Here is a 64,472-nt window from a genome sequence, read left to right on the forward strand (position 1 = left end):
TTCTGTAATCTGTTGTGGAATACATTTAAAAAGTAACCCTCCCAACCCTGTTTATTATGCATGACTGAAGACTCACCAATTTCTATGGTGGGAGATGAGACCAATAAAGTATTTTAGCATTTGCATAATTGAGAGAGAGCAGGAGAGAGAAATACGGATTCAGTGGGTGGATATTGCGGATTCCAGATACTTGTTTTGTCTTGTTCGTGGAATTCAATTCCTGTCTCATTGTGGGGCCATCGGGTGCCTATCCATTCAGAACCGTTATGTTAACAACACCAACCAAAACATAGTACCACCCAATTCAAAAGTTTAATCATGCACTACACTTTCTTGTTACATCAAATATATTAAATATAGTTTGTGTCCAAATCTTTGATTATATTAGTATTATATTAGCTTATATTAGTACAACTGTATATTTCTAGTAAACATCCAAACATATTAAGTACTCTTAACAATTATTATGTCGTATTTTTACGTATATCATGCTTTACTTTTGAACATTTTTAGCTTTTTTAAAATGGACCATCAACCCTTTGAGTGGCGCTGCAGCTCGTGAATCATCGGCCGGAAATGACGCAATTATAATACTTTCGAAAACACAGGCGGGAGCCTAGTGCAACTAAACGAAGGTGAATAATGCACTCGAGCCTTTTAAGAAAGTACAATTTACATGCAATTTGAAATGCAATTATATTAGGATTAATCTTTATGTTTAGCGGCACCTGACACATATTTACAAGCAAATACGTCAAGATCAACTGCTCAATCTGATGTCATGTTTTAGAATACATGCATTTTTCTCTTGTAATGCACGTATGAAATGAATGCCTATAATTGGACCATCGTCCTGGTAGCCATATGTAACGCTTTCACAATGTGGTTACGTTATTTGCTGTACTTACCGTCATTTTAGTAACCTCCTTCACTTTTAATCTGTTATCTGTAATAGAATGTAATCTGCATGTGCATCTGAGCGACTTGAACATGCCGACGAATCAGGAACGGTTGGGTCGGAAGCGCCCGGTACCGTCATGCCCGAACCCTCTATTTCTGCAGTGGTTAACGGAGTTACGGGACCACGCTAAGGAGAAGGGCTTGAAAACACAGTACGTGTATCAAAAGGTAAGCGAATATATTGGGTTTAATTTAGAACGTTTGTTTTAATTGAATGGAAACGAGTCCAACGAGAAAAATACATGGTTAAACCCATTTTACTGGACAGCTGCATGTGTCTTATTCATTTAATAGGCAATAAACTCTTTGAAGAAATACCCTCTCCCGCTGAAAAACGGAAAAGAGGCGAAAATCCTGCAGAATTTTGGAGACGGGATTTGCAAAATTTTGGACGAGAGGCTTCAGAAGCATTACCTTGAAAACGGTAAGGCATATCAGTTGTATTGCAAAGATTTGAGGAGAGACACACTCCTACTCTCTCTTAAAAAAATATTTTATCTATTTGATCAAAAATAATATTTGGACACTCTTAAAAATAAATTAGTATCACTACATTGAACATCAAAAACGAACCATATAACAAAAATAATTTTCTTAAGTTTTAATTGATAGAATGTTAGAAGAATAGTTCACCAGGTTTGGTTCAAGACTGAGCACTTGTAATAAAATGAATGGTAGAAATTGGAACACCCAATATAGCAGATGTAGAAAAGGAAGTCCTGCCGCCTTACAGATTAAAAACTCAATCACCTTTTGGGTACAGACATAAACTTGTGATAGCGTTATTTACTCGCCGTCGTGTCAAAAATATGCAAATTATTGCTGTCAGTTAATTAAAAAAATTGTCTTGATTAATCGCATAATTTTTCCTAGTTAATTGCGATTAATCACAGATTTTGAACGTGCTTAAATTTGACTAAACAGTTGAAGTCAGAAGTTTACATACACTTGGTTGAAGTCTTTAAAACAAATTTTTTAACCAATCCACAGCTTCTTTGTGCATGACATGAATAATTTTTCAATAATTGTTTTCATACAGATTGTTTCACTTTTCATTTATTAGATCACAATTCCATTGGGTCAGAAGTTTGCATACACCAAGTAAACTGTTCCAAAAAATTATGTCAAGCCTTTAGGCAATTAGCTTCTGATAGGCTAATTGGAGTCAATTGGAGGTGTATCAGTGGATGTATTTTAAGGCCTACCTTAACTCGGTGCCTTTTGCTTGACATCATGGGAAAGTCTGGTTCATGTTTGGGAGCATTTCTAAATGCCTGAAGAAATCTGTACAAACAATAGTATGTAAGTATTAACACCATGCCATCATACCACTCATGAAGGAGACACCTTCTGTCTTCTTGAGATGAACGTAGTTCATAAGGTAGACAATTATCAATATCCACAGTAAAATCCTATATTGATGTAACCTGAAAGGCTGCTCAGCACGTAAGAAGCCACTGCTCCAATACCTCCATAAAAAAAGCCAGAATACAGTTTGCAAGTACACATGGGGACAAAGATCTTACTTTCTGGAGAAATGTCCCCTGGTCTGATGAAACAAAAATTTAACTGTTTGGCCATAAAGGACATCATTATGTTTGGAGGAAAAAGGATGATACTTGCAAACCGAAGAACACCACCACAACCGTGAAACATGGGGGTTGCAGCATCATGTTGTGGGGTTGCTTTGCTGCAGGAGGGACTGGTGCACTTCACAATGTAGATTGCATCATGAGGAAAGTATATTATGTGAATATATTGAAACAACTCGAGACATCAGCCAGGAGTTAAAGCTTGTTCGCAAATGTGTCTTCCAAATGGACAATGACCCCAAGCATACCTCCAATGTTGCAGCAAAATGGCTTATGTGCTACACAGTCAAGGTATTGGAGTGAAAATTTGTGGGGAGAACTGAAAAAGCATGTGCGAGCAAGGAGGCCTACAAACCTGACTCAGTTACACTAGTTGTGTCTGGAGGAATGGGCCAAATACGATTAAATGTCAGGAATTGTGAATTTTGTTTTTATATATATATATATATATATATATATATTTGGCTAAGGTGTATGTAAAATTCTGACTTCAACTGTAGATACTTATTCTCCTGTCAAAATGCATTTAGTTCCTTCTTCGAAAAGAAAATATATAAAAATATATATTTTTTACATTTTCCAAACAAAGTATTTCACAGTAAAATCATAGAAATGCATGAATATAGCACCAGTTCAAGTAAATGTGGCAGGGTGGAGGGCGGGGTCGGGTCGTGATCCTATGCGCCCGGTCCCGTATTAGGCTAATTATGCCTCCCTGAGGTTTAAAGGCCAACTGCGGAGGGCCGTGCGAGAGAGAGAGATCGTTAGCGGACATGTCCGTCATGTGTGTGTTTATGTCTTCTTTTAAGTTTATCATTAAAACTATTATTTATATTGAAAAGCCGGTTCTCGCCTCCTCCTTTCCATTGAATACATTACAGTAACATTAAACATTTCACAAAGTCTTAGTGAGAGGTTGACTAAATGAAAGAATTCAGGAAGAAGGAAGCGCAACACAACGCCAGGAATACGCTGATGCTTCACTCTAGCGAGTCTGTAAATGCAGCTTTTCACTGGTCACATCTGCGTTTGTTTTGTACAAAGAAATACAGTTAAGAGGTCCTTTCACCATTACTTGATCATTGACATGGAATCACTGTTGTGTGTGTTTGTGGTGTGATCCCAGACATATCGCAAATGTTCCGCCCTATTCCAACCAGTGTTTAGAATTCACACGGAGCGAGAATTGGTGAAACATTTCAAATTTAATCGCATACGTTAAATACGCATCTATTTGACAGCTCTAATAGAAACACATTTTGGGGCCACTGTATGTTTCCAGTCTTTATTCTTCTTTTTTTATTCATGCAGGTTCTGATGTTCCAATCCACTTGGGTACATCTTGCCAAAGGACCAACATGTCTTCCTCCAAAAGTATGGAAGAACCTCACAAAGAACCTTCGGGAAATGGTGGTAAACATATGGTTGGTTGAGGATGAATTGTTGAGTTGTTACACTCACTTGTTCAGGTTCATCTTAGAAAAAGAGTGATCTTAGCTCTGTGTTTCATTGCAGAAACAAACACAAAAAGATGTAAGAAAGGAAAAAGGAAATAAGAAAAAGAGAGAATATGTGCCCCAGAAAAGGTCTGGAGGTTATGCCATACTGGTAACATTGTATAGATATGCACAGGTAAAACAAGCACATTTTTTTTGCACTCTAATGGTCTTTTCACCATTATCATTACACCAAAATGTGAGCTTATGTTTTGTCCTGTGTTCTGCAGATGCCTGGTAGTAAAGGCTTCATGTTTAGGAATGAACTACAGACTGAGGCACAACCCATGTGTGACAAGTCCTTCACAGTGGTAAGGCCACTAATACATTTTCCAAAACAGCCTATAGCCTGACCACTTCTTAGACTCTTTTTATGCCTTTTGCCCTATACATAGCCTGATCTTGGAAGCAAGTACACCGCCTGGTCCTCGATGAGCACACTTATTCAGAAAGACCTTCTGGTGAAGACTCACAGTCCTGCCAGGTGAGAGGTCGCATAAACTGACCAAAGTATGAGTGGAGTGGACCAATAGTGATTTTCACTCCCTGCTCCAAGCATTCAGAAATCACTCCACTCTTGAGTTTCACAAATACCATTCTAAATTGACCCTTCACTAGGATAACCCCCCTTGGTTACCGTTGCTTGCGTTGACAAGCTTTGCAGAACTTCTTATAGGAATGAAGTTTGAATGAAGGAGATTGCAGTGAATGGTGCCATTTTTGGCAAAATATTCTCATAAACGAAATTGATAATCCTATGTGGGCTGGAATGAAGACATTTTAAAGCCTATCAATCTGGTGTTTTTGCAAAAGAATTCGTTAAATTACACAGTCATTTGATTGAAAACTTTGGAGACTGAATTAGAATGGAGGCAAACATTACTTGAAAAGCGGAATGCGTAATTTGGTGATTACGCACCTGATATCATTAGTTTAATTGAACAGATTTGCTTATAACATCTCATAACACACTCACTATGATGCTGTAAACTCTTAATTTTCTATTTACTAAGTGGTGGCGTAGTGGCTAAAGCACAGGGCTGTTAATCAGACGGTTGTTGGTTCGAACCCCACGGCCACCACCATTGTGCCCTTGAGCAAGGCACTTAACTCCAGGTTGCTCCGGGGGGATTGTCCCTGTAATAAGTGCACTGTAAGTCGCTTTGGATAAAAGCGTCTGCCAAATGCATAAATGTAAATGTAAGTTATAAGATTTAATTTACCTTGGAGCAAATGTCGATGTCCTTGCTGATGGAATACATTTTTATTTAGGAATGAGTGCTGACACGGTTTAATCCATTGCATGCTCTGCTCAAGATTTATTTAAAGATTTGAAAAAAGGAGAGGAAAAAAACACAGTGTATCCTCTCTATGTACCTTGTGTCACTATTACATGTATTGCACTATGGGCTGTAAACACCGCGAGAGCTGTCACATTCAAAACAACTGCTGCATACTCCAGGCAAAATGACAACTCCATACTGCTCCCATATTGTGGACCTGACCTGCAATCCCAGTCCTAAATCCAGGCTTCATATAAGAAACATTCTAAACTCATTGACAGCTCTAATATGTGACTTTCAGTTGAAATTAACCACTGCATGATTTTTAATTGTATATTAAACAGCCAATACTGTAATTTGAAAATGTTCCTGCTTTACATGGAGTCTTATTTCTCTTTTGTGGTTCTTGTCATTTCTCTTTCCCTGTATGATTTTAGGTATGCATTGACTGAACAGGGTCAGGCTTTAGCCGAGAAGCTGGATTCAGAAGAGAGAGGGGATGATCAAAAACATGCAGAAGAGAAGAGTGAAGAGGAAAGCTCCGGGCATGGACCAAGGGTTGTGGACCTGACTTTGGAAGAGGATGAGGAAGGAGAGAAAGAGATTTGGTGGGTAACAAAGTGTTCTATTTTATACTTGGAGAGAGCTGTCCGTTAGCTTTCCCATTGATCTCAACCTGGGTAGCTCAGCAAGTAAAGACGCTGACTACCACCCCTGGAGTCACAAGTTCGAATCCAGGTTGTGTTGAGTGATTCCAGTCAGGCTTCCTAAGCAAACAATTGGCCCGATTGCTAGGGTGGGTAGAGTCACGTTGGGTTAACCTCCTCGTGGTCACTATAATGTGGTTCTCGCTCTCGGTGGTGCACGTGGTGAGTTGTGCATGGATACCGTGGAGAATAGCATGAGCCTCCACATGCGCTACGTCTCTGCAGTACCGCGCTCAACAAGCCACATGATAAAATGTGCGTATTGACTGTCTCATATGCGGAAGCAACTGAGAATCCTCCTCAATCACGATGACTTTGTGCGCATTGGGAATTGAGAATTCCAAATTGAGGAGAAAAAAAAAACAAAAAACTGTCACTTCAGCCTAAAGTAAATAATAATTGTATATTAAAACTCCTTGCAACTGACAGGGAAAAACATTCCTATTTAACGTTAAAAAAAAATCGGTCACTGGTGAAACATCTGCTACATGATTATATTTTATATGTTGCTTGCAAAAATGTATTAAGTCATAATGCATGGCTACTTTTAATTGCTGTCAATAGTGAAACTTGCCTTTATTAATCTTCTAGCAGGGCCTATTTACTAAAGCTAACCAGCCAAACCATAAACCCTGGTCGATACAAGCGGGCTTAGCAATGTGGTTATGTGGTCAAAAACATAGGCACAAACATAACCGTTAGCTATAGCATTTAGTGTGAACATATATGCTTAAATTCCAATTTTACCAATATTTAAGATTGATTTGTCTGGAAATCAATGCAGATTACAATATTGGTTACCTGCGTTTTAAAATCGAGCAGTCAGAATGGTTTTAATTGTAGTGAAGTGGTGTTGGTTTTAGCATATTAACAATATAAACATTCCTTCTCTCATAGCTCAAGCAAATCTTCAGAAAGCATTTCCACGGCTCTCAATGTGAACCAGGCCAAGAATCTTGACCCTGTGTCAGATGCTACAGGAAAATCCCAGGCTTTAGAGACTGGGAAAACAGCAATGGGTTGCCATCTTCTTCCTGGCTCTTATGACATTGTGTTATGCGTTGATATCATCGAGACAACCGGGTGAGAGGAAAATAAATTTTATATATATATATATATATATATATTAGTACAATTTACATATATTACTTAACATAATAAGTATAACATAACTTGATCTCTAATATTGTTTTACAGAACAGCTAATAGATGTGCATATATTCTGAAATTGACAGGGGAAGTAGTGGTTGCAAACAAGAATTGGTCAAGGAACTTCAAAGGAATGGTGTGACTTTTGACATCAGGAAACTGAATGTAGGGGACTTCCTTTGGGTGGCACGTGAGAAAGTGGCACCTGTGCCAGGTAAAACACACACTGAACCTTCATTTGTCATTTGTGTATTTTGCTTTAAGGACGCAGGACTATCACCAGCAGATGTCAGTGTTGCTCTTCTCAGAAAACTGTACATTTCAATTTATATTTCCAATTTGCATGTACAGTATTGCAGGTAAGTGTAGCATTTGTGTCATGTTTATCATAGTACATTTGAGCCACTTTGCTTTTTCACTGCAGAGCCAACGTGCTCCACACCTGCTGTATTTCCTACAGATGCTGTTTAATAAATCAAGTGGTATGCGACTAATTGACTTCAGGCTGACAGTGTAGACTACAGTAGTTATTGTCAAATTCTGTGCAACCCCTACTATGTTCAATGATAATAACATGTCATTTTAATACTTAAAGTGCCTAAAACCTATATATGCACATTCCCAATTGTCATGGAAAATCTGGAAATATAAGAGAATTTAAAAACATTAGGATATGGAAATGAGTTAAATTCTAACAAGTAATTGAAATTTGAATATAAATATAATTTAACACCATTTAAAAAAATTAAGTTAGGCTCAGCCTTAAAATATTTTGGAGATCATGGAAATTCATTGATCAAATGCGTGGGAACCCTGTATATGTAAGAACACAATTTTGTCCTCTTTCAGGACAGTTGCGTCCTCCGGTAGGAAAAGAGCTAGTGCTTGATTACATCATTGAGAGAAAAAGGATGGATGACCTGTGTGGAAGCATCATAGATGGACGCTTCAGGGAGCAGAAGGTTTGAACCATTTCAACATATGTATAACTTGTGTAAAATATGCATATGTAATTTATGTATAAAATGTAAATGTGACCGTTAAAGGGATAGTTCACCCAAAAATGAAAATGCTCTCATCGTTTGCTCACCCTCATGCTATACAGATGTGTATGACTTTATTTCTTCAGCAGAACACAAACAAAGATTTTTAGAAGAACATTTCACTGTATGTCTATACAATGAAAGTTATAGGTAGCCAGACCTTTGAAGCTCCACAAAGCATATAAAGGCACTATAAAAGTATTGATTCCAGTGGTTAAATCCATATCTTCAGAAGCGGTGTGATCACTTTGGGTGAGAAACAGATCAATATTTATATCCTTTTTGCTATAAATCTCCACTTACACTATCAGAATGAAAAGAAAGTGAAAGAGATTTATAGAAAAAAGGATTTTTCTATAAAAAAAAGGTGTTTCTCACCCACACTTGTCATATCACTTCTGAAGATATGGATTTAACTACTTGTCATTTGGATTACTTTTATGCTGCCTTTTTATGTGCTTTTTGGACCTACTGAGCTGAATTATTGTTCTAAAAATCTTAATTTGTGTTCTGTAGAAGAAAATGTCATACACATCTGGGATGGCATGAGGGTGAGTAAATGAGAGAATTTTCATTTTGGATGAACTATCTCTTTAATGTTTGTTGTTTTTATAACCAAATAGGTAGAAATGTAAAGGTGAACATTGTCTGAGCTCAGCACATTCAGTGTTGTATACTTCAGACTTCAAAAAAAAAATAAAGTTGAGAATATGGACCTACTGTCACATTTTCACTGTAACCCTTGTTTTTGGAGAGAGAAAAAACACCTAAATCCATTTATAGCATTTAGATTCCATTACTCAATTGTTTCTTTCTTCCATCTCTCTCACTTGCCCAGTTTCGATTGAAGAGGTGTGGTCTGCATAAACCCATTTATCTAGTGGAGGAGTGTGGATCAGCAGCAGCTCATCTCAGTTTACCTGAGAGTACATTGCAGCAAGCTATAGTCAATACACAGGTACACCCATACTACAGCAGGCCATAGAAACAATCACACAGACTAGTAAATGAAGATGTGTTTCTATACGTGTGTGTGATTCTCTTAGGTGGTGGATGGTTTCTTTGTTAAGCGTGTACAAGATGTGAAAGAGTCTGTTGCTTACCTCACCATCATGACTAGATACCTCCAGAAACTTTACCAGGTTTGTTTTAAACAAATCCAAAGGACATACAAATATTTATGCTCTATATAATCAGATTGTGTATTTCAGTTCTCTAAATATTTAATATTTTTGTCTTTTTGCTCATGCTCAGAATTGCACGTTATTCTGTCACTCCAGAGAACTGGAAAGGGATGGAGAGAATGAGAGGGAGCAAACGGAGATCCTCTCCTGTTCTCTCATGTCCTTCACAGAGTTTAACTATGGGGCTATCAAAAACAAGGTAATCAGAGTTAAAGTAAATTATAAGCCACTTAAAAAAATTAAATGAATCCTTGTGAAACCCAGCCATTATTTCCAATCCGGATGTCATTCTTTCTCTCTCTAACAAACACAGTGCCAAACAGTGCGGGAAGTATTTGCGAGACAGCTTATGCAGATCAGTGGAATCTCTGGTGATAAAGCGGCTGCTGTACTTGAACACTACAGCACAGTCAGCAGGTGTGAAACTCTCTACAGAGACACTCACTTATTAAAGTTAAATAATATTCCATTATTACAGACACTCACTCATTAAATCACTGTCTACTACTGTTGTCTCAGACACTCGATCATTAAATCACTCGTTTATATTCCACTGTCACAGACCTACACTACCTGTATAAAACAAGTTTAGCATAAACATGAGAATAACACAAACATTGTTATGCTTAGTTCCTGTTGACATTCTGGAAAGTCGTGTAATTTTACCCATGGAACCATTTGAAAAAGGCTGATGCCCCATTACAATCATTTGACCTGCCTTGATTTAAACTTTTTTTTCATATCTAACAATGCTTTCTTTCTATAGTTTATTGAAAGCATATGATCAGTGCTCTTCTGAAACCGAAAAAGAGAAGCTACTGTCATCTATCAAATATGGAAAACTCAAAAGGTTTGTTTATTAAGATATTGCACTGTCACCATGTAATTTAAAGGGATAGTTAACCCAAAAATGACAATTCGCTCATCTTTTACTCACCGTTATGCCGCCTCAAACTCATACGAATTTCTTCTGTGAAACAAACGAAGATATTTTGAAGGATATAGTGTGTGTGTGTGTGTGTGTGTCCCCGTCCATACAATACAAGTCAGTTGGGTTCAAAAATTTCAAGCTAAAAAAAACCAGAAGTAATCCATACATCTTGAGTGGTTTAATCCATGTGTTCTGAATAGATATGAAAGGTTTTGGGAAAGAAATAGACCAAAATGTAAGTCCTTTTTCACTATAAATCTTGTAACCTGCAGTCTCCTAGGTACGTTCATGAGAGAATCTTGTTCACATAGAGCACATGTACAGTGCACAGAGATTGATTTAACCACTCGTATGAACTACTGCCTTTTTATGCTGCCTTTTATGTACTTTTTGGAGCTTTCAAGTTTTGGACCCAATTGGCTTGCATAAATTCACATCATATATCCTTCAAAATATATAAAATTGTGCAAAAGAAAGTAATACGAGTTTGAGGTTGCATATGGGTGAGTAAATGATGAGAACTATAATTTTCTAGCATTTTTTAAAGGGATAGTTCACCCAAAAAGGAAAATTCACTCACACATTTAGGATAGCATGGGGAGAGAAAATGTTATGTCTTCTGCTGAACACAAACAAAGATATATTTTTGTCAGATATCTCGGCACTGTAAATCCATACGATGCAAGTGAATGTTGACCAAAACTTTGAAACTCCAAAAACCACACACAGGCAGCATAAATGTAATCTTAAAATTCCAGTGGTTTTAATCCACTTCTTCTGAAGTGATCCAGTTGGTTTTGTAATGTAATTCCCTTTTCACTGTACGTCTTGACATTGCAGTCTTTAGGCATGTTCACAAATTTTAAGCTGGATTACACTTACTAGTGTTTGACACATGGACAGAGTGCTTGATAGCGCTAGGAAGTGTAATCAAGCTTGAAATCATGATCGCCAAGCAGACTGCTAATGTAAAGATTTTAAGTGAAATAGGAGTTATATTTTGGTATGTATGTATGTATGTATATATATATATATATATATATATATATATATATATATATATATATATATATATATACATACATATACACATACGTACACATGCATAGATATATAGTGAGGGGGAAAATGTATTTGATCCCCTGCTGATTTTGTACGTTTGCCCACTGACAAACAAATGATCAGTCTATAATTTTAATGGTAGGTTAATTTGAACAGTGAGAGACAGAATTACAACAAAAAATCTAGAAAAATGCATGTCAAAAATGTTATAAATTGAATTGCATTTTAATGAGGGAAATAAGTATTCGACCCCTTTGCAAAACATGACTCAGTACCTGGTGGCAAAACCCTTGTTGGCAATCACAGATGTCAGACATTTCTTGTAGCTGGCCACCAGATTTGCCTTGAGGGATTTTGTCCCACTCCTCTTTGCAGATCTTCTCCACGTCACTAAGGTTCAACTCGAACCTTCAGCTCCAGAGATTCACAGATTTTCTATGGGATTAAGGCTAGGCCACTCCAGGACCTTAATGTGCTTCTTCTTGAGCCACACCTTTGTTGCCTTGGCCGTGTGTTTTGGGTCATTGTCATGCTGGAATACCCATCCACGACCCATTTTCAATGCCCTGGCTGAGGGAAGGAGGTTCTCACCCAAGATTTGATGGTACATTGCCCCGTCTACAGTTCTACACAGTTCTTTTGTGTTTCTTCCATTTGCGAATAATCAAACCAACTGTTGTCACCACCTCACCAAGCTGCTTGGCGATGGTCTTGTAGCCCATTCCAGCCTTGTGTAGATCTACAATCTTGTCCCTGACATCCTTGGACAGCTCTTTGGTCTTGGCAGTGGTGGAGAGTTTGGAATCTGATTGATTGATTGATTGCTTCTGTGAACAGGTGTCTTTTATACATGTAACAAACTGAGATTAGGAGCACTCCTAATCTCAGCTCGTTACCTGTATAAAAGACACCTGGGAGCCAGAAATCTCTGATTGAAAGGGGGTCAAATAATTATTTCCCTCATTAAAATGCAATTCAATTTATAACATTTTTAACATGTGTTTTTCTGGATTTTTTTTTTTTTGTTGTTATTCTGTCTCTCACTGTTCAAATCAACCTTAACCAAATTAAAATGATAGACTGATCATTTCTTTGTCAGTGGTCAAACGTACAAAATCAGCAGGGGATCAAATAATTTTTGTGAGTGAGTGAGTGAAACTGGATCGCTGACACAACGTTAAACTGCCAGCAGGAGGTGAAGCCATCGGAAGTGTTAGAGCGGCCATTTTATTATGCCCAAACTGCCATAAAGCATCAATTACTGACATGTGAAAACACCCCTGTTTCGCCATCTCCAACCTGGAGATATGACAGTTGCATTTCGCCCTCAAGTGACAATCATGTTTAATTAGCTGTTATGGATAATATTCGTTACGAGGGAGAAGATATACGTGGATCCCGATGTCAGAGCATTCACCTGCCCCGGTGTTCAGTCTATCAGTACAACACAACTATCACCAAAGGAAGCGGCAAAACTATCCACAAGTTGTAATGCAAGTATGAAAAGCTGTAATATTTGTTTGTTTTGGGGTGACATGTGGCTTTGCCTCTGAGGGTACTTAGTCAAACTGGGATTTTTTTATTTGCCTAAAATGCTGGGGATTCATATTGAAGTGCTCTCTGTAGTCATACATCGATAAATGTGAAATGACATGTTTGTTTGCCATTTAAATCTAGTGTATCAGTTTAATTTGAACCAGCTTTGCGTCTCTCCCTCAGGCGCTTCGTGTGTGATGGGAGAATGTGAGCGCGTGCTTTTATTTAAGTGACCTTGAGAAAAAGGTTTTTTTTAATTATGAAAAGAAAACATAAAAAAAGTAACTGAACAAACACTTTGATTATCACAATAAATAAGTCTGAAATGTTCTATTAGTATCTCACCTCTGTTTCAGTTAACTTGTTTACATTCAGATGATCTGTTCGGTGATTAAGTTTGATAGAGGTGGATAGTGTTTGATATACTGTAGATATACATAACTTGCTCGGGCTTTCAAGAAACAGGAAAAATCCCTGACTTTAAATAATGACATGTGTTGGACGTTTGCGATGTAGGGAGATACATGCAGATTTCAGACATGTATTCAGTGATTGACTAATGTTAACTCGCCGAAATTAGATGATTTCCTATTAAGTCAATAGGGACATTTGAATGTTTGGGCATAGCAATATGGCAGCGTATTGGCTTCACTGATATGATGTCATGAGCATTTTATTTATATATATCTCAGTGGTTCTCACCCAAAACTGATTGGATCACTTCAGAACACTGATTAAATCACTGGTGGATTACATTTATGCTTCCTTTGTGACCTTTTTGGAGCTTCTAAATTTGGTCACCATTCGCTTACATTGTGTGGACCTACAGAACTGAAATACTCTTCTAAAAATCTTCAGTTGTGTTTTGAAAGTCATACTCGTATTGGATGGCATGAGGGTGAGCAAATGATGAGAGAGAATTTTCATTTTTGTTAACTTTTCCTTTAATGTTCCTGATTCTCTGAATGTGTAAATGGATCTTATCTGAACAAATCATAGATGATGCATTTATTTTTATATTTTTATTAAATGATACATTTGCCCAAAGATAATTTGCTCTTAGACCGTATTCATATATTTGATTGTAGGAATCTTGGACCAGCTTTGAGCCGCACTGTATATCAGCTTTATTGTACACGTGGACCTCTGATGTAGGTTTTCAATGAGGATCCTTGTTTTGTTTTTTTTTAAATCACAGTTTGTATTTCAATTCCATTGCATTTTTTTTTTCTATATTTATTTTTCTTCTCAAATGATATGTAAAGTAATACAATTTTGAATTTAATTAAAAGAAAAATATTCTTGAATGGTATATCTGATGTAACTTTTTTCTTCCTGTCTGTAGTTTTCTTTTTTCTCTCACTCTTGTCTGCATAATTCCTATTTGTGCTGTTCGATTCTCTGTCCTTCAAACCATGAATTGCAAATTTGCTGTGCTTTAATCACTGAAGAATACGATAAAATAAAAATATATTTTTTTAATAAAAAAAAAAAGCATACGTGGCATTAATGTGGGGGAAAGAATTGCAAGGGTGACATTGTGCAAATTACTGGCAACAGTTGCATTATTTTAGTGCAGGTCGGTGACAACAGTGTTAAGAAAGGAGCGTTGAGGTAACAGCTGCCCTGCCTGCAGGAGATTGGTGGGACTCCGCTGACGTCCTCTGAATCACCCTCAAGGAGAAAAAACGAATTTCGACGAAAACAAGAAGGGCGCCTTGAATCCACGCGGGTTGCTTTCGTGGAAATGTGTTTTGACGTTTTGCTTACTGCATCCATCGTTCAGATAGGCGTGCGTGTTATGATATTCTCGATGCATCATCTTCCCATCATCCATGTTTCTGGACATACGGCTATAACAATAACAACAACACAGTGAAGGTGATGAAGCTAGTGGTGAAATGGTCAGAACCGAGAGACTATTTGAGAAGATATGCATGCACTTAATGTGTGAAGGGCAAGGAGGAGACACATCCGGTTGGGTAATGTGGCGTTGATCATGCGCCCAGGTTGCCGCGCTGGAGGAACCGAGACGCGGCGGATCGGGTGACTTACCCGCAGGGGAAGCCCCGGTCGTGGGCCGTCACATTCTAAATCTCTCCCCGGCCATCCTCGGGGCCTCCCCCCCCCCGGTTAGAGGAACGGTGCAAAGATGCAAGAGACGACGGTTGATGCAGAAGAGCCCCTTCTGAACGGTTCTGGGAGGGAAGAGGTGAGGCGAGGGCATGTTTCCATTCAAAAATTCTGGCTGCAACCCCGATTTAAATATTTCTGTTTCTTAAAATTCACGGGTACATTCTAATTTGTGTCAGACATTATGTGATTAAGCCACACACTGATCGGTATTTAGCTTTTTGATTGTATTAAACAAGTTCTCCCTGAATTCCATGTTTTTCTTCTGTAGGCTACGGCATTAGTTGTTTTCCCAAAATTGTCCTGCTTCCAGTTGGCTGCACGGCATGCCCACAAATCATAGTAGCTAGCTAGTGAGTTACAGTTAGATAATGTTGTAATGTATCATGTCACCACATAAAGCGATTCGTATTATATTGTCCTCCAAGGGTGAGTGGATTCTCTCTCTCAGGCCTTGCTGTTCCCCAGGGGTCGGTCTCTATCTATCATCTAATTAATTTAGCCCTCTCCCTTTTACATTCACAATGCTCTTCAGTCTGATAGATGTGCTCTTACCAGTTGATCAAAGAAGGTCTGTGTTGTTTAAGTTAGATAATGATTTAAGGTAGGTCAACAAATCTGTGACAAAGCTGCCCAAGACCAGAGTCCGCACTGACCTCCAGGCCCTTTGTATTTACAAACTACAGTCACTCTCTCTCTCTCTCTCTCCTGTTTATTCATTGGTGCTGAGTTAACCTCCTGTCTCTTGTTACATGATGATCAATTGAAATGGAGAGAGTTTGAAGGGAAGAAAGCTGTGTCATTAGAAATGCAGTTTTAAAATAACTGCACTTATAGGCTACAAGAGAGAGAAAGCTATTTCTGTACATTTCACAGAGCTAAAGTATTTAGCATTCCCTATTTGTTCAATTGGCCACCTTTTTAAAAGAATTATAGATTTTCAATAGTAGGGGTATTGAAGTATTTAGGGTAGGATTGACGCTCTACATATTTGAAATGTAACAACTGAGAATGATTCTTATGGGGTTTCCTGTTAATTGAAAAGATAGACAATTGAAGAATGGTAATGGCCTTTCTTTGAAGGTCTAACTGTAGAGGTAAAGTGATGTTTGACTGAAAATGTCAAAGGAATTTCAGACTAATATTCTCAGGAAAAAATATATAAAAATCTACATGACGATATCCATAATGCTCATTTATGAAATAAAATTTGATAATAAAATAGCACAATTATCATACCTTTTCGGACAATTGACTTATCTGGAATAATGTGGCTTATTGCAGACCAGACTTACTGCCGTGTAATGTGCATGTAAAATGGCTAGAAGTAGCATTTTAGCTTATTGTAAAGCTGACAATTTACACCAGGTTTATTTCAGTTTCTTCTCCAGACTTCAAATTCTCTGTCTGCTCGTATGAATGCACTTTGGATCACATCATTTATATTTATAAATGTTTTCTATCTGAAAGGACTAAATATTAAATGCAACAAATGACAATAAAATGCAAAGTGATCTCTTCAGTTAACAAAATGCTTTTTGAATATAACTTTATTCTAATTCCCAATGATTTATATTGTAACTGTAGTGGAATACAGTTACTTATATTTTGTATTTGAAATACGTATTCCATTACTTCCCCAACCCTGTGTGTGTGTGTATATATGTGTGTGTGTATATATATATATATATATATATATATATATATATATATACACACACTACACACACACACACACACACATCTCAGTTGAAGTCAGAAGTTTACATACACTTTAGCCAAATACATTTAAACTCAGTTTTTTTACAATTCCCGATATAATCGTAGAAAACATTACCTGCCTTAGGTCAGTTAGGATCACTACTTTAAAAGAATAATAGAGAAAATAATTTATTTCAGCATCTATTTATTTCATCACATTCCCAGTGGGTCAGAAGTTTACATACACTTTGTTAGAATTTGGTAGCATTGCCTTTACATTTTTAACTTGGGTCAAATGTTTTGGGTTGCCTTCCACAAGCTTCTCACAATAAGTTGCTGGAACTTTGGCCCATTCCTCCAGACAGAACTGGTGTAACTGAGTCAGGTTTGTAGGCCTGACTCAGGACTTTTTCTAATATCCTGTCTGTAGTAAAAAATAATTCTCTCTCATGTCTGCATTATTTCTATTTGTGCTGTTCTATTCTCTGTCCTATGCTTCAAACCATGAACTGCAAACTTGCTGTGCTTTAATCACTGGAGCAAACGATTTCAAATTTAATATTGTTTTGAGGTCAGGGCTTTGTGATGTCCACTCCAATACCTTTACTTTGTTGTCCTTCAGCCATTTTGCCACAATTTTGGTGGTATGCTTGGAGTCATTGTCCTTAGGAAGATCCATTTGCGACCAAGCTTTAACTTCATGGCTGAATTCTTGATTTTGCTTCAATATTTCCACATAATTTTCCTTCCTCGTGATGCCATCTATTTTGTGAAGTTCACCAGTCCCTCCTGCAGCAAAGCACCCCCACAACATGATGCTGCCACCCCCATGCTTCACGGTTGTGATGGTGTTCTTCGGCATGCCTTCACCCTTTTTCCTCCAAACATAACACAATGGTCATTATGGCCAAAGAGTTACATTTTAGTTTCATTAGACCAGAGGACATTTCTCCAAAAAATAAGATCTTTGTCCCCATGTCCACTTGCAAACTGTACTCTGGCTTTTTTATGGAGATTTTTGGAGCAGTGGTTTCTTCCTTGCTGAACAGCCTTTCAGGTTATGTCGATATAGGATTCGTTTTACTGTGGATATACTACCTGTTTCCTCCAGCATTTTCACAAGGTCGCTTTGCTGTTGTTTTTTAATTGATTTGTACTTTTCACACCAAACTGTTAAAGGAGATGAAGTGCTGGTCAGGGGACATGGGATGGCCATGGCAGAACCTTGATTTTGTTGATTTTGCTTTTTGTTTTGGATCATGTTGGAAGATCCAACCAGGGCCCATTGTAAGCTTTCTGGTAGAGGCAGCCAGGTTTTTATTTTTTTTATCTGTTGGTATTTGATAGAGTCTGTGACAAAATAGACACAAGTCCTTTTCCAGGCCAATTCTTAACACTTCCAGTCGATTGGAACTTCATAATTATTGCCCTGATGGTGGAAATGGGTATTTTCAATGCTTTAGCTATTTTCTTATAGCCACTTCCCATTTTCTGAAGCTCGTCAACCTTTTGCTGCACATCAGAACTATATTCTTTAGTCTAACCCACTGTGATTGATTAAGGGAATTTGGCCTGCATGTTACCTTTTATTTATACCCTTGTGAAACAAGAAGTCGTGGCTGAACAATTGAATGTTCCTAGTCACCCAGGTGGATTTTTTTTTTTTACTTCATAGATTTTTGTGATATATATAATATATATATACACATATACTGTTATTCTAAAATGTGAAAAAAAAATATATATATAAAGTCATCAAAACTATGGAATAACATAAATGGAACTATGGGAATTAGGTTGTGACTAAACCAAATAAAAAAAAATACATAAAAACTGTTATATTTTAGCATCTTCTTGACTATTGAAATTTTCTCTACCAACTTCTTCAATCAAATCACTTTATTGTCACACTACCATGTACACAAGTGCAACAGTAGGTGAAATTCTTGTGTGCAGTTCCGAGCAACATAGCAGTCATGACAGTGACGAGACATATACCAATTACAATAAACAACATACTTACACAACAACAATTTACATATCAAATGTACACATACTTACACAACACAATAATTATATACAATGCACAGTAAACAATACACAATATAGAATACACAATATGCAATAAGTGGGAGTATATGAAATATATATAAGTAGTTGAATTGAGGAGAATATGTTGACAGTCCAGTGTGAGATTATAGATGAATAAAGTGCAGTGCTAATTATTGATCGTGATAGATCAAGTGTTCAACAGTCTGACTGCTTGGGGGAAGAAGCTGTCATGTAGTCGGCTGGTGCGGGTCCTGATGCTGCGATACCGCCTGCCTGATGGTAGTAGTGAGAACAGACCATGACTCGGGTGGCTGGTGTTTCTGATGATCCTCCGAGCTTTTTTCACACACCGCCTTGTGTATATGTCCTGGAGGGAGGGAAGCTCCCCTCCGGTGATGTTTCTGGCAGTTCGCACCACCCTTTGCAGGGCTTTGCAGTTATGCGCGGTGCTATTGCCGTACCAGGCGGTGATGCAGCCAGGCAGGATGCTCTCTACAGTGCTAGTGTTGAACCGTGTGAGGATATGGTGGTTCATTCCAAACTTCCTCAGCCGTCTCAGGAAGAAGAGGCTTTGGTGAGCCTTCTTCACAACGGCCTCAGTGTGGAAGGACCATGTGAGTTCCTCAGTAATGTGGACACCGAGGAACTTGACACTGCTGACTCTCTCCACCGGTGCTCCATTAATGGTGATGGGGCTGTGTACTCTGTCTTTTCTCCTGAAGTCCACTACAAGCTCCTTGGTTTTACTGACGTTGAGGGAGAGGTTGTGCTGCTGACACCAGCGTGTCAGAGTGTGCACCTCCTCTCTGTAGGCTCTTTCATCATTGTCAGTGATCAGACCTACCACCGTCATATCGTCAGCAAACTTAAAGGGTAACTAAACCCTAAACCAACTTTAGTTAAAGATCTGTAAGAATGGGGCTTTATTAGTACTGGTCGTTGATTCAAGTAATTTTTTTGACATTTGTGTATAAAGTGTTTTAATTCTACAATATATGGTGTAAAAACGTCTGAGTGCTGCCCTCTTCGGGTTGAACGGTGGCTACTGCAGTTGAATTTTCCTATTGGCTGTTTGCGGTGCTCGTGGCGTAAGCGGTGACAGCTGACGTAAGCAGGTTCCAGCTCACCACGCCCTTGGTACGAGCTACCACGCCCATGGCAGTATAAAAACCATCTCGTTTCAGTCAAAACCACTGTAGCGAGTCAGGAGCTGGAATTGCAGTATTGAAAGCGATCAGGATAGAGTATTTTAGCATCTATTTAGCATAGCATTTATATAGTTATTTAGATTATTTTGTGTAGCCTAGGTAGTTAATTAGCATATTTGTTAGTGTAGTATTGTTAGAAGCATAGTTAGTTAGTAGCATAGTATTGCATCAGTTAGGATAGCTTCAAGTTAGCGTAGATTATCTGTATTTAGTACAGTGGTCAGGGTGGTACGTTGGTGTAGTGTTTCTGGTTGCAACAGCACTGCTGGACTGTATAGCTTTCCAGCAGACTTGGAAATTAGAGCCAGGGGTTGCATGTCCTTGTTCTGGAAGACCGTGAGTTCCGCCTAGAGCTGTAGTAGTGTGCAAACTGCATTTTACGCGGGATTGCTTCTCCAACGCCAATGGAGGTGGAAATGGGCTTCTCCAAACAGCTTCAGCTGAAAGCGACGCAGTGCCAAGCGCTGCTCCTCCTGCATGGACTCCACCACCTCAGCGGCGTCTTGAGGTGAGTGATCATATATATTTGAATCACAATTTATGGTTTGGCTAAAGTTAATCCTCTGGGGCCGACAAGCGCGTTAGCGATGCGGGAGTGTTAAGCGTATTGCACCCTTATACATTGTATTACGGTATTGACTACCTGTATAGTTTTATTTGGAGGTATATGGTTTTGTACATGATGACGTTATGCTTTACATCACATTCTTCTAAGTTGAGAGAACAGCTTACTGATGTTATGTTCAAGTGAAGCTTGCTAAATAAAAATCCTGCTAAAAGGATAAACATCACTGAACAGCGTTTCGTTTTTTTTTTTCCTGCACGCGAGTGAAGGTGAATGCTCACTCGGATGCTCAACAGGGAGTTAAAACCGCAGTTTGAGCCAGCGGCTCGAATTGATATGGCTCCGGCCCTGTGTCCACAGACAATTCACCCTCCTCCACATCAGGTGAAGGTGGGGGAGAAAGATCCTCGACTTCAAAAGACCGCTCCGTGGCAAAGCTACTTGCGTCACTCTATTTTAGAGTCTGACAGCAGCTGTCAATTAATCTGTCACTACGGGTCTCAGGTGCACCCCCCCCCCCCCCCTCGGTTCGTCCCCTCTATCCCCGCTGGGGTCTGCCCACTTTTCGAGCATTTTTCAAATATTGCTAGTGGGTGGAGTCAGACTCTGAGCAGGGGTTTAGTTACCCTTTAATGATGGTATTGGAGCTATGTGTTGCCACACAGTCATGCGTGTATAGGGAATACAGGAGAGGGTTAAGAACACAGCCCTGCGGCGCTCCAGTGTTGAGGGTCAGTGATGAGGAGGTGTTGCTGCCCATGTTGCTGCTCTCTCCGCGAGGGCGGTGTTATTGTCCTCAAAACGAGCATAAAATGTATTATGTTCGTCCGGGAGAGATGCAGCAATGTTCATGGCGGAGTCTTTATTCCGTTTGTAGTCCGTGATGGTGTTAATTCCCTGCCACATACTTCTAGAGTCAGTGGTGTTGAACTGACCTTCAAGCTTGTGCCTGTACTGGCGTTTGGCTGCACTGATGGTGTTACGGAGGGCATAACTGGCTTGTTTACGCTCCTCCGTGTTAGGAGAATTAAAAGCGGAGGTCCGCGCATTGAGTGCCGCGCAAACATCACCGTTAACCCGTGGTTTCTGGTTGGGGTATATCCGTATTGTTTTGGTCGGAACAACATCCTCTACGCACTTCCTGATGAAACACGTTACGCTGTCAGCGTAAACCTCGATGTCGTCATCAGAGGCGGACCGGAACATCTCCCAGTCCGCGTGATCAAAACAGTCTTGTAGCGCAGAGTCTGATTGGTCCGACCAGCACTGGATCATTCTGAGGGTGGGTGTGTCCCGTTTCAGTTTCTGCCTGTACGCGGGCATAAGCAGAACGGAATTGTGGTCCGATTTGCCAAGTGGGGGGGCGGGGGAGGGATTTGTAGCCATCCCGGAAAGGAGAGTAACAATGGTCTAAAACCCGGTCCCCTCGTGTGTTGAACTTTATGTGTTGGTGGTATTTTGGAGCGATTGTTTTGAAGTTGGCTTTGTTAAAGTCCCCGGTAACAATGAATGCAGCCTCAGGGTGCGTGGTTTCCTGCTCACTTATACTCCCATACAGTTCCCTGAGTGCCCGGTCTGTGTCGGCTTGTGGGGGGATGTACACAGCAGTGATGATGACCGCTGTGAATTCCCTCGGTAGCCAGAATGGTCGACACATAAGCATGAGATATTCCAGGTCAGGAGAGCAGAAAGACTTTATGAAATGTACATTCCTCTGATCTCACCATGATTTGTTGATCATAAAACATACACCACCAACTCTGCTTTTACCTGAGAGGTCTTTCGCTCTGTCCGCTCGGTGCACAGAAAAGCCCGTGATTTCGATGGCCGAGTCTGGAATCTCCGCAGCCAGCCAGGTTTCTGTAAGGCATATAACGCAGCAGTCCCTCGTCTCTCGTTGGAAAGAGATCCGCGCTCTCAGCTCGCAGAGCTTGTTGTCCAGACACTGAACATTTGCCAGTAGTATACTGGGTAGCGGGGGTCGATTTGCATGACGTCTTACTCTGATGAGAATGCCGGCTCGTTTTCCTCTATTCCTTCTGCGTTTCCGCGGCCGAGCAGCACAGACAAAGGGCTCCGCCAGCGTGTTTGTAAACAGTGGGTCGACATTAAGGAATTTGAAGTCCGGTTTTCGATGTGTAATTGTAGAACCAATGTCCAAAAGCGTTTGTCTGTCGTAAACAATAAGGCAGACAACATCCAAGACAAAAAAACAAAGAACTGTAAACAAAACAAACAATAAACCGCAGTGTTGTATCGGAGCTCGCAACGCAGCAGCCATACTCGGCGCCATCTTGAGTCCACTAACATATGAGGTATCACCCTGGGAAGCTCTTTAAACCGAATTGAAGGAGTTCCCATCTATATAACAGGCACTTAGTGGCTGCTCTTCTTAATTATCAATTTAAAAAAAAAAAAAAAACATTTTTAAATTACATTTTAGTTTTATAATGAAATAAATAAATATGGTGGCACAATTATATTTTTGTCTCCAAAACGAATTTAAAATATTTAAGCATACATCTTAAGATCAAAAGGTTTTTAAGATCATGAGAAACATTTCAGTCAAGTGTTTCAAAACTTTTGGCAGTCTTTTGACCACACGGCCATTAATGTCTAAACCTCTGGCAACAAAAGTGAGTACACCCCTCAGTACAAGTGAAAATGTCCAAATTGCGCCCAAAGTTTTGAGTGGCCACCATTATTTTCCACCACTTCTTTAACCCTCTTGGGCATGGAGTTCACCAGAGCTTCACAGGTTGCCACTGGAGTCCTCTTCCACTCCTCCATGATGACATCACAGAGCTGGTGGATGTTAGAGACCTTGTGCTCCTCCACCTTCCGTTTGAGGATGCCCCACAGATGCTCAATAGGGTTTAGGTCTGGAGACATGCTTGGGCAGTCCATTACCTTCACCCTCAGCTTCTTTAGCAAGGCAGTGGTCATCTTGGAGGTGTGTTTGGGGTCGTTATCATGCTGGAATACTGCCCTGCAGCCCAGTCTCCGAAGGGAGGGGATCACGCTCTGCTTCAGTATGTCACAGTACGTGTTGGCATTCATGGTTCCCTCAATGAACTGTAGCTCCCCAGTGCCGGCAGCACTCATGCAGCCCCAGACCATGACACTCCCACCACCATGCTTGACTGTAGGCAAGACACACTTGTCTTTGTACTCCTCACCTGGTTGCCGCCACACACGCTTGACACCATCTGAACCAAATAACTTTATCTTGGTCTCATCAGACCACAGGACATGGTTCCAGTAATCCATGTCCTTAGTCTGCTTGTCTTCAGCAAACTGTTTGCAGGCTTTCTTGTGCATCATCTTTAGAAGAGGCTTCCTTCTGGGACGACAGCCATGCTGACCAGTTAGATGCAGTGTGCGTTTATGGTCTGAGCACTGACAGGCTGACCCCCCACTCCTTCAACCTCTGCAGCAATGCTGGCAGCACTCATACCTCTGGATATGACTCTGAGCGTGTGCACTCAACTTCTTTGGTCGACCATGGCGAGGCCTGTTCTGAGTGGATCCTATCCTGTTAAACTGCTGTATGGTCTTGGCCACTGTGCTGCAGCTCAGTGTCAGGGTCTTTGCAATCTTCTTATAGCCTAGGCCATCTTTATGTAGAGCAACAATTATTTTTTTCAGATCCTCAGAGAGTTCTTTGCCATGAGGTGCAATGTTGAACTTCCAGTGACCAGTTTGAGGGAGTGTGAGAGCCTGCTCCCCATTCACACCTGAGACCTTGTAACACTAACGAGTCACATGACACCGGGGAGGGAAAATGGCTAAATTACATTTTCACTTAGGGGTGTACTCACTTTTGTTGTCAGCGGTTTAGACATTAATGGCTGTGTGTTGTTATTTTGAGGGGACAGCAAATTTACACTGTTATACAAGCTGTACACTCACTACTTTACATTGTAGCAAAGTGTCACTTTCGTGTTGTCACATGAAAAGATATAATCAAATATTTACAAAAATGTAAGCGGTGTACTCAATTTTGTTAGTGTGTGTATATGTATATGTGTAATATATACACAGTATTTCACAAAAGTGAGTACACCCCTCACATGTTTGTGTATGTATATTTATTTGTGTGTATATATATGTTAGGGCTGTCAATCGATTAAAAATTATAATCGAATGAATTACATGGTGTACCGATTAATTAATCGCATATACAAATATTTGGTGAGAAAATTATACATAGTTATCTTTAAATATTTAACAATTATATATAATATATATAATTGTTAAATAAATATATATATATATATATATATATATATATATAGTATATGTATATAGATATAGATAGATAGATAGATAGATAGATAGTGTGTGTGTGTATATATAGAGAGATATGTGTGTGTGTGTATATATAGATATATATATATATATATATATATATATATATATATATATATATAAAATATTCAGATAATTAAAATATTCAGATAATTAAAATGTGGCATTCTTGTGGCAGAGTTAATCATTGATAAGACAATACAAAAAGCGGCTTTAGAATACAATGTATTGTTTACTACCATATTATTGATCATAAGCCAATCATTGGCATACAGTTCACAGCAATCCATTTCACAAGTGAATTTGTCAATCAGTTGGAGATTTATTATGAGGGCTTGTTTAAGGACCCATAAATTTACATCTGCGTCAGACATGCTTGTGTAGCGTCTCTGGTGCATTGCATCATAAACATAACATTTTTAGGTCACTGTGTCAATTTAAATATAGTTTAATACTCAATCTTTAAACACATCTTGAGATCACTTAGTTCGGATTTGAGATCCATCAAGTGTTCCATCAAGAACGTAACGCATGTTTGTGTTCTGCTGAAGGTTGTTTTCTTCACTGTATAAACTGCGCGTTTTCATACTGCTCAAGTTTCACTTACTGCCCTCTGTAGTAAACAGGTGGTACTACAAGCTTGTATTTCTCCGGAATCTTCCTTATACGGGGGAAGGAATATTAATTGCGCAAATGTTTTTGAACGCGTTATTTTTTATAAAATTAATCGCTCTGAATTAACACGTTAAATCGACAGCCCTAATATATAATATATATATATATATATATATATATATATATATATATACATATATAGTATATGTGTATATATATATATATACATACACACACACATGCACAGTGTGTGTGTGTGTATGCATGTTAAGCATCTTACACTGACTGGCTGGCTCACTAGGCTATATTCACATTTTCAAACAAAGATTCAAAATCCGTTTGAAGGTTTAATTCTGTAAAAAAAAAAAATTCTTGGGAGAGATATAGCTTTTTTTCTCTCATTGTTTTTCCTACATTCTCACTGTCACCTTTCTCACTCTACTTTATTCTCTGTCCCTACCTTTCTGCAGCAGCATCCAGTGAAGCAGTCCTTAGCTGCCTCTTTGTGTCGAGAGTCTCACTGGAAGTGTCTTCTCATCACTTTGCTCATGTTCGGCTGTTTCGGCACACTGGCCTGGTGCAACCTCTGCAAAGTTCCAGTTCTAGCTCCAACAGAGCCAGAGGCTGCAGTTGTTGAGCCTGGAGACCCCTCTACAACCTTAGCTAGTGCCAGTGTCTACATCCCTGAAGAACAGGAACTTGAGAGTCCCTGTTCCAGTGGCTACATTTATATTCCTCTTGCTTTTCTGGCCATGCTGTACGTGGTTTATCTGGTGGAATGTTGGCACTGTTACTCCAAGACAGCCATGTTGGCTCAAGCAGAGATTGTGGAAGTGTACGAGCGTGTTCAGAGGCTGCAGCAGGCTACACCCTGCATCTGGTGGAAAGCCATCAGTTACCACTATGTGCGACGGACAAGACAGGTGACACGCTACCGCAATGGGGATGCCTATACTACCACACAAGTGTATCATGAACGTGTAAACACACATGCAGCAGGTTCAGAGTTTGATTATGCACGGTATGGTGTTAAAGATGTATCAAAGGAGCTAAGGGGCCTAATTGATCACCCGGCTGTACGGCTACGCTTCACAAAATGCTTTAGTTTTTCTTGTGCTCGGGCGGAGGCTGCGTACCTCACTCAGCGTGCACGATTTTTTGGTGAAAATGAGGGACTGGATGACTACATGGAGGCACGAGAGGGAATGCATTTAAAGAATGTGGACTTCCGTGAGCACATTCTAGCCTTCCCTGACCCTGACAGACAGCCCTGGTATGCCAGGTGCAAAGTTTTTTGGCTGGCCTCAGCCCTACTCCTTTCCTGGCCACTTCGGGTTGTTGCAGAGTATCGCACTGCATATGTGCACTACCACGTAGAAAAACTGTTTGGTGATGTTGATGATAATAGTAGGGGGGACATAACTGAGAATGGTGGGGGCACCGAAAATGGAAATGGACCTGGAAATGGAGGCGGCATTGGATCAAGCTATCGTGCCATTTCTCGTGTTAATACAGTGGACATGACAGAGCTGGAGTGGCACATTCGCTGCAACCAGCAAATGGTGCCCAGCTACTCTGAGGCTTTGTTGATGGATCCTGGTTCAGGTGCCAACCAGGGGACCAACACTCCTCCAGCCAGACAAGGGACTAACTTAACAGGGGCTGGCCCAACCCTTCCAGTGGCCTTTGCCTCAGCTTACTTGCTCCAGAGCTGTCCTCGCTGCCACCACACAACAAGCAGTGCCTCCCTGCCCTCCAGGCTAAGAGGCCCAACAGCAGCCCTGCTGAGTGGAACGATGGCTGGGATGAGAGCTAGCAGGTCAGGAGGTCGTTCTGGAGGCCCAGGGAGGCTGGTTCTGAGCAGGAGTGGCTTCTCATTGGGGCGTCCTCAGGCTCCTCGCCCTTCCTCCCTCTTCCATTCCCGCAGTGTTGGTGGAGGACTAGCAGCAAGAGGAGAAGAGGGAAGTGGGGGAGGTTACTTCCTAGGTTTGGGGTCTAGACAGGTTGAAGAAAGCAGAAGAGTGCTTGAGGGAGAAGGTGATGAGGAGGTTGGAAATGAGGTGGAAAGAGAGGAAGAGGGTGAGAGGGAAGGGGAGGGAAGAGAGCAACCGGAGGAGGTAGAAGAAGAGGAAGCAAGGGAAGGAGACAGACCTCCTACATATCAAGATGCATTCTTCTTTCCAGTGTTGATTGTGCATGGTGAGGAGAGTTGCCATTTAGGTGAAGCCATTTCCTGAAAAATAGGTAGAGGATGGAATTTTCTAATCTAGAGAACAAAAAAGTTATGTTAATATAAACTTGTAAAATCTATGCAATAAAGAAATAGCAAGGAATTGTTTGTAAAATATAAGGACATACACAATAAAAGAAGCAAGAACTTTCAATATACCTTGATCCCTCTGGTCAAAAAATGGAAAGGACCACGGGGCATGGAACTGTGAAAGACAAGTCCATAGGCACGTCTTCCAAAGATGACGAAGGACAACAGAACAGTTCATCAACAGGGATGTACACAAAGGAATGTTATTAAACTATACATAGCCAACATATAACTGTGTACCACAAGTAAAAAAAAAAAAAAATGTTTTGTTTTACTGACAAAACCAAAAGTGCAACCTCATTAAACTTCCACAAAATATACTGGGATTCAAGTGCTAGAGGAATTTCACCATAAATATTTGTTTAATAGATCGATTTTCTTCCTGCAAGATCAGAAGCCCAAGCCCCAATAATATGGAAAATTTGTTTAACTTATCTGAAACATAGTTAATGTATGTGGAGATCCTCCGCTAACACTACAATGCTAATTCTTGTTCATTGTGAAGTGCACTTTGTGTTGACAGTATGTATTTTATATGTATTGTTTGTTAGTCAATAACACTTTATTTGTACAACAGCATATCACCAGTTTTGTCTCATGAAAAGCTTGACAGTGAAGAGCACCTCACAAACATAAAAAATACAGCATGTTGCCCTCCATCAAAGCCTTTGTGCTCATCTTTGATTGGCTCAATTGTCACAAGTAGGCCAATCACTGTCAATACTGATCAGTGTGCCAAGATACATCCATCTCCTGGTAACTGTGAATATGAGTGGATCCTTGTGAGACACATCTTAGTAGTGATCTCATTGCAATATACACATTTGAATGTGTTGAATAATTGAGAAATGTATGCAGCTTAAATCGTTCTACTTGTGTTATGCTGTCAAGCTTCTAATATATTCTTCAAGCACACAAACTGATATACCGACAAAAACACACATTGACAGATGTATATTTAAAGCCAGAATACATACGCTTGGTCCTAATATAAGCTTAAAGCATGGAGTCATGGTCTCTCAGTTATCCTTAAGCAGGGCATATAAATGTTGCACATGTCCTGCAAATTATTTAAATACACCTTTAAGAAAAAGCAAACTTTCATGCAATACTGTCGACATGTTCTATCTAAACCATGAGAATGTAAACTGTGTCATCAGTATTTGACTGTGCAGTGTGTTTAATCTATTCACCTGTTTTTAATAGCTAGATGGAGGAAATATAGACTCTCAGAATACTTGAATTTCAGAATTAACAGGCACTTACCATGAATGGGGTAAACAATGGAATGAGATTCCAGCTGATGTTATTTCTTCTGTCACAATTTTAAAGAATGCTACACTTTTTTGTAATAGGGGAAAACTCATGCAGAAACAGACTTGCACTCAAATTGTGGGACACAGTGTAATCTGTATTATTTTTTTTTTTTTTTTTTTAACATATCTAATAGTTTTCCAAGAGAAAAAAAGAGATTTGTGCTTTAATTCTTTAAAGTTGTCAGATACCAAAATATACCATATTCATGGAATGTGCCAACAACAGAATTTCTAGAATTTAAAACACTTGGCTTAGAATTCCAGAGCCTCTGATAGATGCATGAATTGTCTTCTAGAACTCCTCTAGGTGGAAGTTTTTTCAAACTATAGATTTAGCCAACTCAATTGCTTTGTGCAGGGTGCAAAAGATTCAGACTGTCTTGAGATTAGCATATGTGTTTTCAAGGGAATGCAGATTTGTATACAGGTTTATCAAATAAGCTTTTGAGAATTAAATCAAGCAAGAACACTATAATTTTTACTTTTAATTTTAACATTTTAAAGCAGTTTAAATGTAGCATAAAAAAAACAGAAGCAATATTTTCCTTATTGTGACAATGCCCTGAATATTATCGTTTAACACTAGGAATAGACTAGTTCATCATTATGGTTATGGAACATTATGTTTTGTTTGTTCAGCTGAAATACAGGGACTTTTTTTTAAATGATTGGGTTGCAAGCCAAAAAATATTGCTTCGATGCCTCAAATTGGTTTGTCTGAATTATGTTTCACACTAGTAAAGAAAAAAGTGGTTTGGCCTTGTGAAAGCAGATATGCCAGTGTAAGTGTGTTGGGGACCAGGTCGGTATAATGATTGTCACTGTCAATGTCGCTGATGATCATGATAAAGGTACTACTTCTGCTGATGGTACATAATAAACTACTTGATTTAATGTCTTATTTGTGTTTTGCTTACAGTAATCCTGCCAACAATGATCACTCTTAAACCCTTACTCTTATGTGTGTGTGTGTGTGTGTGTGTGTGTGTGTGCGCATGTGTCAGTTTTGGGTGTAATCCAATTACAAATTAATTAGTTACTGTTATCTAATTACTTTTTTGTAAAAAATCAATTTAAAAAAACTTGTAATCAGATTACAATTAATGACTTTCAATTAATTTAATTACTTTTACTTTTTAAGTATATTATAGGGTTATGCTTATTTCTAATGTATTATTGATGTATATATAATACATGAATTATGGCCCTGAAACGAGTCATTGTGAAGGAGAAATGAGAGTTGCTGAGTGTATGATGTGTGTAACAATGAACAAGAAATATAGACATTATTTTGAATTTGTTGAGCAAAAAGGTGATTTAGAAAGTAACAAAAGGTATTAAAAGTACCAAAAGTAATTACTAATGTGATTACTTTTTCCTATTACGTAATTAGTCAAATAATCTCATTACAATTTTAGAGGAAATAATTACTAATTTGTTGTGGATTACTATTTTAACCCTGAGAGACCCAAGCATTGATGTTCCTGACAATTGTTTTTCACTCTTAGACAAGATAATGATTATAAAAAAATACAAGGTTTATGCATATTTTGATGAAATGCAACGCTGAGCATTTAGGGTTGCAAAATGTCACTACTAAACTTTTCACTTCACAACACAATTCAACATACTAATGTACAGAATATGAGTATTCTGAGTACATTGCAGTGCATCTTTTTTCTTTTTGGGAGTTGATGACCTCTCTTCAGCTCTGGGTGGTCTGCCTGTCTTTGCAGTATTGATCTGAATGAGGGAGGTAGCCAGCTGTGCCTGGAAGTGCTTCCTTTTCAGGGTGACCTTTTCTGGGATTTGCAAGGCTTTGCAATCACACCTGTACAGCAACCAATCATTGACTATTCCATGTATGATAGTGTGCCAGAAGGTATACAAGTACCAACTTCTGGACTTGATGTTCAGCTTGTACTTGGACTGTTAAACTTTGTGTCAGCAAGCTGGAACCTTTTTTGTTTTGACTTAAGCAAGCTGTGACAGTTAATATGCAAATTTTTCCCACCAAAACTGATGTAGTGAGAACACGCCTGTGTAAGTGAGCTCTAAGTGTCAGATACGGTTATGTGTCGATTTTAACAGTAATGAAAATTAGGTATCATTTGATTTCTTTGTAAAAATGTTGCAATTCAGCTATGCTTTGTCTCTGAGGGTTAAGTAACTTACCCAACATTGGTGTGTGTGTGTGTGGGCGGGTTTAAGTGGTTTACAGAGGGATTTTTTTTTTAAGTTACAACTGTAATTACAGTGGTATTATGCTATAAATGTGGTTTATGAGGACATTTCTAGTGTTCCCATCATTTAAATTGCTTAAAAAACATACAAAATTATGTTTTATGTTTTATTGAAAATGTAAAAATGTAAAGTTGATTTATGAGGGTTAGGTTTAGGGGATATAATCTACTGTTTGTACAGTATAAAAATCATTATGTCTATGGAGAGTTCTCATAATGATAATGTGTGTGTGTGTGAGAGAGAGTGAGTGATAAAGGCTGCAGTGTGCCACCCAGTGACCAATGTTGGTAGGCTATTATATGTTTCTTTAACAGCTCCATTTTTAAAATCAATTTAGCCTCTTGTAATGAGAACTGTTCTGTTAATCCTAATTTGAATTGCTCACTCAATTTCATGTACATTACAAATTCAGATATTAATGCAAATCTCTCGTTAACCTGTCTCCGTACCCTCCTCTCTCTCTCTCTCTCTCTCTCTGTCTTTCTTAATCCTGTCCTCAATTTAATTAGAGGTGAAGTAGATTTAAGCCACACATTAGAGAAAATCACAGACTTAACAATCCAACAGAACCACATCGGAGGAGAAAAGAAAACAGAAAAAAGGGTGTATGTCCAGGAGAGTGTGAAAATACATATCTGGTGAGTTTGAAATCTTGTGTGTAAAAATATGAGTAAATTAAGCTACTGTTTTGAGCTATTTCTGCATACAAATGTAAATATTGGGATACTGTGTTACCAAACATAAACGCGCACAACAGCTTTCTATATTATGTCATTAATCTGCTCTTCTTTTTATCACATTATCTGCTGTTATTTGTATTGCGTCGCACACTTTGACAGGAGCTAGCTACTGTTCTACTGTACTGTTTCAAGATGAGTTTAATCAAAGTCATTCTAGCAAGTCTGTCCACTGTCGGCCATTTTTGGAACACTGTCGGGAGACTATTTCCAGTCATGCCAGTGTAGCTCCTATCTACCTGAATGGGAAAAGGCCGAAATCAACTAAACGGTCGGTCAAAATTACGATGTGAAATTACATATTTCAAATCAGCAGAAAAATCTGACAACACTAATATTGTATAGCTAATGTGCATGCGCGTTTTGAGTTGATTGGCAGGCGGTATCGGTTTCTTTTACCGCCGTTGGGCCTTCCAATTTCTACCATTTATTTGGCCCATCTCTGCTAAATATTCTCTGGCTTGATGTGACTGCGGCACGGTAATCCGTTGTAAACTGCTTGATACAGTTTCAAGGTCAGTGGTCATCACGACTACACATTTACTCTTTGACTGGTGTAAATGAAAAGGATGAAGAGTTTATAGTCCTTGAATTGTTAGCACTCTGTTGAAATCACCCATTTTAGTCGCCACAATTTTCTCCAGTTATTACCTGCTTAACGTACAAACTCCGTTCAAACTTTGCTTGTATGTATAGGTGGGTATTTTTTTTGTTTGTTTGTTTTGATCAACTTTAAGAAATGTAACAACATTCATACAAACCAACATTCGGTTTCTACCGCAGGCACATAAAATAATTTCAGGTAAAAACAAAAGAATTATGAATTGCGATTGGTCTTTTATTTAATCTACACTTGTTAGCCAATTGCATATTACTCTCAAATAATTCATGAGACAACGCTTTTGGCCTGCTTTGGCCAACAGTTAGCTTCTTGTGCTGCGTTCACGTGCTATCGGAATTATCGTAGTTTCCCGTAGTATACACGTTTCCCAGGTGCATACGACCATTACCTGTGATAACATTCTCCAGGTGCTCCCGACTGGTCGCATGCACATACACATTAGTGATGTGTCGTTCATGAACGATTCGTTCATTTTGAACGAATCTTTAATATGACTCGGGACTACCGAGTTGTCTCAGAGAGTGATTCGTTCATTTTGTGTTGACCGCGCATGCGCGCAACATCGCATAAGGTACATGAAGTCATAAATGATTAGTTCATCTTTCGCGAGTCTTCGGGTTCGGCCGGGTCTTTCGTTCTTCCTGTCAGTCCCATAGAGACTATGCTGTCAGTACCGGAAAGAGAAATGATTAGTTCATCTCTTCGGTTTCGAGTCGTTCGTTCTTCAAGTCAGACTCACAAACCCATAGCACTATGCATTTTGCATATTGTGATTTAAGTTATATGGTTACTCTGTGGCTTTATAGTGTCCTTTTCATTCTTATTTATTTTTATTTAATTCCTTTTTGGATAGTTATCCAATTTTTTTTAAAGCATTGTTGGGAAAAAATAAACAAACAATAAACATCCAGTCAATATAGTGTGTACAGTGTTGTAATAAGCTATGTTACAAAGGTGTAGGTTTCATAGGTTTATTAAATAACTGCATATTTAAGTTATATACTGTGACTTTTCACAAAACAACTAGTAGACTTTTTAGGTGATTTTTTATGGACTAAAAAACATAGTGAATGGAAAAATGCATGAATACTACATTCTACATTACTACATTCAATGTTATAGAAAATAATCTTCATGACAGAAATTCACAAATACATATGAAAAAAGATACAATTTGAGACCAGAAACGTAACATGTAACTGTAAAAGTAAAAATCAAATAAAAAAACTAACTACAACATGTTTGTAAGAATGATGTGAATTATGAACTAGGTTAAGTATTTAATAGGGCTGTCACGTGACAAAAGAACGAAGGACTCAGACTCGAAAGATGAACTAATCATTTCTGTCTCTGCATAGTGCTGTGCTATGGGTTTGTGAGTCTGACTTGAAGAACGAACGACTCGAACCGAAGAGACTAACTAATCATTTCTCTTTCCGGTACTGACAGCATAGTCTCTATGGGACTGACAGGAAGAACGAAAGACTCGGACCCGCCGAACCCAAACCCGAAGACTCGAGAGTCGAGACTTGAACTAATCATTTATCTTTCCGGATCCGGACCGGTATGCTGCATGTGCATGCAGTCAGTGAGTGCATTGGCTGCTGTGTCACACCACACGCCCACACACAGACACTGACGAGTCGACATCGACAACTAAGTATTTTTAACGCTTTGAAGTTCGAACCCGATGACACAAGAGGCGGAGAAAAAGGAGGTGAGGTGAACTAACTGCAATAGCTTAAACTTAAGACCCAATTAATAAATTAACATTTCGGTTTCTTATAAATTGGCTTTGGCTGCATTACCCTATAGTTTATTATTATTTATTTATTTCAAATTGAATCAACATTTTCGTAAGTAGACTACTTGATGTTTTGGGCTATTTAACATGACATTTAATTATATTCTGCTGAAATGAACGAAATGAACGAAATGACTCGAAAAAAGATTCGTTCATTTTGCTGAACGAGACTCAAAGATCCGAGTCAGTAAAATGATCCGAACTTCCCACCACTAATACACATCAACACGACATTCAGTCAGTGCATGTAGTGCGCGTGGCCGAGCAGTGTGGGGGGCAGAAAAAAGGATGAGTGACAGTCGCAAACGAAATAGCATTTGGAAGCATTTTAATAACATAGAAAACATAAAGGGCAGAATGTAGAATTTGTAAGGTAAAAACATCATATCAAGCAGGGTCTACTAACAACCTTCACATGCATATTAGAATGGCACATCCAACTATGCAGTTAGAAGAAAACAGGAAAGCTACCATGGCTTCTACTGAACATGAAAAAGCCAGTGTGTCTACTGGAACCATTGCTGCTGCAGTGTCTACAGCCACCCCTTAGGCATCAGGTACACCACAACCTGCAACCAAGAGCTCTATTAGCCAATTCATGCCAAAGACCATGACCCCAGCAAGACAGAACACAGTTGGTGAGGTATTGGCTAAAATGAATGCAAGGGATTTCCAGCCATTATCAATCGGGGTGGACAAGGTATTTAGAAGCTACACCCATGCCTCAATGCAGTGCATGTTCTTCCATGCAGGAAAACACTCTCCCAAACAACTATTCCAAGACTGTATGACAGAGAACGTGCTTCACTGCAAGAAAGAGTTAAAAAGGCTACAGTTTGCATGACAAAGGACTGCTAGACAGAGCCACCACTTCATGTCTGTTACAGGTCACTTTATTGAAAATTATAAAATGGTGTCCTGTCTTCTGGACTTTTTGAGTTTAGTGACAGACACACTTCAGAGAACTTGGCAGAGGAACTGCTAAGAGTTGCAAAAGAGTGGAAAGTTGAAAACAAAGTGGTTTGCTGTGTCAGTGACAACGTAGCTATTAAAATATTTAAATGGACCCACCACCCATGTCTCACACGCACAAGCAAACTGGTTGCAAGAGATGCCCTGAATGTGATTAAGCCCACTGTGGACAAAGTGAAGGTGATGGTGGAACTCTTCCATAAGAGCACAATAGCCACATAGAAGCTGAAGTCTACTCACTGCCAGATGGATATGCCTGAGCTGAGGCCCAAACAAGAATGTGTAATGAGGTGGAATACAACATTTCATATGCTGAAATGGGTTTTGGAGTCCAAGGATACAATCATCTCTACCATGGCCATTATCAATGCACCTGTTGATGCTCTGAGCCAAGAAGAATGGGAGGAAGTGCTAGAGACATGCACTGTTCTGGAACACTCTGAGCAGATCACTGTGGAGACCAGTGCAGACAGGTACAGTGGGCAATTGTTATTACATAAATTATTATTATATTATTGCATATTAGAGGTGAATGGCAGTAATAACAGAAAAGCTTAAACTGAACAATGTCCATATATACCACATAATAAAACCAAAGCAACATTTTCTGAGTTACTGTTCTTCTATGGAAAGGAAGTTCCACAGAATGGAATACAATACTGTTCTCTCAGAAACCACAGAACTGGACCAGAGGTTCAAAAAGCTCTCCTTTAATGACAACAGAGATGTTGATGCTTCAAAGAGTAACAACAGCAGCAGCAAGATGCAGCCCCAACAGCCAGCCAGCTCCACAAGCAGAAGGCCAAGAGGGAGCAGGGGCACAAGATGTGGAGCCACAAACTTCTGCTGTTTGGAGGTTCTTTGATGAAAGAGCAACAGGAGGCACTTCAAGAAGGAATCCCACAGCAGATGCTATACTGGAAGTAAGATCCTATCTTGAGGAGCCCCTTATCCAAAGAGCCGCAGACCCCCTGAGCTGGTGGGAGACCAAGGCTTCAGTCTACCTACGAATTGTCAATGTGATGACAGGGAGACTGTGCATCGTAGCAACATCAATCACTTCAGAAATAATCTACTCCAAAACAGGGCAGATAATAACAGGATCAGCCCCTCTAAGCTGAGGCACTTAGTCTTTCTTAATGCCAATCTGCCCTAAAGACAATGTTACAATTTTGTTAAAATTTTTCTTTGTTAATAGATGCAACTACAACTGTTGGATGCTGCTGTTTTGCACTTTGTAATTTTTATTTGTTATATGGCACACTGTGTTCCGTTTTGAGTTTGATTTGTTTGGAATGGTTTGTGCTTTGGAAATTTCAATATAAATATAACGTTCAATACACATGTAATAGTGTTTGATGTTTTTACATTATTTAAGGTTTTATACAAAACATAATGTAAAATTATGGTATTCTGGAAATTATAAGGTTTAGTATAGATTAAATAAGTGATATATGTGCACCCACATACCAATCATATGTCAAAACATTGCTAAATTTGGCTGAATTATAAAAGCTAGAAGTGGTACTAAATTAAGAGCTGTTTGAGAGCCGAAAGAGCCGACTCTTATTGCTGAGCTTAGCCAAATGATCTGGCTCAAAAGAGCCAGAATTCCCATCTCGCTGGCTGTATAAATAAACTCACTCTCACTCCAAGGAATTACATAATTTTATTCTTATAGATCTATATGTTAATGCATTTTTACAGAATTTACTTTATTAGAGCCATTAGAGCTGTCGAATTACCAAATTGTGCCAAGTACCGGTTGGTCAGTCCATCCAGCATCTATTGCTATGAAAGAGTCCTGAATTTTTCGCCATCATTCTAAAACATTACGCTTCATAAATGTATTAACAACTTTAGAAGGAAGTTACTTGCAAATAATTTTCGGAATTCTGAGTTCTTCACTTTTGCCAGCCACCATGCGGCAGTTGTCTTCGAGTGAATATCATATAAGTACAAATGGAACTGCTAATTGAAAGTAGATTATACGCTCCATATAAAGGCCTTGATTCATTAAGAAATATAATAATAATAAATAAATAATAATATAAATAAGGTTGCCGACCCCTGCAAGCGTTTTAAACTTCCATGCAATAATAAGCAGTTCGAATCGTAGGCCACACCCGCACTAATTATACAGCTTACAGCGCAAATTACAAGACGCAAAAAACAGAAATAGAAAAGTCAGTTATTCCAAAAATCATTTATAAAGTCACAATTTCGTAAAAGTAAAATTGAAGAAAATGAGAGAAAAGATCAATTATGCATTCTTAAAGTAACCTTACATTTTTTTTGTGCTATTTTTGCATTTGGATTGGTATGGTCTGAAAAACGAATTGTAAAGCATTACACTGACCTATTTATATATTCAAATTTTTCCTGAACACGGAAGTGTTCCATGATTCGCCTGTTTTCAATTTCTGTTCTCCTGTGCTTTCAACCGCTGCGTTTATTCTTAGCGGTTTAAGTGTTACATTTGTAGAAATTGTCAAAAAACATGCGGTTCTATAGTGCCAATACTTCACAGATTTGAAATTATCATTTATTTTTAGTGTCTTACCGGAGTATGAAGATTACATGAAGCGATGGTCTGAGGTTTGTTACGTTTGATATCATTAACTAGGGCCTAATTTTGTGCTTTTACTAACTGAGTTTTTATGACGGCTAACAATTGTACAAGTTGAGCATGAAATACTTTTTTTCTCTCCAAATAACACTTAAATGGTTGTTGTTCTGCTCCTGGATCAGTTGTTTCGGTTAATCTTACATTGTGTCTTGAGACCTGAAACAGAAAACAGTCAATTAGAATAATCATGGCATCTCTCAGTAGCAGCCGCTTAAGGCCCCCGAGCCATAGGGGGCCCCGTAAAGCAAGTTTATGTTTTATTTATTTAAAATATACTAAATGCTGCAAGTAAGGCTATGCATTGTGTAGTTATTTATTATTCATGTATTTTAAATTTTGTGTTAATTTATTGTCTCTTTTTTTGGCGTTTTGTGTAGTAAATATAATCCTAGTTTAAGTTAACCCATTTAAACCACCGGTTACAATTGTGACCAAAATCTAACCGTTATTGATGTATTTTACAAAGAGTTGTCAATTGTAAATGACACTGCAGACTGTCTTGATTGCATGTGAAAAAAATTTACATAAATGGTGCAAAAAATTCCCAGAGACATTTTATTCCAAAGTGCTCCTCTAAAGATCATGTCTGTGTCATGATACATTTACAAATTCCATATTTCGTACATATAATGTTTAAAGGGTCTATTATTGATTTGTTAATAAGATTGCTCAGCATAATATAAATCATATTCACAGTACAAGTAAACATTTACTGAGAGAAAAAAAAAGCATAGACCATGTGGGAAATACAGAGACCCATTTTTGAATAGGCGACTGATTGACTACCATTATAAAATTACAAGTAGGATTTTGCTTAGGGCCACATTTGCTCAGAAACAGCCCTGCATTTCTGTTTCCATCCATCCATCCATCGTCAACCGCTTATCCTGTGTACAGGGTCACGGGGGGCTGGAGCCTATCCCAGCTAACATTGGGCGAAAGGCGGGGGACACCCTGGACAGGTCGCCAGTCCATCGCAGGGCCGCATTTCTGTTTTTACGATAAAATTCACAAAAATGACCATAGTATGTTAATGAGGTGTTTTAAACAAATGTGCAAAACCACAGCTAGAGAAACAAGCATAAATGCAATTGGACTTTACTAAGATAAAGCCCTTGTGACAACTTCCCGTCTTACCAAAAGCTTTTAACACTATTAATTTGCTGCCTTGCAAAAACTGGACTCTCCTTTACAGAAAAGAAAATCTAATTTTTAAATGTTAGGTTTGTATGTTTATTGGGACATTATGTGGTAGAACTTACATCCCATTTTACACTAAACATCCCCCAAACTTTTGCTCCTTTTCTGAGATATGTGGAAAACCTTCTCGCTCTGCCCACTCTTTCTCCCAGGTGATGACTGAGATGGCCAATTGGGCACAGACCAATTCGGTGGTGTCCAGTGTGGAGTCCATGTTGGTGGATGCTGTCCGCATCCAGATGCTGTGCAAGGAGCGCAGCACAGAGCTGGCTGCGTCTGCAGCGGAATTGCATGAGGAAACCCAGAATCTGCGTGAGCACTGTCAGACCACACAGCTGGACATGGCCCGCCTCCGATGGATGCTGGACGATCTGCTGGATACAAAACACGCCTACGAGGCACGTGAAAGACAGACCCGTAAACTCAGCAAACAGCTTTAAAAGGCAGAATTGATGAGAAAAGAAAAGACCATAAGACATTACAGTTTTTCTCAGTTGCTTAAACACTATAACCAGGCTTTTGAACAATTTTAAAGCCATAACGCCATTTATCAAAAAGCACACCCATTTCCCTAAATTAAAAACACTATTTCCCTGTTTTGACCCATGAATCAAATTTGTTGAACTGTCAATGCAAAACTCTACACACAAATCCCTTCATTTCTCATTGCCTACACCATGTGGCCATTTAGAAAGCACTAGCATTCAATATTGTTCACTCAAGTCAGCACAGCTTGAGCTCAATTAGCACACAACTACCCAAGAGACAAAATTGATCACACACCAATCAGAACCTTCAATAGATCCGAGTCAGCTCATTCCATTCCGTTTTGGAACAATGAATCCAGAGATACGTGAGGAAGAGAAGGAGTCTTGAATGAAATTTGTGCCACTCTAGTTCACCATGTCCTTGTTATGACTATGAGGGATGCTGGGGTAGAATATTTTTGTTGTTTGGTGTATTGTACTGTGCAGTACATTAAGGAATAAAAAAATGTGTAAATGTGTATACATTTGTGTCTTGTGTTCCACATGTGAAAAGGTTTTTGAGGGGGAGAACCACAAGCAACATAATTTATTACTGCTTTTTAGTATTGTTTTGAATTTATCTTACCAGTGTGTAAGACTATGTTGTAGTGTGTGTTTTTTCGAGGGCTTGTGTGTCATGTCTGATGGCAAAGTTTGGTTTTTCAGACTGAATGAGTGGAAATTGAGTGGAGAGGTTCATTTTGACCCGAAAATAGGAAGTTTGGGGAATTGGGTGAGAAGTTATGGATTTGTGTTCAGAGTTTTAATTCCAAGAAATGTGTTTAAGCAATCCAGGAAAAACTGTAATACAGAGGGTAAAAATATATATTTGTCATTCATAACAAAACGTTTATATAATGTTCAAGTATTTAAACATGCAGCCCTCCATTAATTATACAAGCATTTCAAACCTAATGAATTTATTTCAAACCTAATGAATTGTTCAACAATAGTTAAGTCAATAATCATATAGTCTAAAACTTAAATTTGTAAAAGAAAATGTTTTTAAAAGCCATTTACTCAAGCTTAAGTTTTTACTATTCTTAATAATTTTAGTTGTGTAAAGTTACTGTTACTTTCTAAATCCTAAAGTTGTCATAAATAATAATATTGAATTGGTGCTAATTAAACAGTACTTCAAATTTCAAATTTTGGAATCATAACACCTATATATTTCTGTCTTAAAGTTGCTTTAAGTGATTTTTTTTCATGGAAGGGTATACACAACATTTTCCTAATTAATGATTATATGTGTCCTGAGATATCTCGCCAGCAAACAAAAATGTGTCCACACCCTTCAGTCTGTTTCGACCTGTCAATCATTTTGTGCGTTCTCATAGTGTTGTAGTTGCAGCGAAATATTGAGGCTTAATGCCATTTTCATGCCATGTTGCTCATAACATTTGTCAGTAGTGGGTGCTATTTTGCTGCTGTTTTGTTTTTTTTACAACCATTTCTGCACAATGTCTGTATCAATAAAGCTCATTTGGCATCTTTAGGTTTTAGAAACTCTTTGGACTTGTTAAGAACAGCAACAAAGACGAGTTTCTGGTTAATAACATCCTTATTTTTGGGAAATTTTATATACACAAATCTAAATATTTGAAAGTGAAAACCAGGTTTTCTGTATTTCACAATGTGTTTATTTCTTATACAAAGGCCCTTATAATGATGAAAAGTAAAAATGCCAAAAACATTTTTATGTAATCGAAGAATATGATTTGAAAAACAAACCCTAGCTTTTTGTTTTTATTTTAGTTGATCTTTTCCTACAATCCACTTTTGCACCTGATTTCATTGTTATATTGCAATGATATAAGATTGCTGCAATGCTATTTGTACATGATATTGTTCCAAAAAAAAAAAAAAGAAGAGGTTTTGGAAAGAGGGGCATGGCTAATTTAAATCTGTCTTGTGGAAGTAGAACAGCTAAAATTGCTTACAGCACAAAGTACAAAATTGTGGCTGTTTTCCATCATTAACTGCATTTGTAAGCATTATCACAGCGGCTAGTAAGCAGTTATCCAAAACACAGAACATATAGACACATTGTGACAGTAAGCACTTTAAAAATACTGGGTTGACAAATGTAATTGCATATACTTTGAAAGATTCACACAAACTTTGACTCAAAACAGATTCTGTATTAAAAAAAAAAAAAAAGTGCAGAAACCTAAAAACAGTAGTTTTGCACATCAGTAGAGAAAATATTAGGAGAGCAGTCTAAAACATTTAATGACTGAAATAAACAACAATGTATACTGCTGAGATAGGCGGAAGGACACTGTGCTTTCGAAGACTTTAGTGCAGAGGACAGCGCCTCAGATTTGGCAATTCGCCCACAGAAAGCGGATACCATCACAGGCCAAATTATAGATTTATGTCCCTGTCATCTCAATACACACACACACACACACACACACACACACACACACACACACACACACACACACACACACACACACACACACACACACACACACACACACACACCTAAAAATGGCATCTCTACTGGGCACAAGATTAATAACCAAACTCTCTCAGAAAGACACTCTCAAGCAGTTTTGCCCGCGTTAAGGACGCCAAAGGACTACACCTAGAACAAATGTGAAATTAGGAAAAATGGCACTTTGGGAGATTCCAAGCTCAAAAACAGGGACACATGCACCATCTGATATGATGTATAATGTAATACATGCAAGCAGACAGCAGAGGGTGAAAATGTTGAACAATGCCATAGACTACTAGGCTTTACTTTTGTAAGACAGGTTAAAAGTTGCAGTACTATGGGTTGGGTTAGCGCCAACACAACTAGGTTAAATTGATTTCTATGCATTTTTTTGGCCATAAAATAAAACACTAGTTATGCAAGAACATAAAGCCAATAAATTTCTTGAAAAATTAGATACGCATTCCTCACTTTTATTTTTTATATCACTTTGCTTCTCTTAAAAAATGTAGACAATATTTTCAGAACGCCATGTCTCAATCAGTTCAGGTCACACCACCAATCTGGCAACTACACACACTCACCTGCCAGGTCTGTGCTGCCAGCCATAGATCAGTAACCATGGCAACTTACCCCTGGCAATGTTAGTGAACAAAATCAAGACCGTATACGGGTGCTGCCAAAATCCTCTTTCCTCAGCTAGCCAACTGCTATCCAGCAGCGTGACAGCGAGAGCGAGTGTTATGTATGTGTGAGCATGCGTGTGTTCAATTGGAATGAAGTCTGTTTGTGTCTAGAGACATATATTTCACTGAGGACCTCCTGGACGGTTGAAGAAGGGCTCGGTTTCAGAAGGTGTGGCTGACGGATCGTCTCCTCCTGACCCGTTTTCTGATCCTTGTTTACGCTGGGCCAGAACCAGAACAGCAATGATCATCCAAAAGAAGAGGTTAACCCATACAGCTGTCTAAGAAAAGTAAAACAATTTTTTTGCAAACATTTCTGTTAAACATCTACCATGTAAATACCACATTTTAAATATGAAAAAAAAAGAAAATTACATTTTTGGGTATCCGAAATTGCCTACAGCTTGGGTCATCCACCCTAGTTTTTACTGTCCTACCTTTTACATTATCCTGTCCCAATAAAGGCACCCTCCTATTCTCACACAAAAAATGTAAAACAAATTTCTTGCAGATTTCAGATTATGAGAATCTTAGCCTAAGACACAGCTGAAAGATTATGTAAAAACATTACAAGACAAATAAAACATAATAATTGTAGATTAGAACTAATAACACCGGAAAATACAATGACGACTAAAAGTATGTTCTCTCTCCAAAGCATGCTGGCATTAGTAACTGAGATCTCATTCAGTTCCATTCTGTGTCATTTCAGCAATCGAGTCTGTGTCATATACTTGGCATCATCTACTGGTGGCCATATGTAATTACAGTAAACAAACCTCTCTGCCCATATTTGGATGACTTTCAGCAATCTAAATCCTAATATGATTGGTTTAGCGTTCCAGGACTCTGGACAATGTACATCTTCATTTCCAAAGACATCATCTGATCCAGGAAAGCTAATGTGTTTTTAGCCCAACACATCATGACTACATCCATTAAGTATAGCTTCTAAGCTTTAAAATGATACCCATTTTGTGTTGTCAAGACTAGATTTTGATAATATTTGTTTTCTATGTGGGCCTGCTGGCAAGCTTAAAGGCACAAGACAGTATTTCTGCCTTAAAAGTTTGTCCATCATTTACAGATAAACAGAGCTTTCTAATATGGAATTGATGTGTTGGGTATTTTACACGGACACCCGTGCTGGTGCTTCAGAAAAGTCCAGTAATCCTAATTACATTTCCATTATGTCAAATAAATTTAACAGCATTAAATATACTTTTAATTACTCTCAAAAGTGTTTTGTGTTAAAATTTGTTAAGTCTGGCAGCCCTTGAAATTAGTCAGTCTAAATCAGACAATGCAAATTGGTAAATAAAACACCCGCTTAGGAATATGCTAGGTGCTTATTTACTCCGTATTTCTTGGTGTTATCCTGTGTGTGTGTGTGTGTGTGAGAGAGTGTTCAGGTTTTTGTTTTTGGCTACCTCTGCACTGTGTAGGTCTGAGTAGAACTGGTTCCCATTGATAGGGCTCTGACCAAGGCTTATTTTGTGCTTCTTCACACCTGCAAATGCACACAAGTTTAAGCCCTCATAGTCAGTGTTTGAGGATAAATAATAAACTCGTTGTTTATGTCAATTGCTGTTGTTTTCATGGCCAAAATCCTCACAAATCAGATGCAATTATTGAGATCTCGCTCTCACCTGGTTATGTTCACGATCATTTCATGGAGCACAGATTGACACAGTTGGTCTCTGCCAATTTTCAGGATGCATCCAGTCACCAAGAGAAAGAAAAGGAAGACTCCACACATGCCAAGAGTAATGTTCATCCATAATTTCTCTCTGATGCCAGACAACAACAACAGTCATTACACAATAAAAGGCATTGAAAAACTAAGCCAGGGGCAATATGAATTGTATTTTTCAGATAAGAATGTGGCAGCTTAATCACATCAAATAATGTCTCAGATCAAAGTGCTGTTTTAATGAGTTGGTTTAAGATCAGTTTGGAGTTTCTTTTGCAATCTATGCATACTGGACCACAGAATAACAGGAAACAGAAAAAGAGGTACCATTAGATATCCTCTTTAACAAACATATGATCACATGATTTAATTAATTCCTGGACATACCTTTTCACCTCTCTATCGACACAGATGGTGTAGATCCAGTAGAGGGTAAGGGACAAGCACAAAACAGCCACAAACGCTGATATGGCTGACACAAAGTAGCAAAGCGAGGGAGAACTGGATGAAAGCACACTGATGGAGGAGTGCACACTTACTGAACCATATAGCACACACTTCCCAGCAAAGTTACCCTGTGAGAGCGGAAAGACAGAGCGAGAAAGAGACTTCTGGCTTACAGGATTGACCCATATATTGTTTTGACAATAATAAGCTATATTAAATTACCCTTAGTGAGCAGTATGCATAACATTCAAGATGCACTCTACTGTTACATGTAAGGACATGCTTGATATGCTAACAATCATTAATGGGAGCTCACAGAGGCTTGTTCACTTTCCAGACACATCATTTCCCACTTACACACACCCCTATTTTAACTCAGGGGTCGGCAACCTATGGCACGTGTGACAGCACTGGCACAGGAAGGGGTAACTAATCACTGGTTTCTTTTTGCTTTCAGAACAACACGTGATGTAATAAGGAAAACACCACCATTAATCCTTGAGATTTCCAACCCATCATACCTAGCCACATTCAAAATTACATTAGAAGAGAAACCATAAACCTACATCGTGTCTATTCAAAATATAAATTAATCCTGGAAATACATTTTAGAATTAGCTGGGATATGTGAAAACAAATACATTTCACTGTATATATGCAGTGTGACCAAAAATAAAGGCTTCCATTACAATCATATATACGTGATCAGTAATCAAATTTGAGACATTAACCGGGTTAACAAAAGGAAAGGTTTTCTGTGAAAATTCACATGCAGAATCATGATTATATCATAACCATTGGGTTTTGCACAAGTTTTTATGAACTGTTATGCTGATAATATTATTTGTAATGAAAATTAAACTATTATTATGTGTGGACTCAAACTTTGGAAAATCACATCCATGCACTTGTTATTTTTTTGGCACAGCAATTGACCAGGAAAAGAATAAAAATGGCACTCCATGTCAAAAAGGTTTACGAACACTGTTCTAACTCATCTGACTTCATTATTTACTCAAAGGACCATATTCTCGAGATGGATATAGCTGCAGGCCGGAGATCTCAAAATGGGGGCAGAATCTCCAAAAGGGATACTCCAGGAGGGGCAGGGGTTACTCCAAAAGGGGTTTGCATTAAACTCCAAAAGGGGGTGTCACATTCTGCCTCTTTTTGGAGCTCTGCCTGAAGCCATTTCCTTCTACCCTAAAGCCCAAAGTATACTTCAGTACAGTACAGGACAAGTGATGCAAATTTCATCATCAGCAGAGCGTTCGAGCATTGAACATACACGGCACAATTTTTCTAACCTAGTGTACACTGAACGCGCAGTATGCGCATAAACGTGGAATAATTTGCACTAATTAGTGGGTCAACAGTCTACTAAATAGGTGGCAACAGTCAAAACTGAGCCATTGTTATAACAAAGATTTAATTGCTGCTGAACTAGAACAGTTGATGTGCCTGTCACGGGAGTGTGTGTCAGGAGATACCTGCATTGTAACACTCGAGTCTGAAGGAATATAAAGACAGCTTTAAGGGTCTACAGCCTTGAAGATAAATAGTCCAGTCTTTCATAGCAGTCATTGATGTCACTGTGTGTGGACAGTCAAATTAAGTATACATTGTAAGGCAAGTGTTTGACTGCTACATGTTTGTGTCAAAACCGAAGTATACTTTGGGCTTAGTCTATGCATTTCCCTAACACTAACTGTATATGGAAGTGTCACCCCCTATTGGAGATGACCAAGCCCCCTTAAGGAGTAACCTCACCCCTTCTGGAGTTAAGAGGGTGGTATTTTGGCATTTCCACATTGTTTGAAGATCTCTGGGCTGCAGCAATAGGTTTGTTGGACTTCATGCAGCACTGCGCAGACCGATCGGCTTCAAAGTACCACAAGAGCCAGATGAGATCAGCTGTTAAGTCAGGCATTGCAGTTGCTCTAAAATGGCCACAGAAGCTCTAATGATGACACAGTTTAAGCCAAGTGCACACTACATGACTCCAGCTCATCTCCTTTGATGTTTCGAGTCGGCTACGAGAAGTCTTAGATTTCACAACGAACAGTCTTGAAGTATGCGCACTCCTGCAACATGAGACTAGTCGTAGGCGCTACAATGGATTTAAAAAATTCTTTATATCTAGACGTTTTTTCGTAAGGAATGCAAACTGTCCCGACGACCGAGAGACAGACAACGAGCAATAGCCAATTAAATATAATGAGAGCGCAAGAGGAGAGAAATGTATTGGGAAGCAGGAGACAAATATATTAGAAAATAAAACATCACCCACATCTCCCTACCCACTGTCTTTATTATTTTCAGCTGTTCTTTGCAAATAAGCGCAACAACAGGTGATAGCCATTTTCATGTTTGTAGACATGTTATAAAGAATAAGCTGCACGAGTTTGTGAATTAATTTTGTTTTCTTAATTTTTTTGGCCAGTTATTTGCGGATTTAAAGGTGACTAAGCATATGATCTAAAAATGTAAAAAAGCTAATGCATGAACATGCACAATAGGGAGACATGAGGATGGATGTACATCAGAAGCTCAGTTTCAGGTACTGCATTAAAATAACTCTGAATTCTGCTCTAAACATCATGTTTGTGTATAATTGAGAGGAAAAGTGCATGTCTTTTTAGCGCTTTATTTTTTCTTTGTGATTGGCCAGACCAGAGCTGTCCTTAGGGCGGTGCAATTTTTGGGGTCGCACCAGGCCCCGCACTTCGGAATGCGATCACTGCCGATGAGGACAGCAAAGCAAACATTGCATGCTCTTCCCTGACTGATGTACATTCACACAGATTTTTTCCAACTCCTTCCTCCACAGGTGTCGTGATGATGAGTCCACCATGAAATCGAGTCCTCATCTGATGTCATAGCGATTCCATTGGCTTATAGAGATTTTAATGGGTACTGTATTCACTGCTTGAGTAGAAATCCTATAAAATATTTTTGTAATGCATGTCAATATAACTTTCTAAATATGAACTTTAATGACGTTTAAATCATATGTTACACATAATAATAACCAAATCAATAGATTGTGAAATTAAAAAATGTTGTTCTCTGTGTTTTCATTAATCTTGTAATTTGCAAGCTATCTGCAACAAAATTAATGAACCACAACATATATTACATAGACAATTATATGCACAACAGCAATTATGAGGTAACAGCTGTCAATGACAATTCTGAAACACACACACACACACACACACACACACACACACACACACACACACACACACACACACACACACACACACACACACACACACTTTAGCTATAACCAACTTCCCTAAAACATGTCTAATGTATGAATGTTTTTTTTTTAATTATAAATATTTGCATTATTTTTGTGAAGCCAGTCAAGTTATTTTTTATATATAGTGCTTATCATAATGCACATTGGCTGAGTTCGGAATGGCATACTTCTACTACCTATACTACACTTATTATAGTGTAGCAAGTTAAATAATAAGCATAGTATGGTGGAATGCAGGGACTTGCCAGCCATATAATCAAGTTAAGCAGTGCTTACCTAACAGAAGGGTGAAAAGAAAATTATACTATGAAATATTAAAATATAATTGTTAGTATAAACTACCGTTTTCGTTCAAATTCGTCATCTTTTATCTCAGCTGAGCACAGTGTTGGGTGTAATGCATTATTAAGTAAATAATTACTGTAATTAAATTACTTTTTCATTAAAAAAAAAAAAAGTGTGTAAATGTTTAGTAATTTGATTACTGGACATACAATGTTGTATGTCAAAACAAGCACTTCTGGCACTTTCGGTTCATTGTATGATTTAATGGAAAAACATGCTAGGCTCAATATATGACAATATAAAGTAAAATAATTGAGTAATAATACTTAAATATTATAGTGAAGTATTATTTTTTTGGATTTGTACTTTACTCAAGTGCAATTTAAATGGAATACTTTAACTTTTACTTAAGCACATTTCCAAAGAATATTTATTTTTTTTTTTACTTGCAATTGTATTTAAAATTGCATTATGTAAGATTCAGAAACCCTTGTTATTAATGACACCTGTGGCCAATAAGTGAACTGCAGCCAGCTACCTATTGCTCGTGCACACACTCCAAAGTGACGTGAACGAGCATCGGCCAAAACAATGACGTAACGTACAAAGAGACTGAACATGATTCACCGGGATCATGCTGACAGTAATGATTGTTTTACTACAAACTTTGAGACTAAACTAAACTACTTGTCAGCTAACATAGCATACTGATACACACATACAGCTACCGACCTATTCCAGACAGTTTACTGTTGCACTGCAATGTTATGTTGCACCATTGTATGTCATATGTTGTACTACGATCAAGAAACCAGGGTGTGGCAGGGCTGGGTCGTGATTCCGAACATCAGGCCCCTAATTAGGCTGATGAAGCCCGAGAGGGATAAAGGCGACCGGAGACGGCAGTGTGACAGAGAGACAGTTACGGGCAGCTGCCTGACACCTGTCTTTTGGTTAAGTTTATTATTAAAATATTATTTATATTATCAAGCCAGCTCTCCTCTCCTCCTTTCCATTGAACTGTGTTACAAAGTGCATTTGCTTAAATTTATCCTGTATTCCTGACATTTATTATAAAGAGAAGATATTTGAAAGTTACGAAGCAAGGTAGCTTGCAATTAGTCAGAGCTAGCAGGCAAGATCTAGTTAGCTAAAATTACAGATATCAATTTTTATGGCACTATATTTCACATGCTTTGCAGTTATGCAAGCTTACCTGTCTAATAGAAGAATGCCAATTCAGGGTCGGTTTTAATCCCCAAAACCGAACTAACGTCCCTCCAGGCATCAAATGCCCTGCCAATGTTCACTCTAGTTTTCGCTCGATCACGATCACATTCCTGCTTAGCCAGACGTGATTCAGTAGATAAATGGTTTTTTTTTTTGGTTTACTCGGAGTTTGTGTAGGAGTCGGTGTTGTGCTGGGAGCCGGCGGTTTGCTGGATTCCATCTTTAAGATAACGTTACCTAGTTTTGCAGACTGTCTGTTGGCGCTGTTAAATAGCGGAAGAAGCCATTACTGAGGCAAGGCCCTCGGGAGCGAGCATAAATATCACATACTATTGATTTTCCTGGCAAATCCAACCCACTCGCTTTGCATGAAAATCAGTCTACAGGTTTTAACAGGCAACCTAGGAAGTCCGGGATGGGCTACATTTTTTAAGATGAGTCACACATTGGCAAAAAAAAAAAAAAAAGGTGAATATTACATGAAATTTTCATATTGCACCTTTGAACTTGAAATAGAAAATGATCTCCAAAAATGTAGCAAGTACTTTCATCTTACTGGACTGAAGCCACCTTTTCACTGCATCCGTCAAACGACAAATGACAGACCAGAGGTCAGTCATATCAAACTGAGTGTCACAATGTAGCTGTGTGTTCTGACCATCTGCAGAGGTGGAATTACAGATCTGATTTAAGCTTTGGATACATCAAAATATTTGTGTGACTCGACCGTAAGTGACAGATTGATTCAATGTGAAGTATTCATTCTATGAGCACAAAGTAAGGAACGCACATTGTTTTGTCCTAAACACCTTTGTTATCTTTCTCCATGTCTCAAGCAGCTGGGTGCTCCGACATCGCAATTAGTAAGGCCCTCTCTAGTGCAATTAATTTTGTGACTGTGGCAACATATTTGCAAAATAAAATTATGCGGTTCATTTACACATCTGAAGGCAGATCCGAAGGGAAATTAAAACATATTAATGTTCTATCAAGATTTAAATGAACAAAACATACCTCCCTACCCTAAACCTTAAACCTAACAGACAGCATCATAATGCAAATGTGAGAGAAAAAACAAAATTTCTGAAGCAAACATGTCATTTTGTGGTGTTTCTATGACACTTTCGACTCATGTGTCGACTCGCGTGCTCTTCAGGACTCTTACTCCGATCCTTTGTATCGCATATGAAACACTATCAGTTGAGCCATCACGTAATAAGATCACACTTAAACATGCTTGTAAATGCAGTTGGTTATGTAATGCAAATGCTAAAATAAGTCATCCGCCATTATAAATGTTAGGAAATGGTTGTTTTACGTACAACAGGCTACAAAAAAAATAAAATTATAATTTTGCAAAAATGTAGTTATTGTAAAATTATTCTTTGACCAAGTTGTGAATGTCACTGGGGGAGGAATATGACAGTTGTCGGGGGCAGTAAAAAGTCGGCGTAAACTAATCAAATTTTACAACATCCTCTCACACAATTTCCTCTCTTGATTTCATTCTAGCTAGGACAAAAGTTACTCTTAATTTTTTTTAATACACAAGTACAATTTAATGTGAATTCTTTTTTACTTAAGTATTTTTTTGGCTAGATACTTAAACTTTTAAAATGAGTAAAATTTTCACTCTGTTTCCATATTTTCACACCCGGGGTAGGGTTGCACCAGCAGTGCGCAAGTTCTCAAGCAAGTTGGGATGTCAAGTTCACACTAAGGGCTTAGTAACTACTAGTTAATTTGTAACCAAGTCAGTGCTTAATTTGGTTGCACCACCTGTTCTTAAGGCAGGACTTATCAATAGGTTGTAAGCGCTCTGTAAAATAATGCCTAATATGACGTTTACCTGTATTTATCCAATAAACAGCCTTCAAATTTGCACACAGACGTGTTAAACCATGCATTTTAGTTTGATCTTGTTACGGTTGATGTTCAAACCTTGTTTGCTCATGTAACTGTCAGCTGTAAAAAAAAGATTATATCCCCATTAAAACACGAATACGTAATAAAGATACATTTGATAAATAGTATATTTGCCCTGTGTGATTAACTACATAGGAACTGGTTTCTAAAATAAATGAGGGGTGATAAATACTAATAAAAACAAGCTTGAAAAATAGACATGTATTTATTTGAATATCCTATATATGTTTTGAATGCTGAAACTTGACACCGGGTGAGAGCCGCTTTAAATGTTTTTTTTTCCTTTAGTAAATGTAAAAGAGTGTAAGAGTCAACATCATACTGAATGTCGAAATGATTGATGCCTGTCACGCAAAACATGAGCTCGTTGTTGTTATTAAATGGGTCTGCTTTTTTATTCCATCGGTTCCTCCTGGTTGGAGTCTTAAGTAGGCCTAAATATTTAGTTCATATGTAGGGTTACATTCTACCCAAGTTTAAAACATGCGAAGTTGAAATACTGGCTTCTCCGATAACAATGCGACAGCCAGTACATTCTACTTTGAAGTTTCCATTTGTTTATGTTTTGGCCTGTGTGATCCCGCCCACTCACCAATAGTATGTCGACACAGCCGGGTTGCCAGATATGAACAAGTTTACAGGCCAATAACACAACGTGCTGCAGTCATAGAAGCCAGCAAACGATCTGAATCAGAGATAACAGATTCCACACTACATAAAAAGCCTTGCCATCCATCTAAAAACCCCTACGACCAGAGGCGTAGTAAAACAAGGATAAATATTGGAGATGCCTTTGGAAGATAGAGACAGCTTAAAGCCCAGAATTTTAAAACGGATGCCGAGTTGGCTATTCTGGCAACCCGCATGAGCTTCGAGTCTGGGACGGGGCAGACAACTCTCCAATATTTTTAATTTGGATTGCATTTCAAACGCTTGTTGTCAATCTTACATATAACAACTTTAATGGTGCAACCCTCAAATATTTATTAGTGCATAAATTGTTACGTATATCTGGTGCAACTGGCCCCAGGTGATATGGGCAATATGACTCTCCTGAATTCAAACCTATTTGGTCATGAAGTTCACCACTGTGACAATTGTTTCCATTTTCTGCTGGGTTCGAAGGATACACTTTAGGTCTATAACATTTCCGCGACATTAACGTATAATGTGTTTTGGGCAAAGCATAAAGTGTATTAAAAAATATTTGACGCTTGCCCGGTCTCAAAAGTCCAATGCCATACCGAACTCGGCCATAATTTTAAAGCCTTCGTGATAACACAATAAGTTTTTGATCAGGCATTACAAGCGGTAACCCAACTAGGGACTCGATTTCACGGGCCGGGCACTCATTTGATCATGAAACTTGTTAATCTCGCCGATCGGCAAGACGCACGTGTCGAACACATCTAATAAGTACCTGGAATTCTCTACTGGTCAAATGAAGAGGGAAAAAGATGTTATTCTGGTACACTTTCAGTTTCACTTCCGGTTTTTAACTTTTAGCATTTATTCTTTCTTGTATGGCAAGGAAAATTATTCTAAACTTTAACATTTCTGGACGCATTTTATTCAGTCATATGACCATGACGATGTTTGAAGGTGATTCGTGAGCATAAAAGAGCTGAATATCTGTAGAAGAAAAGTTGTTTTTAAATTAGGCTAGTTTTTGCTTGGATAGGCCTACTCCTTCGAAATATGAACAACCTGGTCAGTTAAAAAAATAATAAAAGTGAATACATACATACATTGAAGCAAATAACTAAACTACACGCTGTTTTCCCTCCGAGTTCAACAACGTCAAAGTTTGTAACTTAAATTTCGGAGTAATACAACCACTGTAGAGCATCGTGTTACACATCTTATGTTATAGATAATAATCAGGAGATACCTGTGAGATAGTTACGGAGGCCGCTGTGACGATCCCGCAAATAAAAGAGCTGCAATACAGCAGTAACTCCAGTAGCAGAAGCCACGGCAGCGCCATGGCGTATGTGTGCGCATGCACTTCAACTCACAACTATTTAACCAACAGCCGCGGCGGCGCGCATTTAAACTCATGTGCGCAAAACGTATTATGAGTTAAGCACAAGCATGTGATCGCTCAAAATCATGAGGGGGATAGATTTATTAAAAAACAAATTCAGATTATCCAGACTTGCATTTAAGAGTTTCACTTATTTTAATACATTTTGCAACATTACATTTCCACAGAAACTTAGCAATATTATATAACAAGTTACAAGTCATATAAAAAGATCAATGCCAGCCAGCCAGGCTTGCATTTAGAGATAAATTAATGAGCAATAATGTAACATCAAGTAAATGAGAAAATGTTTCCGAGCATTCCTTAGTGCTAACTAGAATAATGCTGCATTAAAGTAGAATGTAGGTTATCAATTAGACCATATTTAAACAAGAAATACTTTTAAGCACCGTGAGAATAATAAATCACATATTCAGTGCCCTCAATATTCACAGTGCAATTGTGCGTGGTTTTTTTTTCTTGGATCTTTGCCAATTCAAATTGTTCACTGTTCATACTCAACTGTGCACACTTGTGATATCAATCCATGCACATTGTATGTTTTATATGAGACTGAGTGTGTGCATGTAATTAATTCTGTTCAGCCCATCCGGTAAGTGTCTGTGGGGCAGCCGGGCAGGCGGAAGCTGTCAGGCACTGGGCTGTCTAATTTACAGATGATCTTATAGATGGCCTTCTTCCAGCAGGGATCAGTATCTCGACTGCTCTGTATGGCAGAGAAAAACTCCCTCAGGGCTAGCTCAGCTACCTCCACAAACCTCTCTGGAACCTAGAGTGAGGATGTAAATGTTATACACACAAACACAGTTATATGCAGCACCTATTCCTTCAAATACATGTACTCACATACACCGACCTGGTAATCATTGCTTTTGTTGTAGTGCATGTTAAGAATGCGGTAAAGCTCGGTATCCCTGCCCAGGCGCAGTACTCTTTCCCTGGCAGATGTAAGCCCCTCTCTGGCTGCCTGGCGGGCAAAGCGTTCCATCTGGATATAAAAGAACTCCCGGAAGTTACTGAACCACTTAATCAGCTGTGAAGTGACACAGCGATTGAACTGTGTAGAAAGAAAATAACAGCAAAATTAATTCTAGAATCATTTAAAAAGAGGCTGTATATAATGAATGTAGGTCAACATGATATCTTTTGGTATAATGCTTTGGAGACTTTGAGTTGAGTTACATAAAACTAGATGCTTTCATTCAATATTCATTCACTACAAATGTAACCATTATTTACCATGCCACACTGATGTATGTAGGTCAGTGTAAATTAATTTATTAAATCATTAGCCCACATAATCTGTACAAGTTTTACCTACACATGAAATACTATTTCATTCAGGATAGTAAGATTAATCTTGTGACCATGTAAATGAGACATCACCTTGACATCAGGGAAGTATGTCTTGAGTGTGCTAGAGCTGGGGTAGCGTGCGTAAAAGAACATGAGTTTGGCTTTCTTCAGGTGGCAAGGAGAAAGACCTTCCTGAGAGTTTAGACTGTTAAGGAACTTGTGTTTAGATACCACATAAATGCACATGCACAAATACACAAACACACGCACACTCAGTGTAGAGACATGGGACTCATTTGTAAAGCTGAAGCCGAAGTACAAGATGGCAAAATCGTAAGAAACCGAACACTTTGGCTTGTACAAGAACCAACGACTTTTACTCACATTGAGAAAAATAAACGGTTCCCCCCTAACCCAAACATAAATTTTAAGTGGTGGTGGTGGCGGCGTAGTGGGTTAAAGCACATAACTGGTAATCAGAAGGTCGCTGGTTCTACCCCACAGCCACCAACATTGTGTCTTTGAGCAAGGCACTTAACTCCAGGTTGCTCTGGGTGGATTGTCCCTGTAATAAGTGCACTGTAAGTCACTTTGGATCAAAGTGTCTGCCAAATGCATAAATGTAAATGTAACCCCTTACGCAAAAACTAAAAGCTAATCATAATTTTAATATGAAAATCACTGTTGTGCACTATAAAATAATGAGATACATCAGGGTTTTCAATAAGCGTTCTTACAATTTTAAGTTTAAAGGAATATTGAATACAAGTTAAGGTCAATCGACAGTATTTGTGGCATATCCACGAATGTTGATTACCACAAAAATGTTTTACCTTGAGGCACTTACAATGGAGGCAGGTCAAATTACATCCTACGATTTTTACGATTATTACGAGTTGTCATTAGACTATGTTCCAAGCATTTATCCTCTCCTGCCCACTAGAAGATACATTTTACTTACATATTAATAGAAGACACATTCTGTTTTTAAAAGGATATTGACCCTGCAGCAAGATATAGGGCTGCATCTCCTCCATCCACCAATCCTGCTCCCCCTCCCCTCATCCCTCCTTCCCTCAATCTATCCATCTGAGATGGGTCTAACTGGCCCAGCAAGGGGAGGGGTGGGAACGCAGAGTTGTGTGAATGGAACTCCATGAAAGGTTCGGACAGGCAGTCCTTATGAAGTGGCAAACTAGAGAGTGAGCGGGCAAACAGATTCTGCATGGTGTAGTGGAGAATGGGCAAGGACACAGGGTTATCTGGGGGATAGGAGGGCAGGAAGTGTTCTTTCCTCCTAGGGGGTAAAAGCACTGAGAGAGGGGGCTGGGGTAAAGGAGCAAGGCTGGGATTGGCTTGAGGGATGAGGAGGTCCTTGGGTCCACTCTGAACAATAGGGGCCCTCTTTTCTTGAGAACTCTTAGAGATGAGTGGTAAAGCTTCCACCTGTTCTGCCACATGAGCGACTCTGTCAGGTTTCGGCCCACTGTTTGTGTTTAGATCCAGTGCCATACTGGTTTCTTGGGCCATAGTGGTAGATGTGACAAAGGAGTGGTCTGTTTCAGCATAGAGCCGAACAACCTTGTCAATAACTTGAGCCACAACACTTGCCAGCTCCTGCTTCAGAGCTTGAGCAAACTTCTGCCCTCCTTCTGTGCTCTCCCACTCACCCCTGATCAGACTGCAACCCAGCCACACCTGATCACCATTTAACTCCAGGTCCATGGATGTCTCTGGGAATATTCCTGCATTCCCATTCTGGTTGCTTTCATTGTTTTTCTTAGATGAACAGCGTGGGGGAGAAGATCCACCGCTAATGAGTGGATCATCACCGTCGGAAAACATCTCTGCAACCTCATCAAGATTTATTGCTCTATTATCTTGTTCTTCCTCACATCTGTTCTCATCATCAATCTCCCCTCCATACACTCTCCATACTTTACGTTGAAGCTCTAGAAGTTTCCCTTTGGTCTCCTCTAATTGAAGCTTAAGTTCTTGCCGCTGTCTCTTCCTACCTTCCCTGCTTTCCCTCCTGTTTCCCTGTTTCCCTCCTTTCCTCTCATTCATTCTACCCAAGGCTCTACTCTTCCTCCCTCTCTTGCCTTCCCTACCAAACTCTTCTTGACTCCTATCTGCTGAGTCCATCCTGAGTCTCTTTACTTCTGCAAAATCATGGCTCCAGTCTTCAAGTTCAAGTGCTGAACCTTGTCCCTTGTCTCCAGGACAGTGCTGTGATGATGGGTTACCCCCAGCCGTAAAGTCCCTCTTTCCAAACACATCCTCTTCGCTTACATCGTCATCCACTAACAGCCCAGGAAACAAGGCCTGACGCTGGCGGAAATTACCCCACCCATGGGAGGCACTGTTGGGGTGCATGAGAGGGGAGAATAGGGGGTGGGAGGACAGGCTGCCAGATGAAAAACGGCGGCTCGTGGGGTTGGAATCTGTCAGACTGCGATACAGTTCGAAGGAACACATCTGGGCTGGCTGCTGATGAAATCGATCCGAAGGGGTATCCATAGCCCGTCTTCCTTTCTGATCTGGATTCAGTATCTTTAAAAAGACCACAATTTCAATTTTCAATCTGCCTTGATGCGAGTATATTGAATACAAATGTAGACAGTAAGTTATTTGGATCAGTTTAAAAATCGTTCATAATCCCCTCATTGTTATCTTCATCATCATCGGCTCTTTTTTTCCCTCTGTGCATGTGTGTGTTATCTGTGCACTGACAGCTGTACCCTCTGTTTGTTCAGACTGTTGACTCTATTTCTCTCATCCCTTTCTGTCTCTCCCTCTCCCACACACATACTCAGCACAACTCAAAAACATGGATGATGAGACAATAAATATTTAAATGTGATTACAACAGTCCCAAAGCTTTAAGTCTGCATTTTTACCTTGTATCACTTAATAGAATTTGAGTGATAGATAGATAGATAGATAGATAGATAGATAGATAGATAGATAGATAGATAGATAGATAGATTTTTTTAAAACCTTTCAGTACAATAAAATAGAACATTATACAATTTGTGATTACTGATAGATGGATGGATGAGCTTTAGAAAAAAGAAAAACATGACTAATTTATCCTAAAATCAGTGTAATAGACATTTCTGTTCTAAACTGATGCTTTTGCCATTCCCACATTGGCTAAAATACCACAGATGTCATCAGATTACTGCTCGAATATAAAGCCGTTTAACGGCAATAGAAATACACGTACCAGATGGAAGGTCGTCGTCCTCACTGTTCAATTATTAATATTAATTTTTGTTAATTACTGACCCACTAACCAAGTCGCGATAAACAATGTCGCAGAGTCTCACATCAAAGTTTTCCTCCCGTTGTAAAGCCAGATTTCGCTCCAGCTCGACCACATCGGAATACCGGTGCACAGCTGAACGCACGAGCGGACATTTGTAAACTCCCAGCGCGCGTGTCGCAGATTTACTAATAGATAAACAGATGAGGCGTATCTGACAAGGGCAAACAGATGACACAAAATGGGGGAAGGGGGAAATTTGTAAAATGATCTAAAACAAACAAAAAACAAACTTACAAATTCGTCAGTTAGAAAGCGTCTCACTTTCCAGGCGTATTATATTTATTTCTTGTCGAGGTGTCCGCTGACTGACTGGTGGCCGCTGGTCACCGGGAGTATCAGCGTTTAAAGCGCCACCGAGTTTCCTGTTATTACTGTCTCTATCGCGTAGTGATCACCCAGTATGAGTCAAGGCGCGAGGGAGGGATGTCCGCTGGCCCGTCACTATCCCTCTCCCTTTCTCTCTTTATCACTCTATCTATCTATCTCTCTCTCAAACACACACACACACATGTTTGGTTTCCATGTTTTATGGGGACTTTCCATAGACATAATGGTTTTTATACTGTACAAACTTTATATTCTATCCCCTAAACCTAAACCTAACCCTCACAGAAAACTTTCTGCATTTTTACATTTTCAAAAAACATAATTTAGTATGATTTATAAGCTGTTTTCCTCATGGGGACCGACAAAATGTCCCCACAAGTTCAAAAATTTCGGGTTTTACTATCCTTATGGGGACATTTGGTCCCCACAAAGTGATAAATACACGCTCACACACACACACACACACACACACACACACACACACACACACACACACACACACACACACACACACTCACTGTCAGTCATTTCTGTCTTTCACTCTCTCACACACTCTCTACGTGGGGCAACCTTCCGTTCAGGAACCTCCACCAATCGTAAAAGACTTGATTTACTCAAATACTCCACATAGGCCCTCATAGGCTTCCTACGAGTAGACCGAGTGCAGTTGGAACAGTGGGACTGTTGAAACACTGTGAATATTTCGCTTCTAATGCAAGTTTGAACTTTAATTTTCAGTGTGCATATTCAAACTAGTATCCTCTCTCTGTGTGGAAAATTTTAATGTGAATAAATCATTATTTCTGAATGACCATGAAAGGAAATTTTGCTTATAATTATTGATAATGTAATAATGTATACTGGGACATCCTAAGATATAAGGTCACAGAGAAAATCAGGCAAACATGCAAGTTGATCAGCGGAGCACAGATGTACAGTAACACTGCACTGTAAAACATTTACAATTTTAACGCAAAATACTGTAAAATGCTACAGAAAAAAAACTGTAAAGACAATACAGAAGTTTTTACAATAAAATGTTGTAAAAATAAAAACATTTAGATGTAAAAAGTATGATTTCCCTTTATAATTAATGGGAAAATAAAATAAAAAAATATTACATTGTTTAACAATAGAGTACATGCACTTTTTTTTTCTTCTTTTTTTTTTACAATAAATTATTGTTAAAATTACAGTAAAAACAATAATTAGGCTTTCCCACAATTCCCTGCATGACCATCATATTTCATTATATTTTATGGGAATAGTTATGTTTCTTCTTATTTTTGATATCAGTTACATGCATTGGGGTGTTCTGTTTTATATTTAATGAAGTGAAGTAATAATGCATTATTAAAATTTCACATGAGCTACCATGATGGTGTTTAGTGTTTGTGTGAGTGCAACTGAGCATGTCTACATGTTTATTGGTCATTACTCCTGAAAGAATGAAGTTCATGTCATCATGTTCTCTTCTGTAATTTTTACAGTGATTAACAATACCTTATAAAGTAAAAAGCATATTTTTACAGTTCAGAAGGTTAATGTTAATTTTATGATGTTTATTTACTTTAAATGTAACAGATTTATTTTTATTTATTTGTGTGTGTGCCAGTGTGGTCGTATAAACTACAACAGTTTTAAACGGTAAAATTTACAGGTTGTTCTGTAAAGTTGTTTACATTTTTACTGTAATTTTACATAATTATTCTGGCAACCACCGCTGCCAGTTTATATATATAGATATATATATATTTTTACAGTGTGTTACAACTGTACCCTCTACATAAGAAACATGGTTGCCAAGGGTCCTTTTCAAGTTTTGTCTTTTATTCAGTCAGAAAGCTTAATTAATTTATTTGTTTTGCTTATTTATCTAAGATACTGTAGATAGATTTAGTCCAGAAATATGTATTTTTAAATGAGTATTTTTGTGGTTTCATTCACGTGTGTGCATGTCACAGCATGCCTCGTATCAGGGTGAGTATTTCCAGCTTATGTGTTAGAAGTGATACATATGCAAGCATAAGAAATATTTGAAAACAAGCACAGAGTATAAAATGTGTCAGTTTATTTCACTTAAGTCAGGCATAATGCCTTATTCAGCACATTACAAATGAGTGTTACAACTGTCCCGGGGTAGTGTTACAACTCTACCTGGTATGGGGACAGTTGTAACAAAAGAATAGGCACAATGTGTGTAGGTTTTTAGCATTTGTTTTATTAGTAGACAAATAAAGGTATCTTATGTGAAAAAATTGCATGTTTATGCAATTGCTCTGTGTTTGCGCAGTACTGTACTCAACTGTACTCGGTCTACCCTTATGGTAAAATTACATAAATTTAGCTTGGTGACCATAGTTTCAGTACAGTTTTTAATAAATTTATAGTGTAGTTATTACAATATTATATATATATATATATATATATATATATATATATATATATATATATATATATATATATATATGAAAATATATCATATAATACAGGTGAAACTTCGAAAAATTAGAATATCGTGCAAAAGTTCATTCATTTCAGTAATTCAACTTAAAAGGTGAGACTAATATATTATATAGACTCATTACAAGCAAAGTAAGATATTTCAAGCGTTTATTTGATATAATTTTTATGATTATGGCTTACAGCTTATGAAAACCCCAAATTCAGAATCTCAGAAAATTAGAATATTGTGAAAAGGTTCAGTATTGTAGGCTCAAAGTGTCACACTCTAATCAGCTAATTAATCCAAAACACCTGCAAAGGGTTCCTGAGCCTTTAAATGGTCTCTCAGTCTGGTTCAGTTGAATTCACAATCCTGGGGAAGACTGCTGACCTGACAGTTGTGCAGAAAACCATCATTGACACCCTACACAAGGAGGGAAAGCCTCAAAAGGTAATTGCAAAAGAAGTTGGATGTTCTCAAAGTGCTGTATCAAAGCACATTAATAGAAAGTTAAGTGGAAGGGAAAAGTGTGGAAGAAAAAGGTGCACAAGCAGCAGGGATGACCGTAGCCTGGAGAGGATTGTCAGGAAAAGGCCATTCAAATGTGTGGAGGAGCTTCACAAGGAGTGGACTGAGGCTTCAAATGTCAGTATTCCTCTTGTCAAGCAGCTCCTGAACAACAAACAACGTCAGAAGCGTCTTACCTGGGCTAAAGAAAAAAAGAACTGGTCTGTTGCTCAGTGGTCCAAAGTCCTCTTTTCTGATGAGAGCAAATTTTGCATCTCATTTGGAAACCAAGGTCCCAGAGTCTGGAGGAAGAATGGAGAGGCACACAATCCAAGATGCTTGAAGTCCAGTGTGAAGTTTCCACAGTCTGTGTTGGTTTGGGGAGCCATGTCATCGGCTGGTGTTGGTCCACTGTGCTTTATTAAGTCCAGAGTCAACGCATGGCCGTCTACGGGACATTTTAGAGCACTTCATGCTTCCTTCAGCAGACAAGCTTTATGGAGATGCTGACTTCATTTTCCAGCAGGACTTGGCACCTGCCCACACTGCCAAAAGTACCAAAACCTGGTTCAATGACCATGGTATTACTGTGCTTGATTGGCCAGCAAACTCGCCTGACCTGAACCCCATAGAGAATCTATGGGGCATTATAAGAGAAAGATGAGAGACATGAGACCAAACAATGCAGAAGAGCTGAAGGCAGCTATTGAAGCATCTTGGTCTTCCATAACACCTCAGCAGTGCCACAGGCTGATAGCATCCATGCCACGCCGCATTGAGGCAGTAATTAATGCAAAGGGGCCCAAACCAAGTACTGAGTACATATGCATGATTATACTTTTCAGAGGGCCGACATTTCTGTATTTAAAATCCTTTTTTTTATTGATTTCATGTAATATTCTAATTTTCTGAGATTCTGAATTTGGGGTTTTCATAAGCTGTAAGCCATAATCATAAAAATTATATCAAATAAAGGCTTGAAATATCTTACTTTGCTTGTAATGAGTCTATATAATATATTAGTTTCACCTTTTAAGTTGAATTACTGAAATTAATGAACTTTTGCACGATATTCTAATTTTTCGAGTTTCACCTGTATATTATACATGTAATAATTACAGTCATGAATAATACCAAGTTCCTTATAGAGCTTTTAGAATGTTGGCAACAGTCTCCTTGTTATCTCGTGGTAACACGCTGCTCAGACAGTCAATTAACTGAGGAGGCCTGAATTCCACAATCAACTTAATATTTATTGCAGAAACAAATACATATTTCTCTTTTAATATAGGAAAAAACAAACCAATTAGAAAAAGTTATACCTAAGATAATGATCAAACCTGGTCTGAGAGTTGTCCATTAACATGGACAAGTTTGAGGGGAGTCGCGTTGCGCCATGCAAGTGTTGGACATGTGAACAGCGAGCTTTTGCTAGTTTTAATACTTTTTATGCCATAAACCGGTGAGATTCAATACACTCAGATTATTGACTGTTCTAGGAAGACGATATGTCAAAGAATTCAAAATCCTCAGTTCTGGAGACATTTAAATACACTTATGTGCTCAAGCTGAAGCCCCTGAGGAGGCTGCAAGCCCAGGACTAAATTTGGACAGTGTGGTGAAAGAGATTCAGCGTCAACTATTGAACATGTCCACAATGCTGGCGAAGGTGGTTGCTGACTTGGAGGATCTTGCTGTAATATGTCAATCATGGTCATGGAGATGAAATTCACTGAGATGGTTACAAGAGTGTTGGATGTTGAGAAATGGATTGATTATCTGGAGTCATCAGAGAGGGAATTAGCTGCTAATCCGCTAGCGACAAAGATAGACTTGGAGTGTGTCTGGGAAAAGTTGGAAGAATTAGAGAATCGTAGCTGGCTAAACAACATCTGAATTGTTAGAATTCCTGAAGACGAACCAAGCCAAGGTATTGTGAAATTTCTGGATGGGCTCTTCCCGAGTCTGCTCAATATAACAGGCCATAAGACAGGTTCCGGTGAATTCTGGCCAAATTTCTGTGGTCATCCGATAAAGATCTTGTGTTACGCGAGGTGAGGAGTGAAGGAAGGCTTTCTTGGAAGAACCACAACATTTTCTTGTTCCCAGACTATGCGAATTCGACAAGAGAGAAACGTGATCGATTCAAGGAATGGAAGAAAGTCCTACATCAACAGAAGGTTGCTTTTGCACTGATGTTCATGGCCAAATTGAGAATAGATACTAAGTATGGCTGCAAAATATTTACATGCCCACATCAAACGATGTCCTTCATAAAGTCAATGGCGTGAGTAGGTCATTGCGTGATACATTCTATGCAGCCGAGTGTAGAGTTTGTTTTGTGGGATAGCACTCCTTCGGGACAGTTTGTGTATGAATCTGCACATTCTTTGTGCTTATGCCTCCTGTTGCTTGGAGTTTGTTCTGTGGAATATTTCTTGCAAAACATTGGCGTGATTAGGGCAGCTGTTGCACTCATGTAACACCCGAGTGGGCCTGACTCACTGAACATTCACTTGACTGTCAGAGGAAACTGGGTGCCTTTTTTTGTTTCTTTTTGTACTGGTTCCACCTAGTGGCTGAAGTTTGTTTTGTGGGGGAACACACCTTCGGAGCAGTTATGTGGATGAATCTT

The 64,472-nt window shown here is 38.7% G+C and overlaps 3 protein-coding genes and 1 pseudogene across 7 annotated transcripts; 2 read left to right on the forward strand and 2 right to left on the reverse strand.

The window, feature by feature from the left end:
- The first annotated feature begins 611 nt into the window (after nucleotides 1-611).
- Nucleotides 612-14,374, forward strand: mus81 (MUS81 structure-specific endonuclease subunit). Its single transcript, XM_052153439.1, has 17 exons — nucleotides 612-635; nucleotides 956-1,128; nucleotides 1,255-1,384; nucleotides 3,864-3,976; nucleotides 4,068-4,184; nucleotides 4,279-4,359; nucleotides 4,444-4,532; nucleotides 5,769-5,939; nucleotides 6,936-7,121; nucleotides 7,274-7,401; nucleotides 8,037-8,149; nucleotides 9,069-9,188; nucleotides 9,277-9,372; nucleotides 9,485-9,613; nucleotides 9,728-9,831; nucleotides 10,181-10,264; nucleotides 14,032-14,374. The coding sequence occupies exons 2-17, from the start codon at nucleotides 991-993 to the stop codon at nucleotides 14,096-14,098; spliced, it is 1,866 nt and encodes a 621-aa protein (XP_052009399.1). The 5' UTR covers nucleotides 612-635; nucleotides 956-990; the 3' UTR covers nucleotides 14,099-14,374.
- A 162-nt stretch (nucleotides 14,375-14,536) lies between these two features.
- LOC127657410 (transmembrane protein 151B-like) lies at nucleotides 14,537-30,390 on the forward strand. The gene is made up of 2 exons (XM_052146180.1): nucleotides 14,537-15,155; nucleotides 25,999-30,390. Exons 1-2 carry the CDS (start codon nucleotides 15,096-15,098, stop codon nucleotides 27,763-27,765), a joined length of 1,827 nt encoding a protein of 608 aa, XP_052002140.1. The 5' UTR covers nucleotides 14,537-15,095; the 3' UTR covers nucleotides 27,766-30,390.
- An 11,906-nt stretch (nucleotides 30,391-42,296) lies between these two features.
- LOC127657415 (transmembrane protein 179B-like) lies at nucleotides 42,297-53,907 on the reverse strand (annotated as a pseudogene).
- Nucleotides 53,908-54,013: 106 nt separating this feature from the next.
- On the reverse strand, nucleotides 54,014-58,963 carry LOC127662225 (prospero homeobox protein 1-like). 5 transcript variants are annotated; one of them, XM_052153354.1, is made up of 6 exons: nucleotides 58,792-58,963; nucleotides 58,526-58,682; nucleotides 56,226-57,779; nucleotides 55,317-55,424; nucleotides 54,787-54,987; nucleotides 54,014-54,699 (listed from the first exon to the last, which is right to left on the reverse strand). In XM_052153354.1, exons 3-6 carry the CDS (start codon nucleotides 57,744-57,746, stop codon nucleotides 54,511-54,513), a joined length of 2,019 nt encoding a protein of 672 aa, XP_052009314.1. In that variant the 5' UTR covers nucleotides 57,747-57,779; nucleotides 58,526-58,682; nucleotides 58,792-58,963; the 3' UTR covers nucleotides 54,014-54,510. The 5 variants fall into 5 exon arrangements, with proteins under 5 accessions (XP_052009314.1, XP_052009292.1, XP_052009324.1 ...); XM_052153332.1 differs by lacking the exon at nucleotides 58,526-58,682; XM_052153364.1 differs by lacking the exon at nucleotides 58,792-58,963 and having other exon boundaries at nucleotides 58,559-58,778.
- Between the last annotated feature and the right edge of the window lie 5,509 nt (nucleotides 58,964-64,472).

Source organism: Xyrauchen texanus, chromosome 2, assembly GCF_025860055.1.
Source record: "Xyrauchen texanus isolate HMW12.3.18 chromosome 2, RBS_HiC_50CHRs, whole genome shotgun sequence".
In the NCBI taxonomy this organism is placed as follows: Eukaryota; Metazoa; Chordata; class Actinopteri; order Cypriniformes; family Catostomidae; genus Xyrauchen; species Xyrauchen texanus.

Bases quoted from the DNA above. Each gene is read 5' to 3' on its own strand.
- mus81 (XM_052153439.1), top strand. From the start codon at position 991: ATGCCGACGAATCAGGAACGGTTGGGTCGGAAGCGCCCGGTACCGTCA. The intron at 1,129-1,254 runs GTAAGCGAATAT...TTCATTTAATAG, and splicing joins CACAGTACGTGTATCAAAAG to GCAATAAACTCTTTGAAGAA. The intron at 7,122-7,273 runs GTGAGAGGAAAA...TGAAATTGACAG, and splicing joins GATATCATCGAGACAACCGG to GGGAAGTAGTGGTTGCAAAC.
- LOC127657410 (XM_052146180.1), top strand. From the start codon at position 15,096: ATGCAAGAGACGACGGTTGATGCAGAAGAGCCCCTTCTGAACGGTTCT. The intron at 15,156-25,998 runs GTGAGGCGAGGG...ACCTTTCTGCAG, and splicing joins ACGGTTCTGGGAGGGAAGAG to CAGCATCCAGTGAAGCAGTC.
- LOC127662225 (XM_052153332.1), bottom strand. From the start codon at position 57,746: ATGGATACCCCTTCGGATCGATTTCATCAGCAGCCAGCCCAGATGTGT. The intron at 55,425-56,225 runs ATATCCTTTTAA...AACAGTCTAAAC, and splicing joins TATATCTTGCTGCAGGGTCA to TCTCAGGAAGGTCTTTCTCC. The intron at 54,988-55,316 runs GTGATGTCTCAT...CTTTCTACACAG, and splicing joins CATACTTCCCTGATGTCAAG to TTCAATCGCTGTGTCACTTC.